Consider the following 72,089-nt stretch of genomic DNA (forward strand, 5'->3'; position numbering starts at 1 on the left):
GATACCCATCACTGGCTGCCAGTGAACTGTAGAGTTCATTTTAAGAGTCTTTTATTTGTTTTTAAATCTTTAAACAATTGTGCACCGCTGTCCCTCTCTGAGCTTCTGTGTCCTTACACCCCAACCCAAGGCCTCAGGTCTGCTGATCAGCTTCTCCTGAGAAAAGTGTTTTCAGGCTGTGCACCTAAGCTGTTGAACGTTTCACCACTGAGCGTTTGACAGGCATCTTCACTTTCCATTTAAAGAAAAAACTTCTTAAAACCCCTTTTTATCACCAGGCCTTTGACACAGCATGACTCTGCTCTGCTGGTGTGTTTACTGCTTTACAGTTTTGCTTAGCTTTTATGGTGTTGTTACATCCTTATCTTACTTAAAAAAATACATATTTAATTATTTTAACCTCTTACTTAGTTGTTATTTTTGTTCTTTTGAGCTTTTGATGTACAGTAATTTGTTTGATTGCGGTCATTTACGGTGCCGTATGAATCAATTTAGCTTAAAATTATTTTTATAATAAATTTTTAGAATTTTCTTTAGTAAAAATCATTAAAGCTTTTAAATTATTTTTTTGAACCGTTTTCTATTTTTGACATTGATGTGATATATTCACTATTTTCTATTAAGTGTCAGGTGTTACATTTTTTTATTTTTTTGTAGATAGGGATTTTTTGGAAACTGACGGGGTTTTTTTCTTAAGCACTGAATTTTCTTTTAAGCCTTTAAACAAAAAACATAAATAAATTGTGTTTTTCTGTTGAACTCTACGTTGGTGAAAGAAGCCTCAAAACAAGCGGATCCCCAAGTTTGTTTGATGCTGCCCCCGAGTGGACAAAACATGCCACAACAGGAAGACGTTTAATTACGTACACCAGAGCCGCGGCTACGCAAATGACGTAAACTTGAGGCGTAGCGGAGGCCCAGGGAAAAGGAAGTGGTCCCCCGTGGACGAGTAGCCGCATATCTGGACAGTTCGCCTAGATGCCAGTGAGTGTTTCCAGCAGACGAGTTCTTTTCTGTTCAGACGAATCGTTCGGTGGAAAAATAACCGCGTGGGTGAGTTCACGAGCGGAGCGCGCGGTTCTTCGTACAGGAATGTTACTGTGGATGGATGTAATGGCCCTGGTGCTGCTAGCCGTTAGCTAGCTCGACATGATGATACGGCATGGCGGCTGCAGTGAGAGTAGAGACGCTTTTTGCTACATGCTGGATGCATTTCTTATCAGTTTGTGCGCCGCTCTTCCCTAATAAGACGCATTTTTTAATAAGATAATGGGAATTTTAACCGGGTTTAGTCCCGCGCGCCGCTAAACATTTAGCTGCGTTAGCTTTCGCCGCGGCGTCGGTCTCTGTGTCGCCGGACAGACTATGGATTGGATGATGTCCAAAGACACGCGGAGGCTCTTACTTTTAGGTCTTGTTTGCGCGTCCTCGAGCCTGCTTTTGTCTTCCCTTTGCAGAAAAAAACTTTCCGTATTTATACAATATAAAAAGGCGTAAATTGAGATTTAATACAGCGTGTGTCGTTCAAATGTTTGTCACAAGCTCAAGCTGCTGTCACGTCACTCAGGCGTTTTAACATCTGGCTGTGGTGATCCTGGACAGGAGTGATCCGTTATTAAAAAGACTTCCCAGATCAAGTTTGATATTCTGATCGGTTTTGATTAGAGATCCAGATAAACTGACACAGGTTTTAGTAATCATTAGATCTGCTGTCCAGGTCCAGCCGACTGGCCAAATTCATTGTGGTTTCTGTTTACCAACTGTAGAGGTGATAGCAAGTTCACAGTTTTGGGTTTATTTTCTGATTTGTTGAATCTTTGTAGATATTTTAAACAACTACATAGATTTTTGTCTTTTTAACAAATCTGATATTCTACCACACATGCACCTCCTGGACCCGTATTGTTATTTAGTTAAAGCATTGAATGCTGGGAATTGATATAAATAAAGCTGATTTATGAATTATTAAAAGTTAATAGACACCTGCTAAATTTCTGTTTCTTGAAATGATCTTTATTCATTTCAGCGACTCAAAATTGATCTTTGAAACACATTAATTTATTGTCTAAACTTTTGCTTTTAGTTTGAATGAAAAACAGTTTGATTGTATTGTATGGAGTTAATTCAGTCTCAATAATCAGAAATGCACACAATCTGTTTTACAAATGCACACGCTCCGATTCACAAATGTCATTTTATGCAAACGTGAAAAATAAATTCGGATATACACACCCTGTGTTTCACAAACACACAGATTGTGTTTCACAAATGCACACTAAATGTTTTACAAATGCACAATAAGTGTTTCTCACAAATGTGCACACTGTTTTTCACAAAAACATTTTAGAAATTCAAAATAAATGTATCAGAAATGCACAGTAAGTGCTTCACAAACATGATTTTTAGGTACACATGTGATGTGAACTCACAGATCATTCGAACTGCAGAATGTGCATTCAAAATCCCGTTCTCGTTTGTGAATCTCCCCGTGTGTGTGAGAGATTTTTCTACGGTGAATATTGAGACTCATCTGACGGAGCGGGTCGACTAATCTCACCATTGGCTAGTGAATCTGTCAATCAAACTCATTGGCAAAGCAGGCGGGTTCGCTTTTAGCCAATCTAATGGCCCCTTACACTCCTCACTTTCAAAGTGACGAGGGAGGGAGCTGTTCTGCACAGCAGTTGGGAGGACGCGGGCGGCAAACATGGCGGAGAGGTCTTCTGAACGGGATCAGTCTCAGCCCGTAAGTAATGCATTTATTTGATCATTCCCTCGTTGTACGTCCTGTAATGTTATTGAATACTAAGTTGAAGCGTTTTCCTTTGCCAAGTGACATGTGTGAATGCTTTATGAACACTGCAGCCGAGTCGTTTGCAGAGTACCCCCACCGCAAATTAGCTTAGCTTTGTTTTGCTTAGCCTGTGCAAGTTGTGTCTGCCTGTGAGTGTGAGTGAAGTTCAAGCCGGTGTCGGTTCAAGCTAGCGTCTATAGCCAATGATCTGTAGGTTCTTAACATGATTCAGATAGAACTAAGGGGAAAACATGCCGGATTTACAGCAGCAAAGAAAGTTTAATAAAAAGTATTGATTTGGAGACGGCGATTTGTTTAAACACTGATGCTATGCTATGTTAACTAGCTAGTTGTTCCGTGTGCTGCCTTTATGTAAACGCGATCCGGGTTAAAGTTAGACACAGCATTTTCACAACCCAGACTTTAAGACGGGGTGGACTGTGCAACAAAGTTAATTCATATGACATTCATGAAAACGGCATTTTTTAAATATAACAGACATGAATCCACTGTTGAATGAAAGAAGCCTCATTAAGTTTCTAACGTTAGAACCCGTATTCATTGTGATGACCAGCCCTGTGAGATTGTGTCAGAGTGACAGCCACTAAATTCCCTGTATCTTTACTTCCAATGACGTAATGACAAGAATCCCAAACATTATGTTTTTAGGCTGTTTTGTAGTCGATAAGTAGTCACAGAATGGGGGGATGGGAGAAATCAGCTGTCAACAGTGATTAGAGTAGAAGTTACTGTAAGTATTACACACAGGCTTCCTGTGATCAGTGTCTTGTCTCTGATTTTTTTTAAAGGTGTTCTTTACTACAAGCTCAAGTTATCATAGCAAGAGTGTTTTAAAAAAATTCCCCTTTCATATATTTGAAAATTATGTAATTTAAGATCAGACAGCTAAATGATCTAATCCATGTTTGTTGTGTTTTTATTTATTCTCTAGGAATTACTGAATGTGACAGCGTGACAATCTTTTGTTCCTCGTGCCATCAGGCAATACAACTCTCTGGCAGGGCATCTTACAAGTAATTTCTTTTAATTTTACCCACTGATTTTCCAATTATTTACCTTTTTTATCAATCTTTTTATTTTGTGATATTTCTATTTGTAATGCATGTGTGTTTATGTGTTTTTTTAAGATGGCCATTTTAAAAAAATTTCCTCAGGGATTATTAAATACCCTTCTATTCTATTCTATTTCATATTTTATCATCCTATTGTATTACTGTTTTACCTGTCAATTGGGAATTTTGCATTTTTGCCCCTGTAAATATCTGTCAGTTGAAAGTATTTGTACTTGTATTCCATGTATCCTGTACCTGAAGATAGCAGACAACAACTGTGCAGACACCCACTTGGCCTTCTTCAGTGACGCTGTGAACGTGTAAGGCTTTCCTCTGAGGTATTCATGTCATTCATAAAGAAATCTTTTATTCACATATCAGGCAGTATAAGTACTTGGTTATTTGTACAAAAATAAAATAACTTTTTTTAGACTCCTCTGAAAACAAAGGCAACTCTAAAACTCTTTCCCCTCATGAATAACATTTTACCCCCCCCTCAGTCTCTCGCCTAAATTTTTCCCCCAGTGATACATGTAACCCACTCCTGCAATTTTTTTAACCTAGAAATTCTACTTATTGGCAACATGCATAAGAACATTACATTTTAAACTGATGTGTACCGTATTGACGATGCATTTGTAATTATGTGTTTGAGACATGATTTTCATGTTATTGTCAGGGTGAGAGGAGATCACGGAGGAGAACATGCGGGCATAGCCGAGTTAATGCTCACAGTACGTACAACTGACACAAACGGCTTCATTGTGGGAAAAGTGTACACACAATCAACGGTGAGTTGAACCTAGTTTTAGAAGCTTTAATATATACACAGGGCTCCAGACTGCGTCCATTTGGTCGCATTTTGTGACCAAAATTTGAGAGTGTGCGACTGAATTTTACACCCAGTCGCACATGTGCTACCAGTAAATTTGCCTCCTCCACCCTCCGTATTTTTTATACATTAAACATGAAAGGAGCATGTCAATGATCGATGAAATGAGAGATGAAATCATCAATGAGACACAAGCGCACACGCACGCAGGCAGACACACACACACTCGCGCGCGAATACTCATGAGACTGGAGCACACGCGAGCACACACTCGCGTGTCATTGAGTGATGCCTGAGGCGGCCAATGCGTCTGAGAAGAATAGGGAAAGTCACTGCAAGTGGCTAAAATATGTGGAGGGGCGGGGCCTAGAGATAATCGAGCGCGCGTAAACATCCGTGGGAAGGAAACGGAGACAAATATCATCACAACCTGATATGTGCGTCTGAGCTATGAGCAAGCGAACTATTGATTCGTTCTTCCGACCTGCAGCTAGTGTACCAGTGACAGAGTGTACAGCAGGGGTCTCAAACTCGCATGAAATCGAAGCTGCAGCGAGACTGAAAGAGACCAGGAATTAGGAGTTGTCCTTAACATTCAATTTCGTTTTAATATGCCTCTCCCCCTAAGTATGAGCTGTGATATTACATCTTTTATAATTATTTTAATGTTTTGTAATGGATGTAGCCTTTTTTTAATCAGTTGGTATTTTAAATTATTTTAATTGATCAGTGAACTACAAAAAACCCATCAGGACGCATGTCCAATAATGCATTGTTTTGTAGTCTGTAGGGCAGCTTTTAGTCAGTTCAATACTAAATTTCCAGCTGCGTTCGCTCTGATTGGTGTCTTGCTCTCACCCCTTTCTCGTGATATTTTTGTTTTGATTGACAGGTGATGTTGGAGCAAAAACAAAAATATACGTCACACACCAGGTGATCTGTGCAGTGTTGCGACCATCTGGGTGATCTCAAACACGCTTATTGTGCATCTTGGCTGAACCTATTTGGTGTCACCAACATGAATTTCCATCCTCTAATATTTACATACATTTAAGTATTGTTTGAAACTGTGAAATTAAGAAAGGTTACTACGGTAATCACTTGTTACTAAAAACTTTTTACTATTTTTATTTAGTTGTACTGTCGTGACAGCGATGGTGCTGTCAGTTTACCTTCATGTTGCATCTTCAAAAGTGCAGAATAAAATATGACACTGAATTAGAAACAGCACATTGTAATTTCTGCATCTATTATTAAAGTATTTATTTGTAATACAGTGGAAATTAGTAGATTTGGTTAGAATGTTGATTTACGGTATGCGCCCCTAAATTTTCTGGTTGTGCCCCTAAAATTTTCAGTTAGGGGCCACTGTGCTCCTAGTGAAAAAAGTCAGTCTGGAGCCCTGATACATAAAAGTGAATGATGTATTAAAAATAAATCTGACAATATAATATTTCTTTTTGCTTTTTTTCCAAATACAGGATTGAGCTCCTCTGGTGTGATGTCTTCATGAGTGTTACTGGTTTATATTACAACATCCTGCACTCTCCTGAGGACCAAGACTTGCTCAATATCAGTCACATCACGTATTCTGCAGCCATTACATTTTTCTACCACGCATTCAGGCCAGTTTGGATGTCTTTAGTGACGCGTGGGACAGCCATCCAATCAGGACGGAGCAAAGCATGACACCAAATCAGCTGTGGCAGTTGGGCTTGACCCAGAACCCTGTTTCTGATCCCCGGGTAAGTGCTTTATTTAATCTCACTGTACTGGACAACTGATTTGTGTGCAGTTTGACTAAAGTGGAAAGTATCAAGAAGAGTATCATGAAATCATAATGACTACAGTGAATTTTCATCGAAAATGAATGAAAAGGATTATTGTTGTGTGGTGCAAACAATTTCCCTAAATTGTTTGTTTGTAGGAAGAATAGCACATCTGCAAGTTCAAAATGCATCACAATGCATGGCATTATGAGCCATCAGATGTACTGTCACTACTTTGTTAAGGTTCACTTATTTGCAAATTATAAACAGTTATGGAGATATGAGGTCTGCCTGCAAGCAACAATATAAGTTATTATTAGTCGGTCACTGTTCCTACATAATCTAAAACACAAAAAAAACAGTGCTGTTCATAAACAGTATCTTTTTTTTTTTTGTCAGGGTATGCTGGTTCCAGAGATTGAATGGGAGGAGAGTGGATCCATGGCTGAACCTCATCCTGGGATCAATGTCCTGGTATGGGACAGTCCTCTTTTGGGTCCACAAATGTTGGAACTGCAAGACGACATCAATCCATTGTGGAATTCAGACCGTTTGGGAGTGGACCTACATCTTTACTGTCCAGTGTGTTTAGAACTTAATTTAGGCGACATAATTACATACAGAAGAAGAGAGACTGAGCGGGGCAAGACAGAGTTCTGTATTGTTCAAGGGACTTCATTGTATGTAAGGAAGTTATGAAAATTAGTTCCAGTTTAAATAAAATTCAAATCAGTAGAGTTCCCACATTTGCTTAAATTTTGATGTTTTAATCTGTCCATGTTTTCACTAAATTTTACTCTGCAATAAAGGGTGAATGTTTGCACTTTGTTGTTCTATGACCATCTTTTGTTGTGTAGTATTTAACCAGCTATAAAACCCAGAGAGATGAGGATCTTTTTTGCAAGGGTGACCTGGCCAAGAGGTGTATATGTATATGGTTACAATATAAAATCAATGACATTTGAGTTATTAAAAAAATAAAATTAAGGTCAAGCAAAGTGACTTCGGGCTGAGCAGGGGAGGTGTATATTGGGCGTCTGTGATTGACAGTGAGATGAACTTGAGGTAATGTAGTCCCACTGCGTGGTACGGAGCAAAGTGATGCCAGTTTCTCCACAAAACCTGTGGAAGTTGAAGATTTTTCTCTTCCACCTTCATATGATCAAAACCGTGTCTGAGTGTTGAAATGACGCTAGCATGAAAGCTAAGAGAATAACGTACAAACAATCCCGAGTGAAACATTCATTGTAAATCTCATGACCAGTACAGAGTTCGATGGATTCTGTCAACTGCATTCAACCGCTGTTGCCTTGCTTCCAGGTCCACTGAAAAGTTGCACAAGCCAGTAATTTTTGACAACCGAAGGCAATAAACCGACAAGCCATGCTAAGGCTAACACGCTAACGACCGACTGGTACAGAATCAAATATGGGCGGGGCTTTTGCCACCCGCAGAAAGCGTAGAGAAAGTGTAAGGGGCCATTAGATTGGCTAAAAGCAAACCCGCCTGCTTTCCCGATGAGTTTGATTGACAGATTCACTAGCCAATGGTGACATTAGTTGACCTGCTCCGTCAGATGAGTCTCAATATTCACCATAGAAAAATCTCTCACACACACGGGGAGATTCACAAATGAGAACGGGATTTTGAATGCACATTCTGCAGTTCGAATGATCTGTGAGTTCACATCACATGTGTACCTAAAAATCATGTTTGTGAAGCACCTACTGTGTATTTCTGATACATTTATTGTGAATTTCTAAAATGTTTTTTGTGAAACACAGTGTGCACATTTGTGAGAAACACTTATTGTGCATTTGTAAAACATTTAGTGTGCATTTGTGAAACACAATCTGTGTGTTTGTGAAACACAGGGTGTGTATTTCCGAATTTATTTTTCACGTTTGCATAAAATGACATTTGTGAATCGGAGCGTGTGCATTTGTAAAACAGGTTGTGTGCATTTCTGATTATTGAGACTGAATTAACTCCATAGTATTAAGCCTATAACACTTTCGCTTTAAAAAGTTACCCCATTACTTTTGCTGGCACCCGATATAAAATACCCACCAAAAGTACTTGACATAAAAATAGATCAAAACATGACAACACATGATAAATTAAAGTGGTTAGCCTTTATCTTCAATTGTGGTATGTTTAACCAATGGAAAAAACAAACATAAGAAGTTCCTAAAAACATGCTAAAAAATTACAGTAAAATCAAGAATTTGAGAAGAAAAAATCCTAAAAAAATAAATAAAAATGAAATGATACTTGAAAACTGTTCCTCGGTCTGCCCGTTCCTTGGACATGTGTGACTTCCCTGGTGAAGACACAGACTCCTTGACACGCGACATATTTACAAATTCATGTAAACAGCTTTGCTCGAGTGAAAATACCCCGGCGATAGTGCTGTAGGGTTAAAAAAAAATTTAACTTGTGTTCAGTTTACATCAATAGACAACAGATTTTCATTACTTAACCCAATTGTTTTGAGATGGACATTTGAAAATGAGCAGATATTTAATTTTTTTCAGGTTAAAATAAATACCATTGAAAATTATTATTTTGGCAATGATACCCCATCTTATAGGAGCAGTTTAAACTCATTTTAAAGGAATAATGGTGTTTAGATTGAACTGCCAAAGGCGTTTCTGGCTGCTTATTTCGGCTGGAAATCAGGGCATTGTCTGAACTGGGACTGTCTAACTCTGGTCCTCAAGCTACACGATTTGTCTGTTTTCCAGATGTCTCCGTGCTGCTTTTCTGATTGACTGAACACACCTGATCTAGGTGATCTGCGCAGGGAACGTTGGAGAATGGGCTGAGTGTCCGGGGTTGGACAGTCCTGGTCTTAATGTTTGTCTTAAAATCTTGGTAAATTCTCCTGCTATCCTGAATGATGATAAATAACATCCGTGAAGGTTTACTCCTGGAGTTTAAACACTGTTTATATATCACTGTCTTCTAAACGCTTCCAGAAAGTCCCCACCCGTGACTCCGATCTGTGGCTGTATCTCTGTTTAATACTTGGTTTCAGGTCTGTTGTGGACAAACTGCAGCCGTAGATGTTCCATCATGAGGCTCAGATTAAATAAACTCCTCTCGTCTACAAGCTCACAGTTTTTGTCTCTGTGTTTTCTGAGTTATGCGCAGGTTTTTCTATCAGCTTTTAACTTTTCGTTGTAGTAAGTCTGAATTGTTTTAGGGTAAATTTAAACTTAAAGAGAGAATTGAAGATAAAGTGCTGCATTGGTGTCTGCGAATTGTAGATTTCTGTTAACGGGGGGGGGGGGGGGGGGGGGGGGGGATTAAAAACACGTTTAACCTTATTGGTTTGAATAAATCAAATCTCTGTTTTAGATTTTGAAGTCTTGACCAGATCAAATGTTTGCGCCACAAATTTCAGTTTTGTCTGAGACACGTGATAAGACGGACTCTGCACTTTTATTTTGACACGCGAACCATTGTACATCGCACAGGTGTCATCATCCCCTTCCCTTCCCACACTCATGGTGCTAAAAAGAAGTAAACACAACAGGAAGAAATAACTAAGGGTAAAACAACATAACATAACCCGTAGGCAAAAAGAAACACCCGTGCTAACACTGTCTTGACCATAGCAGGCAAAGGGGATTGATTCCCATAATTCTCTGTTACCAGCTCTGACAGTAACCCCTGCAGCCTGTGGAACTCCGACAGCAGACCAAACGGGCACGTGACAGACAATCCACAATACAACAAAGTAATATGATATGACCTGCATGAAAACTGTGGTATTTTGTAAACATAACAATAAACACAAATTATGACATGAGCAATGTCCTTTCTGCCCGCAAAACTCTCTAGTTGCTATGATAACGTTTAAACATGCCTTCAAAATAAGTGCATGAAAAATCCGATTCACCACAATGCTGAATGGTTCGAGGGAATCTCCCGTTGGGTTAAATCCGTATTTTAAGTAGGACTCCTGATACTGTCTATTAAATGTAGCTTTCTTTTTTTTGGAAGTGGAAGGCTCCTCTTCTGTGTCCTGGCTGGGCCTTTGCCACTTGGCAAAGAACCTTTCCAAAGACGTTTGTTTTTTACTCATTTTGCTAGTTCCTGGGTTTTATTTTAGCTGTATCCTATCACGTGACCGAGAAGAGCGGCTTGGCCTGCGTAAGAGTGATGGATGGAACAGAAAATCTGGCAATTTGTCAAAATAAAACATCTTTCGATTCCGAAATAAATAAAACGGAAGTAATGTAAGTTATTTATTCTTTCTATGTGGCCCGGTACCAAATGACCCACGGACTGGTACCGGTAAATGTGTGCATTTTCTGCAATTTCAACACTTTAAAAGTACAAGAAATATGTGGATTCTTTTTAATAACATTGTTATGCTGTTGCTAGTAAATGATGAGTATTTCTTAGCATTAATGTGACTTCTGGTGCTGCATGGTGGTTTTGCTGATGGTCTAGTCTGGTTGATACATCGTGAGTTTCAGTTTCCTGCAGGCGTTGAGACTTCCATCCGTTTAACGTCATGGTAGGATGGTCTTAATGTTCTTCAGATGTGAGAAAGACTACTCACGGGAGCCCGCAGCTGCAGGAACGGCAATTCGCAGGTTCCCGGCTGGTAAAAACTCTGTGAAATAATAGTAAACTGATCTTGGCACAGATTTTTTTTCTTTCTCCAAGCACTGGTACTACTGCGCACCCCTCTGGCATCGCATCGCACCCGAGAAGGACTGGTATAGTGAAAAAAGTTTTTTATAATTACAGATTTGTCTGCGAGCCAGATGTGGCCGTCAAAAGCGCCATATATGGCTCGCAAGCGATAGGTTCCCGACCCCTGGTTTAGATGTTTTTATTAAGTCAAATCCAATAGGGTTTCAAAGTATTGGTACAAAAGTTGATATGTTGGTTGCTTTTTTTTAAGCAAAAGAATTGCCTTTATTTATTTTTTTGATAAAATAAATTTTGTTGAATGACAAGTGGAGGATTTTTAATTTCTTAAAACATTTTTTCAAGATTGGAGCCATAAAAGTATCAGAGAATCCAGAGTTACATTTTAAATGTGAGGAAAAACCAAGACCCCGAGCTGGCTTACATCAGCAGCAACTTCATCACTGGCCACAGCATCAGATTGTTTAATCTTTTCTGTTGTTATAAAGTCGAGTTATGGGATCCAGACTTAAACGTTTTTTTTAAATGTCACTAAACTAAGTAACTGAGTATCTTCAACAACTTTGCTGTTAGACTCGTGCAAAAACAGCTGAACTTGAGGGCGCGTTCAGACCGGACACATTTGATTCGCTTTGAGTGAACTAGAGTTTGTTTCCCCTGATGATCCAGATCAACATTTCAGTCTAAATACACCCTGGTCCGACTCCAGGACCGCTCTCCGACCCATCTTTGGGGGTGGTCTCGGTTTGTTTCCAATTGGACTGGGCTTCGGTTCGCTCTGAGATTCCTCAGTCCAAATTCAATCTGTCCTCGGAGCGGAACAACTAAAACGGCCACCATGACCAGTGGTCATGTGATGTAAACACAGTAGGAATGTACCAACCGATGAGGCGTAGACAAATGTAAAATAATGAAAGGCCCCAACTCCTTACTAGTTAGAACGTTTATTTTAACACAGCTGAAAACGCCTCTTACATTCTTTCCCATCTCTCATTACGTGGCATGCGCTTGGCGCTGCTGTGATGTCACCCTAAAAGCTACCTTGAAGTTTCCTTAATAGAACCACAACCATGAAACACAACTCATTAAAATGTGTGATCGGATGAATGCAGGCTCATCAAAACATCCTTTGACGTGACACACATTGCTTCTCACTGTTTTCCAGACAATCTATATGTCATGTAGTTGTAGAGTTAGATAAGTTAATTCTTCTCTGAGTTCTGGTACAACGCCTGTCCGTCCTGGGGGAGGACCCCTCCTTCATGCGGACACCCCTGAGGTTTCTTTGGGTTTTTTTTCGGAATCTGTTTTTTTAAGGAGTTTTTCCTTACAGAGAAGGAGGGTCTAAGGCAGGGATGCCAGTTTAGTGTAGTCTGTTTAGTTAAAGTTTAGTATTCTCCCATTGAATTCTATGCATTTATAATCCTTTTTGATTGCATGTTTACCTTACAATTACTGGTACACAGCCCATTGAGACGACTGTTGTTGTGAATTTGGGCTATACAAATAAAATTGAATTGAATTACCTGTCGTCTGCTCATCACTACAGTTGCTAGCATCCTCTGAGCTAAAGCTCACACGGCACACGGTTACTGTTTACCAGTAACCGCCTTACAGCATGCCTCCCTGTACCAAAGTAAGAAGTAAAAAGTGGTCAAAACTGATGTTCAAAACTAAAATATAAAGTTTAACTGTCCCGAAAAGGATTGTAAAGCGCAGCACGCCCGTCTTTCATTTGTTTTGACTCGCCCTCGTAGTTCCTGGCCAATCACTGAATAGATCTTAAGTCATGTGGTTTTGTGTGTAAGCTTTGGTCCGTAACAGAATGGGTCGCTTGATGCCGGTCTGAATACAGACCAAACGCAAGGATCGGGACTTGATCCGTAAGGATTTTCCAGTCTGAATACACCTTAAAAAAATCTCAATCTTTAATGATAAGCAATCCTTAAGCTTGAAATTGTTTGCAGTGACAAATATTGTTCATCTTTAATAACTTATATTTTGGAATGCACCTACTAAACAACCTTTTAGTAAAATCAGCACTTAAACAGATGCAACAGGAAAACCAACAAACAAACGGAAGTTGTTTTTTTACACCAAAAAATTGAGTTTGTCGTTTCTGCTGACAGTGAACCGGATAAAGGAAGGAGGATGAAATGAGATAAGAGGACGACTGGAGGAGCACAGCCCCTTCACCTCCCCTCTAAAGCATGGCGGGTCTGCAGCTCATCACCCCTGCCACATCACCCATGGGGCCCTTTTTCGGTCTCCCGTGGCAGCAGGAGGCCATCCATGACAACATCTACACACCCAGGAAATATCAGGCAAGGCGGGCGGCGCCGCCGCATGGACCAGCTCTGTGGTGCGAATGCTCGTCATGTGACACCGTTTGCTCTGTGCTTCTTAGGTAGAACTTCTTGAAGCAGCTCTTGAGCACAACACCATCGTCTGCTTGAACACTGGCTCAGGGAAGACTTTTATTGCAGTGCTGCTCACAAAAGAGCTCTCCCATCAAATCCGGGGAAGCTACCAAGAAAATGCCAGAAGGACGGTTTTCCTGGCAAACGCAAGTAGGTGCAGAACATCAGAGGTCTGGAATGTTTGCATGAAAACGTTGACGTGGGTCTGTGTGCTGCAGCCTCGTCTGCGGTCCAGCAAGCAGCTGCAGTCAGGACGCACTCTGACCTCCATGTGGGGGAGTATAGTGACCCGCAGGAGGCCACGACGTGGAGCCGCCAGCGCTGGAGTCGGGAGATCGCAGACAATCAGGTTTTTCTTTTCTGTTCTGTTGGTGAAAACCAGTTGCGAGGGTTCATGTGTCTCCTGATTAGGCCTGCACAATATACCGCAAATTTATCGTTATCGCAATATCCAGCTCTGCAATATGCATATCGCAAAAGACGGCGAATATCGCAATAAATCGCAAACCCAAAATGTGTTAAAACAATCTTCTAGCAGCTTGAAGCATTTAACGGATCAAATAAATCCCTTTATGCTTTGACCAATCAGATGGACGCCTTCCCAGTGTTGACCAATCAGATGGAGGCCTATAATGTTAACCCTGGTCCTGAAGAGCCTTAACCCTGCCTGTTTTCCAGCTCTCCTTAACCAGCTTGCTGTTGATTGGCTGACTCAAGTGATTTCACATCCTGATTGACGGAACACACCGGATTTTGGTTATCATTATCGAGCAGTCTAGGGAGAATTGGAAAACAGACAGGGTTGAGGCTCTTGAGGACCAGGGTTAGCCACCCTGACGTTTGTCCCCCATGTCGATGAGGGTCATTTGGAGTATAATTTTTAAACTGTTGCAATGAAATGGGAATGATGTTTTTGTTTATTTTTCTATTTGTTTATTTACCGCAAATTTATCGTTATCGCAATATTGATCACTAATATCGCATATCGCAAGTTTTCCTCATATCGTGCAGCCCAACTCCTGATCATCACTCTGCTCTTTCTACAGGTGCTGGTCATGACCTGCCATGTCTTCCTGCACGTTCTGACCAATCACATCTTGCCATTGTCTAAAATCAACCTAGTTGTGTTTGATGATTGTCACCTGGCCATCACGGAGCACCCGTACTGCGAGGTCATGAAGGTGAAGCTGCGCTTTCTGAGCCCACATCATCCGACGGCCCCAACTCTTGGGTGACATCTGTGTGTTTGCAGCTGTTTGAGGAGCACACGTGTGGCTCTCGCATCCTCGGCCTCACGGCCTCCATCCTCAACGGGAAGTGCGACCCGTCTGAACTGGAGCAGAAGATCCAGAACCTGGAGAGAATCCTGAAGAGCAGTGCTGAAACGGCCACTGATCTGGTGGTTCTAGACAGGTACAGTTAACTGTCACAGTTCAGCGATTTCATCAAAAACTCAGTTTTAAGGTGATTTTCACTTCGTGTTCCAGGTATGCCTGTCAGCCCAGAGAGGTGGTGCTAGACTGTGGGCCATACATGGATAAAAGCGGCCTGTCGTCCCGTCTGCAGGCGGAGCTGGAAGAAGCTCTCCTCTTCCTCAACGACTGTAACATTTCTGCTTCCAGAGAAGATCGAGACCCCACATTCATATCCAAGCAGGTGAGCGCTTCAATCCAGACTCCCTTGATACAGAAGAGGCTTTTATTCTGATGTCGCAGTTTTGAATATAAGCGGTTTCATGTTTTATTGTGACGTTCTGCTGTAGTTTTCGTTAGCTTCTCAAGCTTTTCTTTTGTTTTCTTTTTTTTTGGGGGGGGTCAAGTAAGCTGAAAAAATAATGTTAGTAAATCCAAATCTGCTGCTGATGAAGTTTAACTTGATTTAGGGTTTAACTTGATTTAGGTTTGTTTTGGTTCAACGTGAAGCCAATACTGTTCTCCACAGATCCTGAGCGACTGCCTGGCGGTGCTGCAGGTTCTGGGCCCCTGGTGTGCAGATAAAGCTGCAGGCATCATGGTCAGAGAGCTGCAGAAATACATCAAGCACGAGCAGGAGGAGCTCAGCCGCAAATTCCTGCTCTTCACAGACACTATCCTACGCAAAGTGCATGCTCTGTGTGAGGAGCATTTCTCCCCCGCCTCCCTGGATCTGAAGTTTGTCACCCCCAAGGTCCTTCGGCTGCTCGAGATCCTCCACGAGTACAAGCCGTTTGAGAGGCAGCAGTTTGAGAGCGTGGAGTGGTACAACAACCGTAACCAGGACAACTACGTGTCCTGGAGCGACTCGGAAGATGAAGATGAAGACGAGGAGGTGGAGGCCAAGGAGAGGCCTGAAACTAACTTTCCCTCACCCTTCACCAACATCCTGTGTGGGATCATCTTTGTGGAGAGACGCTACACCGCTGTGGTCCTCAACCGGTACAGTTTATCACACATTTTACTCCATTAAAACAGGAATTCTGATTTCTTTTAATTTTATTTTTCTTTTAATTTGGGCAGCACCCATACCTCAACACTTGAGGCAGTCGCTTCTCTCGTCAATACGAAGATTCTTTTTACTGTTTCATCTGGGCACATTCCAAATATCTTATCCTAAATATGATTCATCCCAAGTTGATCAAATATGGGTCTATATGATTTTATACAATGGTTTATCGCAGAAGTCGCGTTCTAAAAGTCACAAACTCCTTGGGTAGTCAGTATCTTTTTTTTTCAGTAATCATAGATGCTTTAAGGCTGTAAAACTCCTCACTACACACTTTATGCACCTTTCCTATACAGACATGAATATTTACGAAATTTTCTGTCTGGGTTAAACTAGGCCTGGGCGATTATGGCCTAAAAATAAAATCTCGGATTTTATTTTTTTAAATTCGATTTCCGATTTTTTTTCCCCCTCCTTACTTAAGGAAATCATTAAGTCCAAACGGCAGACAACTTAAAGCAATATTTTGCTTTTATTTAATCAAACGCAAAACAAATGTAACCCCCATTTCTGGGATGAATAATAAATAAATGAACACACTCTTTGACTCAAAGTCCCAGCTGTGTTTTAAGTCACATTTTGTAGTCTAAACTAAAAGGAGACAAACATTCACCTTGAGAGTAGCACCATTTTCTAAAGGATTAACAATACAGCTCATATCTGGGTTCTAAGGTTGTAATTAAATTAATAAACCCCGTTTTCTCCACGTTATAGATGGGTACCATCTCTTTGGCTAAATGCAAAGCGACCGCTTCGGTGATTCTTCTCCACCGTGCCCCTTTCCTACGGGTACCGGGGCTCGGTATTGAACGAGCCCCGGGGCAACATTCTTCAAGGCCGCATTATCCGCTCAACAAAACCTTCATCCATTACCATTTTCACACTTCAGTCACGTCAAAGATCTTTGACCTTCCAACTTAAGTTTTCTAACACTCTTTGATGATAGATAAACAATAATGAAACAATACCACCTCACAAAGTGATTTTAGTGTACTGGGTGACACTTTATCATTGCATCTAAGGTCCTGATGTTGACTATCATGGGTACCCAAACTCAGTGCCTGGTTGGTACCGGTACCAACATATTCGTACTGCCAGTATTGTATAAAAACGTGGAGTTCGTTGTAGAAATGTTTTTTTTTTTCTCCTTTGCTTTACAACTCTAGTCAATCATCTTTTATTTCCAGCTATTGTGGCCGGGTGGGCATGTGAGGGTGGGCGGAGCTGAAGTCAAAATGTCGAAGGCGTTACTTCACAGCAAAAAACTAATTCTACAACCTGATGGAGGTGTACAATGCTTCCTAAAAAGACATGTTGCAATGAGCGGGGAAATCCACGTTTATGCGAAAACGGAGATGCAGCGCTGCAGTTGGAAAGAATTATAGAATTTAATCTTGGGCACATTAAAGCAATTTCCTTCACCCTGTGACGCTGCTTTGTCACACTTTAATGTTTTAGGAAAAAATTGGCATTTTTTATTTTTTTTCATTTTTGAAGCACCTGAACCATTTTAAAAGTACCGGTTTGGCACCTGATTAAAATCACTTCCCTACACATAACTGTTTATTCCCATAAAGGTGCTTTTGGCGTCAGACATTCCTTACTGATTTACATCTTCATTTACAGCCTCATCAAAGAAGCGGGGAAGCAAGACCCCGAGCTGGCTTACATCAGCAGCAACTTCATCACGGGCCACAGCATCGGCAAAAACCAGGCGCGCAACAAGCAGATGGAGGTGGAGTTCAGGAAGCAGGAAGAGGTAAATTTTCCTCTAAAGTATTGATTTAAAAAGCATCATCATTAAATTATAATGAACACTTGACTGTGACATTGTGCAAAAAGAATTTTATGACCTTTTCAGAGCACTATTAGAAGGCATCTTACTTCTATCTAAGGTTCTTAGAAAGTTCCGGGCTCATGAAACCAACCTGCTGATCGCCACCAGCATTGTGGAGGAAGGTGTTGATATTCCAAAGTGCAACCTGGTGGTGCGGTTTGACCTGCCTACAGAATACAGGTCTTACGTACAGTCTAAGGGGCGTGCTCGAGCTCCTGTCTCCAACTACATCATGCTGGCCGACTCCGAGAGGACCCAAGCCTTCCAGGAGGATCTCACCACATACAAGGCCATAGAGAAGGTAGGCGTTTGTCTGAATGGAGCTTGTATCTGAGCAGGAGCAGCAGCCCTGATCTCGTGCTGCTTTGAGCAGATCCTTAGGAACAAATGCTCCAAGTCTGTGGAGGTGGGGGAGTTTGACGGCGAGCAGGTGGTTGACGATGACAACATCCTCCCTCCTTATGTCCTGCGTTCTGAAGATGGAGGCCCTCGGGTCACCGTCAACACAGCCATCGGTCACATCAACAGGTACCTGCCCTGCTTTGATGTGGAGCCCAGAATTAACTTCAACTCAACAAAGCTGAAAGCTTCAAGATGTTTGTCTTTGATACTCAGGTATTGCGCCCGGTTGCCCAGTGACCCGTTCACGCACCTCGCACCCAAATGTAAGACTGTTGAGACGGGGAATGGGCGCTTCCAGTCCACACTTTACCTGCCTATAAACTCACCTCTGCGAGTTCCCATTAAGGTTGGAGTGACTCATTTTGTTATCATGACTAGTTTAGATGTTGTGTTAGTCACCGGATTATCATACATGCCATGTTTTTTCAGGGTCCTACGATGCACTGCGCCAGACTGGCAGAGAAAGCCGTCGCTCTCCTTTGCTGTGAGAAACTCCACAAAATAGGTAAAAGCGGCGTTCCTGGTGTGAACGTGCAAAAACTACCTTTCAACACTTGAGCTCATGCTGTTCTACCCTGTAGGTGAGCTGGATGACCACCTGATGCCTGTTGGGAAGGAGACGGTGAAATACGAGGAAGAGCTGGACCTCCACGATGAAGAGGAGACCAGTGTTCCAGGACGGCCCGGCTCCACTAAAAGGAGACAGTGCTACCCTAAAGCTGTATGTTTAGACGACGAAAGTGGTCTAAACCCTTTTTTTGGTTTGTTTTTACAACCCATCTCACTGCCTTGGACCTCCGTCCTCCTCAGATACCAGAGTGTCTGCGAGACAGCTACGCCGTGCCCGAGCAGACCTACTACCTGTATGTAATTGGGATGGTCCTCACCACACCCCTTCCCGATGAGCTAAACTTCCGTAGAAGGAAGCTCTACCCTCCGGAGGACACCACCCGGACCTTCGGCATCCTCACCGCCAAACCTATACCCCGAGTGAGTCTCATCTGCGAAGCTGTCACTGTTTCACGAGTTTCCTCATTCAGGTAAAGACTGAAAATGTTGAAATTCTTTTCCAGATTCCCCACTTTCCGGTGTACACTCGCTCCGGCGAGGTGACCATCTCCATTGAGCTGCAGAAGTCGGGCTTCACGCTCAGTGCCGCTCAGCTGGACCTCATCACCCGCCTGCACCAGTACATCTTCTCCCACATCCTCCGCCTGGAGAAACCTGCACTGGAGTTTAAGCCCACTGTGGCTGACTCGGCTTACTGCGTTCTACCTCTGAATGTTGGTAAGTTCAACACTCTATCTTCTAGAGGTGGTCATCCATCTCCTGTCTTCATTCTATCCTATTTTTGACTTGAATAGTTGGGGACTCCAACACACTAGATATGGACTTTAAGTTCATGGAGGACATTGAGAAGTCTGAGGCTCGCACTGGCATTCCTACCACTAAGTACACCAAGCAGAACCCGTTCACATTCAAGCTGGAGGACTACCAGGACGCTGTCATCATTCCGAGGTCTGAGTATCACTGCTCCTTCAGTGAAACTCTTGAATGTCTCTGGACTGAGATGCTAACTCACTGTCGTGGCTTTTTTTTTTTCTCCATAGATATCGTAACTTTGACCAGCCTCATCGTTTCTACGTCGCTGACGTGTACACATACCTGACGCCACTCAGCAAGTTTCCTTCACCAGAATACGAGACCTTCGCTGAGTATTACAAAACCAAGTACAACCTGGACCTGTCAAATCTGAACCAGCCTCTCCTGGATGTAGACCACACCTCCTCCAGGTCAGCTGCATTCTGGGCCACATGGTGCCTTCAGGAACTTGCACGAGATGTGGTCTTTGACGAAAATAAAGGTCATCAGAACAGAAGCGCCTGGTGAAAGATTGGTGATCATGCAGCAGGGATCAGTTTAGTCCAGTTGTTCCAATTTATCTCTGAGTTTCGTCAGTTTGGAGGATCTTATTGTGCACTAAAAAGTTTTATTTACAACGGTGGTTCCCAACCCCACAGACCGGGGACCGATTATTTTTCTGTTTTATTTATTGATGTTTCTGAAGGAAGTTTTATTTTGAAAAATCAGTGCATTCACCGCACCACATCAGAATCATTCTTGACGCATGCTAAGTCTTGTGTTCAAAATACATCCACTACGTCTTTAAAGCAGCTGTGCTGACTGCTAAGTCAAAACCCCCAAGGTAACCAATTTCATAAAAAACCAAAGGTATTCAGAAAGTTTTATTTTGGCAGAAAAGAGCCAGAGAGGAAACCAGAGCCTTTGACTTCAAAGCAAAAAGAATTCAGCATTTTCAATCTTGCAGTCTATACTCAAAATGTGGATTTATTGTGACAGTTATTCCCACAGACCATAAAAATAATGCATAATATTCAACAACCAGGTGTCTATTGGTGCTGTTAAAGCTGCTTAAATGCTGGATCTATTTTTATAGTTTGAAAATTCCAGTTTTCCAAGATGAAGCTGAAATTGGCATCCTTTTTTTTGTCTTTAACTTCCACTATCAGAATCAGAATCCTTTATTTTCATTGTACATGGGGATGCAAATGAGTGGTGAAGAGAGAATAAAATAAAATAAAAATACTGTAACTCACATCTCTAATCAGAAAATGTACAATATGTACAGAAACAATTAAATATTAAATACGTATGAACAAAATAGAATGGAATGAGTTGAGTTGCCATGAGTGCAGCATAATAAATATTGTGTGTTATTGCACACATGCGTAGCAGTCAGTAATTTAGTGTTTGTCAAAAGTCGGAGTGGGGTGTAGTTGGTAGAAGTATGTGTGTTCCGTATAGTGATTGCCTGTGGAAAAAAGCTGTTCCTTAGTCTGTTTGTCCTGGTTCTGATGGACCTGCACCTCCTTCCAGAGGACAGCAGTTCAAACAGGGGGAAAGCAGGATGGGTGGAGTCGGTGGTGATGCTCGTCACTCTGCTGAGGCAGCGTGACTGGTAGAAATCCTTCAGTGAGGGGAGAGGGCAGCCGATGATCCTCTGGATGATCCTCTATTTCACATTTGTTACTACCCAAAATCTGATGGATAAATGAAGTTGAAACCAACTGCAGATACATTACAGTGGATGAGGATAAATGTATCCGTCATACATGCCCTCGTATAGACCAGTTCGTGAAAATATTGTCTGGCAGTAAACTAGTCTGTGGCCTGGAAAAGGTTGGGGACCACGGAAGTACAACACCAAAGTGAAGCTAATGAGCCCTCAGATCACGTATTGTCACCATATTTTACCCCTAAAATCAGAGAGATCGGTACATATCTCATACATGAGAGAGCCATGAAAATACTCCACTTTGATACAACATCCTAACCTTCTGAGGACGACATCTTGGTTCAGAATAAAAGCGTTTTGCACACTTTTCTGGGGAATTGGCTCTATGTTTTGCGCTCTTGTGAGGTGCAACAACTGTTCAGGATTTTAAAATATTCACATTACTAAGATAGCTTGTTGCTCTCGCCAAAATGGGGGTGTCATCATTTGAAAACACCGCAAATACTACATCTGCAAGTTTAAAACTCTTCAGAATAAAATGTTGTTAAAGCTGAAGGCAATAGTGTGTTGTGTCATGTGACTAGTTAGGAGTGTGGAGAGAAAGTGTAAAAGCTGGTTGTTTTATAATGTTTTTTTTCAAACGTAAATGACAGTTTATAGTAAATGGTTTTGTCATAAAAAGCTTTACTTTAAAGCAGCGTCTCATCCTCTCAGACTGAACTTGTTGACTCCCCGGCACCTGAACCAGAAGGGCAAAGCTTTGCCTCTGAGCAGCGCAGAGAAGAGGAAAGCCAAGTGGGAGAGTCTGCAGAACAAGCAGGTAACGTTCCTGCTGGATTTTTACATTTTTTTGGGGGGTAAAAATAGATTCTGAGGAGCCTGCTGGTTACTCTTTGTTCCTCAGATCCTTGTTCCGGAGCTGTGTGCCATCCACCCCATCCCCGCCTCCCTGTGGAGGAAAGCGGTGTGTCTGCCCAGCATCCTGTACCGCCTCCACTGTCTGCTGACTGCTGAGGAGCTGAGAGCCCAGACTGCCTGTGAGGCAGGAGTGGGGATACAGACCCTCCCCCCTGACTTCAGGTAGCTGCTGCATGCGTTCCATGTTTGACTTTACAGGTCGCAGTGAGATTTCTGCACTCAGGCCTTTTGCGGTTTTTGTGTCAGATATCCAAACTTGGACTTCGGGTGGAAAAGATCCATTGACAACAAAGCTTACAGTTCTTGCTCCGAGTCCTGCAGCGAGGACGGCGTCTGTGTGCATCAGGAGGCTGGAAGCTCAGAACCTGCCCTCTCAGCGCATCCCAGCCGCTCCCTTTCCCCCCAGCCGGAGCCACATTTGGCCCCTGCTCCCAAAAATGGCTCCTGTGTTCTTAATCTAACTAATGGCACCGCTGAGAGTGGCCCCCAAGACGAGCACCTTCACCAACCTGACAGCTGCCAATGCCAGCTAAGCTCCAGCAGCTCTGGGCTGCAGAGCGCTGAATCCGAACAAGTGTCTACCTCAGCTCCTGCGCGGGCTCCTTCCAGCTCCATTTCTCCACAGCCCAGCAGTGAATGTATGCCTGCAAGGACCTCGCACCATACACCTGAAACTACCTCAGGCTGCGAGCTTTCGGCCACAGCTCCCAGAAGCCCTACAGCACCTTCATCGGACTCAACCAACGAGCACCAGCAGGGCTCCACCGTGGGAGACTCCCCCAAGAACCTGGGGCCCAACCCAGGTCTCATACTGCAGGCCCTGACTCTGTCCAATGCCAGTGACGGCTTCAACCTGGAGCGGCTGGAGATGCTGGGAGATTCGTTTCTGAAGCATGCCATCACCACATACCTGTTCTGCACCTATCCTGACGCCCATGAAGGACGGCTCAGCTACATGAGGAGCAAGAAGGTGAGCGGCACAATTCCTGCTCAGAGCTTTCCCAATGAGCTTTCTGTGTTTTCCTACAATCACAAAGTCCAAGCTATGTCAGGATGTTTTACTTTTGCCAACAAAAACCTCACTGAAGCTGCCCTGATTCCCAACCTGACCTCCAGGTGAGCAACTGTAACCTGTACCGTCTGGGCAAGAAGAAAGGGCTGCCAAGCAGGATGGTGGTGTCCATTTTTGACCCCCCTGTTAACTGGCTGCCCCCTGGATATGTGGTCAACCAGGACAAGAGCAGCACTGACAAAGTGGACTCAGAGGTTGGTGCTGTTGATTTTCTACTTCCTGCAGGTTTGGGAAGCGTTTCGTATTTCTCCTTCTTCGTGCAGTTGTGATGCTGTAGGTCCAGTAGAGGGCAGGCTTCCCCCTTTTTTGATGTCTTTGCTCCTAAAGCAAATAGGCTGTGATCATAATCTCTGGAAAATTCTGTTCTAGAAGAGAAGCTTCCTGTTTATTTCAAAATAAAAATAAAAACTTGGGAGGATAAATCTATAATTATAGAGGAAACGGTTAATCTGAAATAATAAAATTTTAAAAATGAGTTTTTTTTTGTCTGTATCAGAAAAAGATCAGGTTGAACCTTTGAGAATCAGTTTTATTAATGTTGTTTATTTACCTCCCAAAATACAAATAAACAAGTTAGTGATTCATCACACCATCAGTTCAGTGTTTAATTTGTCAGAAAAAGCAAGAAAAATGTTTGGCTATTGCACCATCAAGAAAAAGAACTTTATAACCAGCAAATTCATACGGAATAAACAGGAAACAGTGACCACGTTTAACTACACTAATGGAGGTCCATTAGATTCACTGTCGTCTTTTTCCTTCCTATATTTAAGTCCAAAGAGGAGCTTCTGACCAATGGGAGGACTGGGAATGACTTTGATGACGATGACGATGAGGATGACACCGCCGAGGAGCTGGACGAGTTGATGCTGAAAGAAGAGCCAAAAGATGAAGTGAACATGGAGGATGACCTGGAGTACTACAAGGAGCACATCCGCTTTATTGATAACATGCTGCTGGGATCGGGCGCCTTCGGTAAGAAGATCTCTCTGAGCAGCTTCCCCCATTCGCTCAGCCCGGCCTCGGGCTCCTGCTTGGAATCCTCGTATGACTGGAAGGTTCCCAAAAAGCCCTCCCATCCAGCCCAGTTCCCTAGCGATCCTGCGCCCACCGGGATGTCGGCAGAGGAGTTTGACTACAGCTCCTGGGACGCCATGTGCTACCTGGACCCCAGCAAGGCTGGGGAGGAGGACGATTTTGTGGTGGGTTTCTGGAACCCGTCTGAAGAAAACTGTGGCACCGAGCTTGGCAAGCAGTCCATCTCCTATGACCTGCATACGGAGCAGTGCATCGCTGATAAAAGCATCGCAGACTGTGTAGAAGCTCTGCTGGGATGCTACCTGACCAGCTGTGGAGAGAGGGCCGCTCAGATGTTCCTCTGCTCCCTTGGCCTCAAGGTCAGTCAGCATCCCAACACTGCGTGAAATCGTTTGTCCTACATTTTCTCTAAAATCTCTGTCAGTTGAAGATCTAGCGTGTTTGGACTTCCCGTAAAACGTGTTTTGTGTTTCTGTCGACTGCAGGTGTTGCCGTCTGAGCCTGGGACAAGCAGGGCATCCAAAGCCCCAAGCAGCAGGACGTCGGCTGCAGACCTGAGCTACGGCTGGCTGAAGATCCCACCCCGCTGCATGCTGGCCCACCCAGACGCAGAGCGGACGCTTCAGCATCTCATCTCCGGCTTTGAAAACTTCGAAAAGAAGATCAACTACTCCTTCCAGAATAAGGCCTACCTGCTGCAAGCCTTCACCCATGCTTCCTACCATTACAACACCATCACAGGTCAGTTCACACGTCAGACGTCCAGGAGTGGACGGAGACCTCCAACTACATCCAGAGCATCTAATGACCCCCCACCCCCACCCCCAAGGCTTTTTGAAAGACTTTGGTAAACTCACTCCAGATATGAGAAAGCTTGAAGGTTACATTAAAGAGCTTGGGTTTAAAATGCTGATTTCTCAAATTCAATCAGTCTGAACTTTAAACAATTTGAAATCTACACATGAATTTTATGGATTGGTATATCAGTTTTTATTTTTTTAAATCAGAAAATAAATCTTTTCTGTTTATTGTAAGAATTAAAAATTAAAATTTGTAACAGTGGAATAATTGGGTTTTACTAACAAAAGTTCCTTATTTGTTTAGTTTAAATTTTGACATAATTAAAAATAAATTTCAACTAAAAAAACTTTGTTAAAGAAAAGAAATGGGGAAGAAAATCTGTCCACATCTTAAGTCATAAATCAACTTGGAAACGTATCCCTATAAAACCTAAACTTATAAAACTATAAAACAAATAAAATTGATTCCATGTTTTTGACAGTGATTTTCAACCATCCTAAGAGACACACCCGAGTATCGTCTGCATAGAAGATGTCGGAAAACACAAAAGGATAAAAAGGAAAAGACAGAATACTGCTGCTGCATTCATTAAGTCAAGGAGAGACAAAAAAAGTCCAGAAATATGAACAGCTGTTTGATCTTTAGAAGGAAGACAAAAACAAAAGATTGAAGGGTTTACGCCCTTCATGTTGAAAACAATTATTTTATCGTTGAAATGAAAAACATGACAATGTTTATTAGACATTACTTTGAGTCAGTTTTTTAAACCATTAATTTTTTCTATATTATGAAGTAAAATGTTATTTTCTTTGTTAAACCAACAAAAAAATAGTAAAATTAAAAATTTTAGTTTAATGTTTGCCTATTAATAAAAATAGGTATATTGTCAACTTGTATATATTTTAATCATAACGGCCCCAAAATCCTACAGGGCAGCTTAATAACCCATAAAATCTACATAAAACTACATATTTCTGTTTCCTTTCTCAGTAAGAAAATTCATTAAATAAATGTTTGTCATTTTAATCAAACACGTTTTTCAAAGTTAAAGCTCTTGAATTGTTCAAATTTGATACCATTTTACTTGAAACCTTTTCACACCCTTGTATATCAATTCTTCTTGTGATTCTAATCTAGACCTCTGATTGGTTCTTCTGTAACAACGCCTTGGTTTGACGGACTGGACTCATAATCATTTGCTTGTCTTCTCCATCAGATTGTTACCAGCGGTTGGAGTTTCTAGGTGATGCAATTCTAGACTACCTCATAACAAAGCACCTTTACGAAGACCCGCGCCAGCACTCGCCCGGCGTGCTGACGGACCTGCGCTCGGCGCTAGTCAACAACACCATCTTCGCCTCTCTGGCCGTTAAATACGATTACCACAAATATTTCAAGGCGATCTCGCCAGAGCTGTTCCACGTCATCGACGACTTTGTGCAGTTCCAGCTGGAGAAGAACGAGATGCAGGGCATGGACTCCGAGGTGAGTCCTGTTTTTTTGGGGGGGACGGGGGGGGGGCAAATCCTGCAGGCAGAAACCCAATCTTGCTGCGCTGCAATGTTTTCCTGTTTCATAATAGAATTTCAAAAAAGATTGGCCAGAGGAAGAAGGCCGTCGGCCTCCATCAACCTGTTTCATATTCGGGGGATTTTAGGACTGAGCAGAAACACATTTGGACCTAATTTGCCTGGAAATGACTATCTTGGCACCAGATCTGCACTCGATCTGCTGGAGAAGTATATGAATGCCTCAGAGACCCCGGACACAAACATTCAGCAAACAAGCAGCTGAAAAAAATCAGGAAGTGAAGCGTTGTTCTGTGGTCACCACAGAGGTGAACGGCGAGCCACAGCTGTGAATGAAACACTGCAACACCGACTGCGACGAGTCGGTTGGTGTTTGTTCCACCTGCTGCCACTTTTACCAACAGAACATCAATGTTTTGGATAAAAAATATATTACCACGCTGCAGGAAAATGTCCATAAAATGTGATCGTTCTTGCATAAATGGAGACCGTGACCTCGACAAAGATATGTGAGGTTAAACGGTAAATATTAGTTTCAGTTTTCTTGGGACTGGAAAAAAAACGTAGCTTGTCTGAATCTATTTTACGGAACAATCTTTGGAGATGACGAGTGAGATACAAGCTGGGAAACGTTCAGTCCAAGTTTGATAACGAAACCATGAAAATTGAATGTTGTAGAGTTCCTCCTGAGCATGCCTCCTGCAGGATCTCCAGCAAAGGTCACTCTGGAGTCTCCCAGAAGACCCTCAGGTTGCTGGGGGCTCATTGCTTGGAACAGAAACGCAGCGAGTCCCGAACCCCTAAACTGGCTCATAAATCTGGGTTGAACAGAAGAGCCAGCCTGAGAGGTTTGAGGCTGTTTTTGTTGAGCTGTTGTTGCTGCCAAATGAGAAAACAAGTGAAACGGGAGAAGCTTGTGAAAGGGTTCCCAAACATCCCACAAGACGCTGGATTCCCAGCAAACCAAATAATCCTTTTTATAGGTCCCAGTTTACAAGATTTCATTGAGTCTTTGATGCGTCTGCCTCCAAGATCTTTCTTCACAAACTGAACTTGTAGCAGAAAAATCATAAAATTATCGAAGCTCAACAGTCAGATTCTTGTTTTTTTATGGTTCAGAGCTGGATGTACTGAACCTTTGTGGTTTATTTAGACAAAATTGGTGTGGTTGGTGTCAATGTATTCAATTTTTACCTGTTGAGGAATAAGAAGTCACAAAATCTCAGTTGAGTGAAATCAATGAATACCTGTCGCCCCAAAAACCAATCAAACACATCCCAAAGTGCTCCCACTGACTGTAAATGAGGACCATAGAAGTGTTGATCAGCTGTTTGTACATTATGACCCGACTCCTTCAGGCTTCTCCTGTTCAGGCCTTCAATAAAGAAACGATCACGCCGCTCAGCGATGCCTCTGTTTGTTCTCCCAGCTACGGCGCTCTGAAGAAGACGAGGAGAAGGAAGAGGACATTGAGGTCCCAAAAGCCATGGGAGACATCTTCGAGTCTCTGGCTGGAGCTATCTACATGGACAGCGGGATGTCTCTGGAGACCGTGTGGCAAGTTTACTACCCAATGATGAGGCCCCTGATCGGTGAGGAAGACCAGAGCTGCCTTTCTTCATCACTGTTGTTGGAGATTTCATTCATCTTTACATGTCAAATTTCTCCTTCAGAGAAGTTCTCTGCTAACGTGCCGCGATCTCCGGTCAGAGAACTGCTGGAGATGGAGCCGGAAACCGCCAAGTTCAGGTGTGACAGCATCCTATTTATCAGCTGATTTAGGACTTTAGTGCTGCTTTCTGCCACTGTGGGCATCTGCAGATAACTATTAACTAGCCTTTTTGTGTCAATTCATCTTCAACTAAAACGTCTTTAATTATGTTCAAAAGAAGCCGTGGTGTTTCTGTGGAGTCTCTCAAACCTTTAAAGAATAACTCCGATGAAAATTGTATTTTGTATTATTTGTTTGGTGTTTTTAAACATCCTCTGGTGGCATTTTCTGATGGAGGACATCTGAGAGGTAAATTTCTATTGAATTCCTGCCACTCTACAGACACTATGTCCTACAAAGTGACACCGATTTTTAGATTTTGGCTAAAGCGGGCATCATCATAGTTTTAAGACTACAGGAAATGCTTCAAAATAGATCTAAAGAGGAGCAGTCTTTAATAGGGGTGTGCCGAAATATCGATATGGCGATATATCGCGATATTTAGTCCCGCGATTGATTATCGATACGTCTTCATCAAGCGGTAGAAGAGCGGCTACTTGATGCTAAAAAGCCTGTGGTTCTCCAGAAAAACATGAACATTTAAACATTCATCGCATGCAGCTTTTCCCCAAACGTGTTTTTCACAAAGATGTTTACTTTTGGATGCACTTTAAGTTCATGTAATTTATCCCTGGTCATTTATTTTGAAAGCAGTTTATGTCTTAAATAACTTAAAGGAAAGTTCCTAGCTACTTGATTAAATTAAATGAGAATTACATTTCTGTTTACACCACATTTGCACTAAATGGTGTCATTTATTTTTAACAAAGACACCATAATTTGTTAACAGAATTGATATCTGATTCACAGCTATTTTTTTAAATTAAGCAACGGATATGGGTTTGTTTTTCAAAAATTTATACCAATGTGCCTGGCAGCTACTTGATTTATTCATTTTTTATCCCTTTTACAGCAATTTTGTACTAAATAATGGCTGCTGTTCATGTTCCCTATCGTTTAAACCAAATTTTACAGATATTTCCAAATGAAAATTGTCATTGTTTGTCAAAGACAGAGTATTACTGATTTCAGCAATGTTAACAGAAAAGTCTGTTATTTATTACACCAAATAGGACACAAGTTGATCATTATCATGGTGTTAAAAAAATAAATGGGTTAATATTTTCCAAAAAACTGTTTTTCAAATTTTTCTTTCTTAAAGTTTGATATATCGTGAGTTGTTAGAGACGAGATATATAGATTATCACAATATCGCCTTATCGTGATAGTATCGTTATGAGGTACCCAGTGATTCCCAGCCCCGTAGTTTTGGTTCTTATGTTTTTCAATTGCGAAAACAGAATCTTAAAATAAAAAGATCCATGTTTAGAGAAAAAGTGTCTTATTTTCTATCTTGCAAGCTAAACAAGTTTTTTTAATAGGAAGATAATATTAGTACAAAAAAATTGGATTTTCCTTTTCTTTAAATAAGAATTGTTGCTCATTTGAAGAAACTTGTTCAGATTTTAAGATTTTTTTTAACCTATTTTTCATTGTGCCTGTTTTGCAGTGTATGTTTAGGGGCAAAAGATGTCTGATATATATTTTAAATAAAGTTTTCACATGTAAAAAATAAAGTTGACTAGCTTGATGTGAACGCCTGTGTTTTCCTGTTTGCAGCCCCGCAGAGCGGACGTACGACGGGAAGGTGCGGGTGACTGTGGAGGTGGTCGGGAAGGGCAAGTTCAAGGGAGTCGGCCGCAGCTACCGGATCGCCAAGTCTGCGGCGGCACGGCGAGCGCTGCGCAGTCTCAAGGCCAATCAACCTCAGGTCCAAAACAATTGAGCTCTGGGTTGAGCTCCCAACATTAGCACCTAAGCTATTGACACTAACGGAGGAAGAGTGGCGACCCAACTCAGCACGGCACACGGCGAGTCTGTGTTCCGCAGGGGGGGCGATGAGGCGTTCAGGGATCCCTGTGGAAACGGGCGGACTGATCTCGCATCACTTCACCTTCTTCTTCTTTTATGTTTGCGCAGACACAATCTTTCCTTTCTGCTTTGAGTGCGCTTAGCGAGCAGCTCAGCTGCTCCGCTTGAGGCGCCGCTCCTGCTTGTAGCGTAGTGTTAGGCTGTACATAGATGAACCGCGCCGCGCCATTGTGCCAGTCGGTGTGACGAAACCACGCCAGCAGGCGGCTGCTGGGGCCTCGCCAGCAGACGGCGCCCTCCCTCATTTTGCACTCATTCCAAGACAGTCCGTTCTCTCGAGACACATGATCACGTCAATGCCAAAACCATAAACGTAGCAGAGTAAATAAATATATATGAAAGTATGAAGTGCGCAGATGGATAAAATGGACCTTGGGCACCGAGGCCCTCAATCATGACCTGCGATAGGAATCTCGACATTCCCAGTTACTGTAATTTGAAGTGGAAGCGCAGGTGGTTGCATGTTGCTGTAGCTTGTGCTCAAACAAGGACGTCTTCTGGAGTCTGCGAGCGTTTGTGGCATTATTTTTCTGGTCCGGCGTGTCGGGTAGACACGTTTCCAATCGTTTCCGCGCCGCGGCGTTCCAACCAAAGTCATCATCACTTTGCTCAGAGGCTGAAGTCACTTCCCGAGGATACCAGCTTCTTCTCTGTGTTCTCATGAGTGTTGCCTCTCGCTGAATGTCGTCGGTGCGCCCTCTGTTCACTTGAATACCTCAGTTAATTGCATGCATTTCTCTCATCTTTGTTTTTTTTTGGTGCTATGTTTTGTTTTTTGTATTAAGCTTGAACTTCTCATCCTTTTGCACTGTAACTATGATACCTCTTTATTTGTCATTTGTTTGGTTTTTCCTGTCGCTGTAGAGGAGAACCGCCATGCAACTCCTAACCCCCGCCCAACCTGACGAGGACACTTGATGCTTATGGGGAGGGGGGCAGGATTAGGATTTGATAGGAGCGAAAGGATCGTCTAAAGCTCCTCCCCCTTTTTGTTGGTCCGCGTGGCGTCTACCTCAAACATGTTCAGTATTCAGCGTAGGCGTCTGGATCTGGGTGCCTTCGTGGGAGAAGTTTGGGATTCCTCGCTGCGGTTTGTTCAGGCGACTTGTTTCTGACGTTTCCACCTTGACTGGATTTTCGTCGCTGCTGCAGTTCGGGCAGAACAGCGCCTCTTAGAGCTCAACGGTGGTAATGCGACTGCCTCTTTTCTCTTTCACTTTGTAGAAACAGTTGATCGCCTTTAAATGGAAGAGCTAATGCAAAGCAGCTCCACCCACACACAAACAGGCTCCGCCTACCTTTAAGTAGTAAAGACTGCAATCTATTTTGGTAGACTTAATGTGTTTTTCTCGTTAAATAAATGTTAAATATTGAATTTGGGAAAGACTCAAGTTTAAATTTGTCTTCAAAAACGTTTGCATTTCTTATTCTACAAATTAGTTGTAATGCAAGTTTTTTAAACTTATAAGACTCCTAATAAAATGTAATTTCTGATGAACACATTTAAATTTTACTAATTAGATAAAATTATGCAGACAGATTCACAGTGGAGATATACTGACATGTTCCAGTGGAAACCTAAAGGATGAATAGCAGCTGTCGCTGATGACATTAGTGTTCATGACGGGTCTTTTGCGTTAAAATATATATTCATCGTGGCTAAACTGTAATTAGATATTTAATCTTGAGTTTTTTTTTTTTTTTAAAGCATTTTAAAAATTGTTATACCGATTCTATTTAGAAAAAAAATGTAGAAGCATTTAAAAAGGTACACTGTTGGTATTTTAGAAATAAAAATATTTATCTCCTTTTAAAATATTGAAAATGAAAGATAAGCTTAAAGAAGCAAAGTTTTTATTAGGGAAACGTCAAAATAAGATCTGAAAATACTTTAAAAGACTTCTTTTGCGAAAATTAATTTGATCTTCATCATTAAAATTTTACTAACTAAGATGTTGGAGCGTACAAGTCTTATGAAAGCTTTAATGGAAATCTCGTCTGAAGCATAGACTTTAAAAACAATGGACAGCTCAACCGCTCCCCTCTCCTGTTCCCAAATAGGAAGTACCCGGTTTTAAGAAGCCAAAATCCCATAGACCTCTATTTTATTTCTATTTTATTTGTCAGAATGACCATTTTTCGCTCTGATACCTTCTACTTAACATCTTTCTAATCCAAATTTTTTGAGATATTTTGTCTTTATTACAAGTTATTTAAGTTAACTCACCAATCAGATGGAGCGACGGCAGGCTGGCGACCTGTCCTTGCTCAGTATTCGGGACGCGCTCTGGCAGCTCCGCCCCCAGCGGGTTGAGAAAATGGATGCAAACGCTCTACCTGTGCACAGTTGTTGGTCACCTGACTCATTTAATTTGCAAAAAGTGTTTCCATTGCAGTTACTCCTTAAAAACCGCCTCCTCCAAGCGAAAAAACCAACTTTTTTCAGTAAATGCGATTTGTTTTTTTCGAAGAGGCGAATTTATTTTCACAAATCCAAGTTTTGATATTTCATAGTTAATGGAAACGCAGCGTTCAAGAGGTAGAGGCGTGGAAAGAGGTGGGGTCTCACTACAAGCTCACTCCTGTTTGGCGACGGTCGTTGCCATAGATACGATGACTCAGAGCGACTTAGACCAATCACTGTCCACATGGCGGCGCCCGTATCAGGAAGCAATAGTGAGGGGAATTGGAGTGATTTTTGCGAGGCATTTTCTAAGGGTGATGTCAAACCTCAATTCGTCTATTGTTCTTACAGTCTATGGGTCTGAAGATGTTAAAAAAAAACACATACTAAGAACATATTAAAGCGTTGTAGGATAGACACTGGTTCGCTAAATTACAAAATTGAAAAATACCTTTAGACGTCCAGACTGGAACATCAGGTCGCCTGTGATCTATAAAGTTGAACTCGTAGCTGTAGGCATCTTTTCATAAAATCAGAACGCGGCCGACCGTGAAATGTTTCCAGGATTTGTTACGGCTACAGCTCTGCCAGGCTGCACAGGTAAAGAAGGTGAAGCCACAGGAAAGGCCACGCCCACTGCGCCTCACCCCGGGCAGGTTTCCTTCCATATAGGCTGGGCCGACTTCCTCGTGTAGTCTGCTTTGTCTTTTTGTACATGTAGCACAAGAAAGCGTTGCAGTCGGGCGCCGTTCTCAGACTCGTGACACGGGCGCTCGCTGACTGTTACAGAAGGGGGAGGGGCTTATCTGAAGAAACACACTGTAATAACAGAATCTGTCACATGACCGGCGCCAGTGGGTTAAATCGAAGTCTGAAGCCTCATCAGAACCCCATCCCAAATGGACAGATCCATGTTATCCAGGAATCTTGAAGGAAAAATCCACTCCAATGCAGTTCTGTTCATCATGATGATTCAAACATGCAGTCAGAGAAAGGACCTAAGAGCACACTCTGAAATGCTGCGACTAGCACATACTAATGTACCTTCCATGGCTCAATGGATTTGAATCTGCATCTTTGCGTCAAGCGTCTGAAACCACACTTCCAGTCAGCAGAAACATCCGACTGTGTTTTTCTGCACTTTACTGCTGGAGTTTCCCTCAGGCGGAGGCGTCCGACTTTAACATTTCTGATACCATTACTGTGACCTGGTGGTTCATGCATCCAAAAAGACATTCGTCTGAGTTCAACTCCTTGGCTTTCAGCATCAAAACCACCACACAGTACCCGCTTTATATCAACAGGTGGCGCCATTTCACCCTTAACTTTCCTCATCAGCTCCAGCAGCTGCTACAATAATTTCTTCTTTTACTCTAAAGTAAACGCATCGACTCCTTCGTTATCTCATCTCGCAATCAAAATGCTTTCATAAAATATAATGTAGACATAAAATTCTGCAATTCAGGAAGACATTTGTAAATGTTCGCAGATGACTATCAGTTCATCAAACTGCAGCTTTTCTTCTCCGCCGGAGGAGAAGACGGGTCTTTAGGATCATTTTTTATTTGGATCCAAACTTGATGGTTCTGTTTCCTCCAATATGAAGCCTTCGACTGATTTAGAAATAAGCCGTCAAAACAAAAGGTCCCAGCTTGTTTAAACGTTATAAAAATGTCAGCATGAATTTGATAGTTCATCTGCCGGAGTTGTATTTGGGTGGATTTTTCCGTGCTGGGCTGATCAGAGTGGGAGCAGTGGGAACCGATGGAACGCTGCAGAGTGATGCTCCGTGGATCAAGTGCTGAACTCTGGTCAGCGCGGGGAACTTTGGGTCGCCACAACCTGTAAGAACGATGGAGCAGCAGCTGAACTCCTCCACCTCACTGTAAATTGCTGCAGTGGTTTGCAGTCTGCACCTTATGGATCACCAATACCTTTATTATTATTATTTTTTTGTGTGTGTGTGTTTGTTTTCTTGAAACTTTGTGTTTCTAATTGTAGCTCAGTATCTGAATAAAGTGATAGTCTGGTCCATTTCATGTGCTTTTGTGGGATTGATCCAGGATGTTGAGCGAGTTTCATCCTGTCGGCAGCATCAGAATAGTTCAAAGTGGCAGTTTTGTTTTGTAATCAACACGTTCATTAAAAACCTGCTTTTCAGTTTGCAGAAACCATTTGCAAGTTTTTGTTTCTCTTCATCAAAGCGAAGGTTTCGAACCAACGTGCGTTTGTGCCATGCCCACCTTTTTACCAAAACTCATGACGTACTGATTTGTTCTGCCTAAAAAAGTCATTTTTTTTGTCCATCGGGTTGAACACATGTGAGTTAATTAACTGATTTTTATCTGGCAGGCTGATGCGCCATAAAAAAAAAAAAACGTTTTGTTAAGTTTGAATATATTTAAAGGATCTAACAGGACGTCTGCTGTGACACCTTCCTAAAGTTCCAGAACAGTAAATACTTAATAGTCAAACTAAAACAAAAAAATCATTTAGACTTTTTTGATTTTTATTTATTTTTTATATTAGAAGTTACAATTTTGAAGTTTTGAGTTTTTTTTTTTTTTTGGTAGTTTTCCCACTTGAGACTTTTCACTGGTCTGAATCCTTTGTCAGCGATTATAGAGCCACTTCATCTCCTTTTGAGATTTTTAAAAGTTTTTGTATTTTTCATCTGTCATAGCTTTGGTGTGCATTCTTTTAGGGGTGTGGCCTATAATCCTTAAACATCCCCCATAATAAAATGATTGACAGGTTATTTGGGACTTTTTTTGTTTAATACTGGAAAGTGTTTCTCCATCTGTGTCTGAACAGAATAAATGCATGAATGAACATCCTGCAGTCGTTGACCTCGTGAACATGCTCTTCATCAAAGTGCACCACGGCTTCCCGTCATCTCTGAGGCTCGTCAGCAGCACCCCGTGTTATTGGCTGGGAGCGAGCGGCGTGCACACTGTACGCCACGGCAGCTTTATGACCCCCCCCGAGGAGCAGCCTGCAGGCCTGCCTGGAGCAGGTCCTCCTGGATCGGTTTTCACTGGAGCCACTTTGCTCCCAGCCAAAGTGGGACTGAACCTGCTGGTGGGGAAGCTGGTCACAGCAAAAACTGATGCCTGGCGTCGCGTTTACCTGCAGGAAGTGCAAATCCCAGGTCAGCGCTTTTCATCCAGATGAGCTCGGCAGGCGTGGAGTTGGTACAGCTTCGCTGCTGGACAGTTTTAATGCAACAAACCTGTGTATTAGTTTGGAAAAGATATCAAATGAAAACGTCCTGACAAATATTTCACCTCGGTAGTTTTTCAAATGAACGGAAATTTATTTTTTCCAACAACGTCCTCAGGTTTCTGTTGGAAAACGGACCCAACTTTTTTGACGATGGATGGTTTCAAACAACTTTCCCAGTTTTAAATAAAAAGTTCACCAAAATATAAAGAATAACTATGCAAAAAGCCTTTGGATTTCCTGTTTGGAAAGTTTTTTTCTTAATAAATACAGTTCTTTAATATGACATTTAAATGATCCCATTTCTAAAATGTATTTTCTGAAGTTTATTTTAATATTCCTCATTTTAAACCATGCCAAAGAAAAATAAGATTTTAACACAAATGTTAAAAATGGAGTGAAAAGGATTTTAATCCTACAGCAGATTTCTACTTTACAATATCAACGCTTCTTGTAATCAATCCACAGTAAATCTGTGACTTAATTTGTTTAAAATAAAATGCTGGTGATTTTGGTATTTTATAATTTAAGAGAAAATATTTGCTCTTTTTAAGGGAATTTTTAGGCTGTTTTTTTTTTTTTTTTGCTAAAACAAAAGGATGAAACAAGCATCAAATCTCACAAAAAGAATAAAATGTTTGATTTATTTAGTGTGAATATATTTTGTAATGCACAATTTTTTAAGCCGTGGTCAATATTGAGTCCAGCTGCTTCTCTTCAAGCAAATATTTGATATTTATATGAAGATTGTCAAATTTTGTTTTGGCTTTTTTACATTACATGTCTGTTTATTCATTTAGTGTTTATTGCATTTATCTTTTTTAAGTGCTTTTTAAAGATGCTTAAATACTACATTAGTTCTAAAATGTATAATGAAGCCGCTTTTGCATCAATCTGAATTTTTAAACTGCTGTTTAGTCTCTCAAAATAAAGGTGAGGGTAATATATATTTGAAAATACTAGAGGCTTTTAAAACTATTTAGCTTTAAGTACCTTCTTTTTTTATTGCCTTACATATTCTTTTGGACATTTAGAATGTCCTCTTTTTTTTACATTCTAACATTTTCTCTCACTTGAACATTTCCTGATAGGATATTTTGGTTGTCTGAATTCTTAGCTGCATTTTTGTTTTTTAACATTAATTTGACTTTTTTTATTCTTCATGTTTTTTGTTCATTTACTTACTCATCAGCCCTCTCCATTTAACTCTGAACACTGTTTTCAGTTTTTTTTAAATTCTCCATAACTTTCTGCACAACATTAAGGAAACTCTAAGAAAACCAACAGAGAAAATCCTGCAGTTTTGCTTAAATTTGGCCTCATTAGAAATGTGTGTGGAGCTTTCCAGGAATCAATGTGAGCAACCAAAATCTAATATCCTGGTTAACCTTCAGATGGCTTCCCTGCAACCACAGAATAACATTCTTGTAATGGAATTAGCTGGAACTTTCTGGGATTTTCAGCTGGATGACGGAACGTTGCTGAGCGTCTCGGAGAGGAAAGGCAGAGATTAAACGCATAGAAGCAGAGCAGGGTGAGCATGTGATGAATGGATGTGGACTGTAAACTGAGAGCAAACCCTGTGGAGCTGCTGCTGGCGGGTCAGTGTGTGTGTGTGTATGTGTGTGTGTGTGTGTGTGTGGGGGGGGGGGGGGGGGGGTACTGCGTGGGTCTTAATAGTGACTTATTACCTGTGCTGATGAAGTGCAGACTGTGTCAGTTGAGCCATTCATTCTGTGTTCTGACAATAAAAAAGGCCACAAATGAATACATGGATAGATGGAGGTTGGTTTGTTTTTTTGTTTTTTTTCTGTGGGTGGGGGCAGATTGTTCCTACTCCAACATTAGGAGCATGTCGGGTCTGCTTTGCTTCTGGGTTTCCTTCTTCTGGAGATGATCTAGAAAAGAAGGCGTCTCAGACGTGACTTATTGATTATTCGGATTTCTCCGATTATATTATTTTTGTTTCTGCAGAGAAAAGCAGCAGCATATTAGACCCAAGCCGTCCCCCCTCCCGAATCCCGGGACCGCGTTCTCTCAACCAGGAGAAGGCCGGATAATTAGCTTGGTGTGGACTCTCCATGAGGCCGCAGTGTTGATTTGTGCTCCCCACATCCGAGTCCCTCCTCCGTCCTTCCAGCCCCGTCCATCTTCCTCTCTGTGTGATGAGACGCAAATATTGAAATGAGGTTTGGGGGCATGGAGGCTCGGGAGGCGGCGTGCTGACAGTGGGAGAGATGCTTTGTAATTAGAAATATCATTTCAGCTCCTGCTCGGCCTATTTGTGTTGAGAGTTACCTCGTCTGCGCAGGTAAATTGCTCCCTGTACTCCTGCGATGATGGTAATGAGCGGTGGTTAGGCTCGACACCACATCTCTTTGATTTAACCTAAATGAGAAATATGCCATCAGAGGTGGTGGGGGCCATTTTAAATATGATATGAGCTTGGCTGACCTGGAGGGGGTGAATCACAGTGTGGAGGGATGGTATTAGGTTGGCTGATGGGAACACATTCACCACCGTGACGTGTGTTTGTGCGTGTTATGGCTCGTCAAGTTAACTAGGAAAATGAATAACCTTATTTTGGAGATAATAACAGCATATGAACCTGGGTGTTATCGCCGGCTGTCGCCGCGCTTCACTTACTGCATTACTAATAATTTTCCACTTCTTTCAAACACAAATGTGATCGCCTTCCAAAGGAAGACTTAAAAAAAAGAAGGCCTGATTGCCTCAATATTTTCAAAATAATCTTTTTTTTTCCCCCTACAGCTTTCCCCCCACCTTCTTAGGTGTAAACTCTTGACTTAAAAACAAATTCAGATTAATTTATGCCAAATTGATTGTCACAATATTATAGCTCAAGTCTGCACTTCTCAATATTTCTGAGACAATTCTGACGCCTCTTTCCTACATCATCTCAGGTTTGCAACCCGTATAACTCGCCAGATAGCCTATGAGCAAAATTATGGTAAAAGGTTCAATCTAGTGATTGGTTTATTATTAGAATGAGCTTAAAACACATCTGCTGCACAACAGTGTTTAGTTGCTGTTTCAGAGGTAAAGTTGTAATTGCATTTACATGAATACTAAAGGATGAATATTGATGTATATTAAAAACAACGATTTAACACCAAAGTCTGATTTATAATTGATAGTAAGAAAAAGATAACAGTGCATCATATTTATAGAAAGTCTTATGTAACTCTAGCGAGCAGTTTTGCTGCAGCAGGGGGATCTTATTTGACATTGGGTGTATTTTATTTTGAAAGGAACTGCTTATGTATAGAAAAACACAACACTGTTATAATTCAATTATTGCTATGTTTAAAAGCTACATGTTAGAAAGAAATGGAAAAACATGAATTAAGTGAATTTTTGGGGGCACTTTGCAAACTCTTGATGGGTTTGGACCCAATGGATCCTCTGGCGTTCAAGATTGCAGACCCCCGATCTAATGGATAAGGAACTTGTGAGTGTTGGAAAACTCTTTCAGTCTGTTTCTCAGTACAGCATGTGTTCAAGAACCCTAAAATGTGTGTTCAGGAAACGTTTCTTGTTCATCTCTAAAAACATTTCATGAATGTCTGGAAAGGTAAACCCAAAACCTCTAGAATAAAAGTATTTTACCATCCCATTCAAAAAAGAATCTATTGAAAGACTTGATTCATCTCTCTAAATTGATCATTTCATTCTCTTATGTCTTAAAGTCCCACTTTGATCATCTTATGATCTATTTTCAAAGCGTTAATGACGACGATGATGCAGTTTTTAGCCTAAATAAAAAAAAAAACCTGTCTCTTTTTCCTAGGACATAGTTTCTGCAGAGCGGCAGGAGTTTATCAGAAATTCTCCTCAGAGTTGTGGGCGGGACTGTTGGCGCCGAAGTTAGGCTCCCGCTTTTTCCCATGATCCCTTTGTTTACTCTCTTTCCTGCTGGCTTACGACCCCTCACACCCCCCACCTAACATTAGTGGTGCAGCAACAATGGCGAGCAATATCGGAGCGATCCAACCGTACAGTTTAGAGCCAGACGCCATCTCAGTACATGGACCTAGTCGTCGACAAGCAGATGTTTACCGTAGTAACTTGCACGTCACACATACAAGCTTTTTTTCATCTGCTCTTGATTCACAACGTTTTTAATGAAGAAACTCTCAGAAATGCAGTTTCTCAACTTTCTTCCTATCATGAGAAAAATGCTACAAGAACATGCTAAAAACATGATCTTCATCAGAGTGAGCCTTTAAAGTACGTCCAAATTAAAATGTCATTTTTTCAGTAGAACCCCTTCAGAATCTCAACATTTTCAGGATTTGCTGAGACATAATTATAAATCGAACACAGACTTTAAATTTGGTTCAGGTACCTCTGGAACATCTCCTGACATTTCTGGAACATCTCGATCACATCATAGCTTCATTTCTTTTTCGTTTCAACTACAGTACTTGAATGCCTGCTGGACATTGGCTCCACAACTGAAGAAGGTCCTGGTGGATTTCCTGAACACCTCTGGAACTTCTCAGGTCGACCGTAAACATTTTAGCTGTTTTTGAGTCAGTTTGGGGGTTCTGTTGAGATGTGTGGGTCAATGCCGCAGACTGCAGTTGTTGTGCAGAACTTACATATTGAAGATGAAGACGTTTGATTCCTGTTGAGGATCTGTGAGCTGCTGCTTTACCTCCACAAGCAGCTTTCTCTCCCGTACAGCTCTGGCTTTGGTGCGAGACGTCTGTGAAGGAACCTTTCCACTCCGTTATCCTGTGATTATCAATCATTAGTAACTGGAAACCAAAACACAAACTTGATTGTGCTCGGCGCTCTGAAGGAAGAGCACGCTCACAGCAGACGTGCGCTATTATGTGGAATGATTGTTGTGCGGTCGACAACGGACCGCGGAGGCCGCTCTGGACCCGTCACTGATCAGGTCGAGCTCGTCTGGGTATCCGTTTACTCTGAAATCATGAGGCAGCTGCGTGTGCATCCACTCCCAGCACAGCTGCCTTTCAAGTGTGCTCAGAACATGTTATCAGCATTTGAAGACGTCACATTAATTTTCCAGAAGCGGTCGCAGAGCCGAGGCTGTGGGTGGTGGACGGCTCTGATTACACGCCGAAGCTGTCATCACGCAAATCAAGATTTGACCCAAAAGGTAATTCATTGTCAGACTGTTGATACATTTCATGTACAAGCCTGCTGTGAAGAGACAGAATGCCCTCATTAGAAAATAATTCATACCTCACACCCATTTTTTTGTTCTCCAGAAAGACAAGATCACTGAAACCGTTTATCTTCTGGTTTCAGATCAGCTGAAGGAAGCCAAATGTAAGCCTGATAAAAGCCGCCAAACCAAATGAGTTACGGTCATTGTCCTCTGTGTCAGTCAAAGGTCATGGAAACTATTTGCCACTTTAGAAATTCTGTAAGTATGTCATGTTTTGTCAGTTCTTTTAATCAAATTTTAACCATCAACTGCCAAATCAGAGATGCCAACAGTTCTGTTGAGGTGATTCAAATGTCACGTTTTCAGTCTGGGTCATGTTGACCAAACCTGAATCCACAGGAAACAAAGAGGAAAGTATCAGAATAAAACTACTGGCTTGAAAAAAAAAACAACTAACATTTGCTCTTCTGAGCTCATCTACATCTATTACTCCCCTTTCTTAGTATGACTAACTGAAGGTCTCCTCAGTCTATGGTAAATTCTACTTCATGAGAATATATGATGCCACATATCAACAGTTTTGCAGTTTTTTATGTGTTTCATACTTCTTTGTTTTGTAAAATTGGGATCTAAAGTTGAGTGAAAAAATCAGTTCTCGTAAAACCATCGCAACAATTTTATGAACCAAGCTTGACCACATCCAGGTGGCGAATTTTCAAAGTGAAACACATATTTGCAGGAAAGCTTTGGTTTTTCAGAATACGGCACGTTTGTCTTTCAATTTTCGTTTTTCGCACTGATAAAATAAAAGACAAATATCATAAACAGAAGCCTAAAGACTGACGAAAAATATTCAAACCTTGAAAAGGGCTTTGGATGAAGATGAACTACTTATTGAGTCCAAGCCCCCCTTTTTCGAATTCAATCCAAACCTAAATTTATATATTTATTTTTTACATAATTAAAAGAACTAAACACTGAAAGGTAATTGTTTTTTTTCTTTCAATTTTTAACATGATTTGAATATCCAAATTGTAATAATATTCATTTATTTGACACTGAGTTAGTCCGCTCTGTAGATAGAGAGGATGATTTGGGGACTTTTTCTAAATTTTTAAACAACAACAACAACAACAAACATATTTTGCTGTTGTTTTACATGTGTTTCCTTCCCCCACACTTCAACACAATAGATCATTTATGGAAGGATGAAGGAACAATATTAAGTGTAAAATGATGACTGATAAAAAAAAATTGATTTAGGTATTTTAGAATGTCTGCAATTTATATTTCTTCTAACTCGATTTTTATCACACCAAAAAAATATATTTTTAAAGACTTTTTTCATCATCAATCATAATTGTCTAACTATTGTCAGTTGTTCTATTTCCAAATACTATATGCTTATTATTTGTAATTTTATGTTAATTAATCAGATCAAACCAACTCCTACATCTAGTAAGTTCACTTTCAAGTGCATCCAAAAAACTCTTCCAAAGCACTTCCACACTAGTAAAGAATGGTGTCATCTGCAAACAAAATGGTTTTCATCAGACTAGCCCCTTAGCAAATATTATTGATGTAAAATTGTGATGTACGCACATTTGTGTTTCAATTATTGTACCAAGTCAAAAACGTTTTCATCCACTTCAGCTGTGCCGTCACACAAAGAAACATGTAATCATTTAAAGATTTATTCACCAATCAATCTACTATTTTCTTTGTTTGAAAGAATTTTCACCAAATATGTCAAGCCAAAAATCACAAATGTTACGTTTAACTGCTCAGCTGAAAGCATAAAAAACAAGGAGAATTTCTCCAAAAAGCTCAACTCAAAAATGTCAGTCTCCATCTATGACATGTTTAAATTTGATGTGCGGTTTCTTCAACTTCTCCAAACTGTTCTCATCACTATATTTCGTTAAAACTACTTAGTGCAAAACAACTTTTTAAACTTCTCAAAAGCAGTTTTGAAGCGTGCATGTGTGTAATCCCATTGCTTGGAAAAATTCTATAAAATATAAATTTTGCTTAAATATTTATATTTAAACAATATGTATATCATTTTTGACTAAACGCTATTTTTTTCAAACTTTTATCGAAAGTTTTTGTGCTTGTTTGAGGCTCAAAATGTTGAATGTTTTGAATCTTTTATTTTTTTATGTTTTGAATTTTACATATTTGTGTTTGTACAACAGATTTCTTTGATTCGTTTTTTTTTTGGACATTAATTGACTAGAAACCTTTCAAAATAGTTAATGGTATGGCTCTTTTTTTTAAGTTATTTTTTTACACCATGCATGCTCCACATTGACACCCCTCTAAAGTGAAGAAGACTGGTGAGCTGTGACACGGAGAAGCCTGGCGGTGTTGGCTGTGAGCCGCCCGGCCGGCTCACATGAACTTATCTGTCCAGACGTTCCAGCGTCATGGATACGAGCAGAGAATCTGCTGCGGTTGTGTTGTGATTGCTAACACTCTGCAGCTGTGACCATGAAATCAGGACTTAGTGCAATTACCCACTCAGAAGCAGAGCTTTAATGCCCAAATCTTTGACCAAATACCAGAGGATCAATTGCTACTTGATGGTAATCTGATGTGCAAAACTGTCTTGTATTTTTCTCCTCAGTATTTTTGGATGGAAGCGATATTCCATGTAGATCTTCTGTTTGTGAACCAAAGAGAAAAGCTGCTGCGGTGAAATTCCCTCCATTCCTGCCTAGAATGACACACGCACGTCTGAAAACAAAACCAAGACGGTGAGTATGACATTACACTATTATTAGGAAATTTGTCTCCTTTGTGTGCACGTTAAGCGTCTCCTCATCATTTCAACTCCTAAAAAAAACGTTACATTTAGTTCACATTTGAAGTTGTAAAATTCAATTTTTGTTCCACTTTTTTACATTATTCAGGGCATTTATTTTCTTTGGCAAACTGAGTTGTTTGGTAAAGCAAACTTTTTTTGAATGCAGAAGCTGTCAATTAAAAAAAAAAAAATCAAACAAAAAAATCTGAAAGACACGAATTGACCAAAATCAGATTGTTAAAGAAACAATAAATGCATAAAAAAAACACGCACTAAACACTGTAGTATTTTACTTTTATTTTGTAGTATTTTTCTGTTTGTTTATAGAAATTTGAATGTAACTCTGGGGCAGGGTGTACTCTGCATTTACCCAACATGCTCCAGCAACCCTGTGACCCTGAAGGGTATTAAGGATTTGGAAGATCGATGGATGGATGAGTTAGAACCACACAAGACTAACTAGACTAAGTTTACCAATACGATTTGAGTTTATAACCAAACCTATCTCTGAATGTTTTTAATAAATCTATCATCCAAACTGGTTGAATCCCTTTTAGGGTCACAGGGATGCTTGATCCAACCCAGCTCCTATTGGGCGATGGCGGGGTACACCCTGAACAGGTCGCCAGTCTGTTGCAGGGGCTTTTAGTATAAATCGACTATTCCACTCTCAGTGCTATGTATCCTAGTTCACTTAATTTGAATACATTGTTTCCTTGCTAAGTTGTGGATCGCCTTTTGTGATCTTGCTATTGACTGAGTCCAGTCTCATAAACAGCCAATGGTGTCAGGTTAATGTTCAAAGGTGTCAATCTTTCTAAATGACATTTTTTTTTTTTTGTCTGAACAACCCAAATCTAAAACGGATTTCTCTGAAAGGCTTTTCCAATCTGTACCCTTCCAAATATAATTTATTTTTAAGTGGAGGTGTGGTCACTGTGTAAACATTAGTTACTAAAGAAATGTGGAAATTAAACTTTGAGGTAATAAAACACCAAGCAGCACAACTATTTATGAAGCAAAGATATTTCATGGTTGTTGGGACCTCTCACCTTCTGGACACTTTTTGGAATAAAAAAAATGACCACACCAAAATGATCTACACGAGCATTGCTATGGATAAACTGGATAAATCTAGGTTTGCATTGTTTGTGAGCTCAGCTTATTGTTTCGCTGTGAACATGTTTTTAAAAAATAGTTTTTTTCAACAAAAGTTAAGAGTAAAAAGTGGGCCCACAGAGACCTGCTTGCGTCCTGCTGCTCCGTCAGCATCTCCTTCCTAAACTCTGTTATTTTGGGTTTAAATAGAGTTCAAAGCACATCCCCGTTTTTAAGCTCCAATGCCATCATAATCCCTCTGGGGCATCTTGCATGAGAAGAATGGGCTGGCCCCCACCACCGGTGTTTGGTCTGCCCACACTTTGGATTTCTTTTTATTTGGAGGCTGTCAGCCCAAATTGTTTCAGACAAAGTAATCCCTCATAACTCCCAGCTGCTTTTTGGTGAAATGTCCTCGAGCTGCATCAAAGATGATTTGGCCAGCGGGGATCTCCTGCAGCAGTGTAAGCTGAGACCCAGCCCGCTCATGATGGGGCATAAACGCACCAAATCAAGACTCCAATTTAGCCTGAATTGGCTCGTGCGACTTGGATTTCGGCGTCAGGTGTTAGAGGGCGAAGCTGCTCCTCCCACACAGACTGTGTCCCTATCAAACTAACTTCAAGTCCACAGGAGCATAAGAGGAGGCCCGTGGTTCGTCATCCTTTGGTGCCGAACCCTCTCATATCTGTGATATATTTACGATCTCATCCTCCTGACAGTCAGAGCCCATAAGGCCTCAGCTCTGCTTTTTACCCACTAACCTCATTTGCACTTGCTGCATGGACTGCACACCCATGAGTGCGCATGACGAGGTCAGGGGAAGGCCGCAGCGGGGAGGGGGTCCCGGCATGCGTCACCTCCAGGGGTTCGGGGGGCAAAGGCAACAGCAGAGCTACTGTACCTGAGCGTGTAACGAGGTGTTGCTGGAGCGGCTTTTTAGAGTCCGATTACATCAGAGCTCATGAGAGCCGTCGTAAACACGAATAAACCTCGCCGCCCTGCGAGCCGACATGTGAGAGAAAACAATAATCCGCCTGTACCAAATGACGTCAAGCCATTAAATCTGTTTCAGAAAACATTCTGAAATTTCTGTTGGCAGAGACGGAGGTGATTTAACGTTTTATTCTCCCCTATAAACAAAACGTAATGGATGTAAACGTGTTCCAATCAGGCAGCGCTCCCACCGCAGATAGGAGGCGGAGGAGAGTTCAGCTCAGAGACACGCGGACAGGCCGATAAAACCGTCTGATGTAAACCCGACCAATCAACGGCTGTCATCTTTATGAGCACGCGTCCAGAGAAGAATCGTAGTCCGATAAACATGTTGCTAGGAGGCAGAAACCATCAATCTCTGGACTGATTAAAGTGCCGAAAGGTCAAAGTCAGTTCAAATTAGGAAAAGCCTCAAAAGACGTTAGAATACCTAACAGCATAAAACAGTAACTTAATGCTGCATCTTCAACATCACATCCTGTTGATTCACTGATAAAATACATTTAAAAAAAAAACCTGGTTTATAAGAAAATCAAGTTCTGGCACTTTGTTTTTATTTATTTTTTCAATAATCCAGCATGTTGCCAGTGTTTGGAATTAGGCTAAATGTGGTTCAACTCTGTAATCACATTGCTGTTTTTTTTCTTCTTTTTTTAAATAGCTCTACTTCTTCCTTCCTGCTAACAGGCTCATTTTTCTCTTAATCAGACATTAAATGTTGTTTGATCTATTCTGTTTTCTTAAACTAATTTTGTCTTTTGTATTTATGTAATCTAGCCTTAAGCACTTTACAGCGGGGTTTTTTTCTATTTAATGGGGGTTTTTGACATTTTTGTGACATTATGCTACTACTGCATAAAGTGATTTATTTCTTTTTTTTTCTTTTTTAAGCTTTATAAATGTAGATTTATTTCTTTTTATTACTAGATAAGGTAAATCAATTTCCCTGCTGTGGGGTCAAAAAAAGTTGTCTTTTTATTGTGAAAGTTTTTTTTTTTTTGCTTTATGGTTTTTTCAAATATTTTCAAACATATTCATTATTTAGTGTCTCGGTTCCTACACTTTCTGTTGGTTATTTACAATCTAAAGTTTAATGTTATCTCCTCTTTTGCTATTTTACACTTTTAAAATCAAGGTAACATACAAAAATATTTTTGTTCTTTCACAAAACATTTGCACAATCTTATTACATTTATAACTTATTTCAACAACAATCATTTAGCTATCCTTGAAATTTTCTTAGCTATTAGCAATTTTTTTGCTATATTATTTATATACATTTTTTTGTTTTTACTCTTATGAATATAACATTCTTTTGATTTGTACATATTTCTAATCAGTCGGCACATTTTAAATCTTTAGTGCAAAAATCAAGAATAAATTATTTGGTTGAATAATCCATTAAAACATCTCACTTTTCTGTTTGGCAAAAGTTGTTTCAATCAAAATGTATCAGAACTCTTAAAATTAAACTACTTCAATGATTGTGCACAGAGCATAAAACTGCACAAAAGCTCCACAATTTCTTAGATATTTATAAAATATATGTAAAAAATAGGCTGCCTTAAATAATTCACAGTGAAAATGTTTTCAACTCAATCAAGACATTTGTTATAAATTTTTCAGATTTGAACATCAGCAGCTCATTTCAGTGACTAAGTATATTTAGTGAGACATTTCACCACAGCTTTGTGCTTTTTTTATTTCAATATATTTCGTATTTCAGTCATTTAGTCGTCAGAAGTGGTGATTCTGAGAATAGAATCAAACAGGGAGAGGATATTTTGTGCAAAGATGCTCCCTGACATGTGATCAGCTGTTCAGCAGACGTGTATTCAGCAATTTTTCCCATTGGGATCAGCCGCAGCAGCTCTGAGTTTAATGGACAGAGAGTGTTTATGAGCGTTTCTCAGTCTCCAAGTCTGCAGCTCAAGCTTTTACCCAGACAACCACGGTCTTCCCTGTATGTTCAACAAACTGTTCAAATTGGGGGAATTTGGACATTTTTATTTTAGATGGTTCGGATTCTGTTTTCTGACTCAAACATTTAGTAGATTTAAAGTTATTATTTCTATTTATTTTGGAGGTTGTTCAGAGCAACATCACAGAGGAGAAAGGTGAAACTTTCACACCTGAGCTGTCAGGGCGGTGTGTCGGTGCCTCCGGCTTCCACGCCGTGTCAGCCCCGACGGTCCCGACCCCTGAGAAAGCCCAGAGCCTCTCTCTGCGGACTGTCGATGCCACTTCAGACGTGCTGTTTATTTTCACCATTTCACACAGGAATTTTCATTTATTTCATCGCACGTTCATTTTTCTGGTGATGCTGAGCTGTTGTTTAAGGATACCTTGGCTCCCCGGGCAATTACTGTGTCAGGAAGAGTGAGTTTAAACATCTGCAGAGCCTCAGGGAGATTTAGCATCTTGAGAGGTTCTCCATCACAACAACGTGGCGTATAAAATATGCAAACCTCTCATCTCTGTCCATACAAAAGTTATCCTGCTGAACGTTGGTGACAGCAGGAACAAAAACCGAGCTCTCGTTTTGACTGCAGAGGCACACGGACAGAGCGTGGATTAGCATTCGGAGCTGAGAAATAACCACTTATTACTCGTTTTATGCTTGTGACAATTTCTGGGAACATTTCTGGGAGAATTTCTTTGTTGAAGCTGCGGGCCAGCCAAGCACACATGGGCAGTGTCAGCCATAATTAGCTTTGACAGGGGCATTTAGTGGTTGTAATTCAAATCTAATTCAGAACATCTTAACCCTGAAGTCTGTCAAGACGCTTGAAATGCACCGGAGAGCTCATGGTCCCAATCAGGTTTCTGTGGCAGCACTGATGTGTCAAAAAGGCAAGTTAGACAAGCAGGCACAGAAAGCCATTTACAGGACTGATCCTGATGAACCCATTACCTGCAGCAGCGCTCTCAGCAAGTCTGGTTGGAGAGGCAGACATGTGGGCCCTCGGATCAGGGGCCCCCTGGGCTCCCCGCAGCACGGGCTCTGCTGGAGGGTTAAACTAATCGAGGGTCCCCACTTCAGTCTGATTTTCTACGGCAGAATGCAAGAAATCCTGAACTGAAACTGAAGATGCTCAGGTTTTATTCCAGGAACGATGGAGTCAAAGAGGATGAATAGATTTTAAACCAAACACAAAAAATACATAGAAAAGCATCAAGACAAAGAAGAAACGTTTATTTTTTTTAGTTGGTAAATGGTAAAATGGCGTATACTTATATAGCGCCTTTCTTCCTACAAGGACAAAGCGCTTTACAGTCACAGACCCATTCACCCAGTCACACACACATTCACACACTGGTGGCGGGTCCGCTGCCAAACACAGGTGCCCGCCTACCACCAGAGGCAAGGTGTTGGATATTTAAATGAGAAAATCTGGAGTGTTGATTTCATTTTCCAGCAGAGGGGACTGTAAACCACGGCTTCTTGGAGTTTTGCAATTCTTGAGAGTACTAGCATGAAGTAACTTTACTAGCTTAGAGTAAAATGCATCATAAGTAGTTAATTTAAACTATTTGCTACCTTTTTCAAAGATCAACTTCACCTTTATTTCATCACTTAGATCCCATGAAAAGCATTTTAGCCGAAGCAGATTCTGTGTGATCACAGATAATCCTGACAGAAATATTTGCTATTATGAGAATTTTATTTTGGTGTTTTGAGCCTTTAGCCTTAAACTGGTCTGACCCGTTTGACGTCAAACTGTGAAAACGCTCTGCAAGAGTCGCTAAGCTAAGCTTAGAGTCACTAAGAGTCAATGCTGGTTTTTCAACCTTCTCTACACTAATGTATATATGCTAATTCATGAATTGAAGCTCAAAATTACTTTATTAATAACCAAGCAAAAATTAGCATTTGTTTTTTAACTATTTAAATAAAAAACATTCTTCATATTTCTCATTTTCTTTAGCTTTTAGACCTGTTTCAACATTTTTCAAAGCTAATATTATTTAAAATTCCAGGTTGGAGCTTCGTGGAAGTGTTGGGCACCAGAGTGCCCTCACACTTTAAAGTTTGCTGGTTTGAATCCCGTTCGGATCCTGTCTGTGGAGGCCCCAGGTACAGTGTCTCCAAGGACTCTGGCTCTAAATTTCTGTCAGTGACTCATCTTTGTGTGTGTGTGTCTGTCTCTGTAGGTGTGTGTGTCTGCATTGGACTAATGACCTGTTCAGAACGAACACTGCCTTGCCCCAAAACAGCTGGATCAGACTCCAGCCGCCCTTTTGACCCTCTTTAGGAGGAAGCAAGTCGAGATGTCGGATGGAAATTTGAAGTGAAACAAAGAGAAAGCAGTGTGAGGATGCAGAGCTGCAGAGGGGGGGTAACTGTGACTGTGTGGTGGGCTGTGTGTGTGCGGGGGGGTGTCGAAGAAGATGACCTGTCACGCCGCAGACGTTTCCTCTCAGAACTGATCCTCAGCAGACTGACTGACTGACACTCTCCCCTCTATGACGCTTTATTTGTCCACTTCACCCGAGTTCCACTTGAATGTCAATTCAGCAATTAGCGTGGAGGAGTTATCCGCTGGGCGGGCCCCCCAACCACTGTAACTGCGATGGAAGAGATTAATTCAGATTATCAGGTGTCGGGGCCCCTCGGCTCTCGCTCCTCGTGTTTTCCCTGCATTTGGGGCCTAATAAGGAAAGCAAACAAAGATATTGCAGCTCCTCATTTGATTGTTGCTGATGAGGAGGAGGAGGGATGGGAAGAAAAGTGGACCAGTTGTGGGGGTGTGGGGGTTGGGGGGGGGGTTCTCGGCTGCCTGGCAGGAGGCGGCGGGGCAGAGCTTGAATAACAAATGAGTTTCTCAGAGGATTTGGCTAATCATCCCAGGCCGTCGCTGCCCCGGGACAACCGGACCCATGGGCTGGAGGGAGGGCGAGGGAAACCCGGCACTTGAACCGCAGACCCCGGGCCTAATTAACGGCGGCCGCAAATGAAAAGCATCTGGAAATAATTACATAATTAAAGTGCCTTTGGGGGAAGAAAAGCATAATTTCTGCAGCCATCGCCATAAATCTTGAGCTGTCGGCGTGCATGAACCTTTCTGCGAGCAGGTTCATGCATTACTCATAAAACACACAGGATCCCTTTGTGTTTGGCTTGGACCTGCTCAGTAACAAAGGCTGCAGGAGAGGTGGCGAAGACGAAGCTCGTTCAGGTGGCTGACCGAGGGAGGGGGTGAGCTGCTAAAACTTCTCCTCTTTGATGTGTTCCTCTGTTTGCACTGAGTGTGAAGGTAAAAAGCAGCCAACATTTGGTTTTACTTTGGATAATTCCAGTGAAACTTAAGTCAGACTCTCACCCTGAATCGCAGCAGCCACCAACAGACCAACGGCAATTAAGCAATTAAAGCCATTTCACGAAGAAAAGCCATAAACACCTCTGAGCGCACTGCGAGCAGCACGTTCCGCCTCCATCTTTGTCAGCGGGATGATTAATAGTTTAATTTCTGAAAATTATTTAGACTCACAAATAATTTGATCCAAAGAGGGGCTATTAGCACATCTTGTAATAGACACGTTACAATGATGAAAGCTTTAATTTGTTTTTAGAGCACTTACAGGGGTTAGAAAAGCCACCTTGCTCCCCATCATCAATCATGTGTCACTTAGCAGAAGTGTTGGATTTTGGCATGAATGCAAATACTCGGCGTGAAGCGTGCACCGCCTGACAGCCGGCTCTTTGGATCTGTGCTCGCTCGTTTTGATTGGACGGAGAATTACAAGCAGTAGCTGAGAGGAGGATTTGTCCTCCACGAGTGAAGATCTGGCATCGTGGCAGGAAGACACCTGGAAAAACTGACAAACGTGATCTGGTTTCTTAATTTATCATAATATTAAAACGATTCAATCTTTAAAGGAAATGACTTTTTTTTTTATAGTCTGCCATATAACATTAAAATAAACTCTCCCAACAAAGTACTCAATAATTTGTAGCAGAAAATATCCATTTAATATCAGTTTATATTTGCCAAATGAAATCAAACCATGATTAAAATGACATTTTGTTCTTATTAGACATCTAGAACTACGCTTTAATTCATGCTAAATGCAACAGTCCTGTTATCAGCCGGACCTTTGGTTTGTTGGTGACTCTTATTAGGCTCTAAGAGGCAGATTTAGCTTTGATTTGATGATAATTTAATTTTGACCAGTTCAAGGATCAAAATACGAAATCGTAACTCTCAAATACTTATTTTAATTTAATTTTGCAAAAGAAAAATCCCAAATTTGAATGAAAAAGAAGAGCGCTGACAGAATTTAGTGATTGGTTTGCACGTTCATCAAATTAAACCAAAAGGTGGACCAGGCTCCAGATTGACTAAAAGCGAATAATAATATTGATCAAACGAAAAAACACCATTTTCCTTTTTTACAACTTCCAGTTAAGGTTGATCTGGGCGACTTTTCCTTTGGCTGTTCCTTCATCTGACCCACTGAAGAACTGAACTGCCAGCTTGCTGTTGGTGTTTTTGTTGCAGTCCTTCACTTTTTTTCCTGTAGCAGATGATCCAGTGTTTTTGTATTTGTTGGTTTCTTTACTCTGGTTGTTAACTTGAACTGCTCATGCTTAAAGACCCTCCCCAATTCTCTTTTGTTCTATTTTCAAAGCGTTCCCTGTGGTCTTTTAATTCTGATTATGCCGATTTTTAGCCAAAATGAAAAACCTGTGTGGTTTTCTAGGACATAGTTAACATAGAAATACTCAGAAATGCAATTTTAAACTTATTTTCTTGATATTTGTCCGCCATCATCAGAACATGTTTGTTTACATCTCCTTTGTGGGTTACGCTTTGTAAACACCTATAGGAGCATCTCAGGGCTGCACTTCCATCTTCAGATCATTCTGGCACTCAAACGAAGACTTTGATCCACACACAGAGGCTTCCCAGCATGCTTTGTGCTGCCGTGTGTGTTTGTGTGGTGATTGTGAGTGCACCAGTCGACAGCCCTGACAGGCGGCTGATGTTTTGCTCGGCGAAATGACGGCCCTCCACAGCCATCAGTGTCACACCGGCCCGCTGGCTGTCAATCAGCAGCCTTACAGGAGTGAAAATAAAACCCAAAAAGGGGGGAAAAAACATTGTGAGGAGGATGTTTTTCATGTTTGGAGTGACCGGCCGATTGGCCTGTCACTGGTTACAAGTGACACACATGTGATTACCTATGCATTAGAGGGGATGATGAGGGCCTTACAGCTCAGGAGGCTTGAAAGGAGCTGAGACACATGAAGGCACAAAATGCATTACAGAGGAGGACTGTTTATCTGAAGCTTAAGTATTCCAGCTTTCATAATGCTGCAATGGTGTGAGCCCGAAAAAAAAAAAAAGGCAGCACTCTGGGTTTTTGAGTGTCTGCTGAAATAATAAAACAAATCTGTTGTGTTTTGTTGCTGCATCTTCAAATTTCGACCCAGCCTGTGAATGATCCAATTTATTTTCAATTCCAACTTGAGCAAATCGACGTTTTTATTCAAAAAGCAAAACAACTCAAAGGGGGAAACGAATTGCAAACCTCTCTTTTATGCTTTTTGTGTGTCTTCACAGCCATGACTTTTGACACTTTTGTGTTGTAAACATCTAGAAGAGCTCAAATATATAAGCGATACATTTCTGATTAAAATAGTTCAAACATTTATTTTAATTTTCTTTTTTTTAATTCACCCTTAATCTACCATATTCTGGATTTTCAGGTGGACATAAGCATACAAGTTCACCGTGTGACAGCATTACCTTTACAATCATGACAAGTTTCTGCACAGAAAGGTTAAAGAAAACACTATACCAATTGGTAAAAAAAAAAGGAAATGAAAAGCTGCCAAGATAAAAAATGGGAAGTAGTAAAATGCATTTAAGTGACATGAACAAAATGAATTTCATATGAATTTATTGTATTTCTGAAGGGAATCAAAGCTCATAGTGTGAGAAACAGATCCTTTGTTAGGAAATTCTAACAAGAACTGTTATATTTTTGGTAAATTGAATTAATGGTCCCTGACCTACATTTTAACAACTTTATATTTCCAATTTCTGAAGCTGTGGTTCTCCACCAGAGAAATGTAGCTTGTCCTCTCTGGGTGGGTGGAGTGCTCCTGCCCCAGGTGGAGAAGTTTAAGTATTTTGGGGTCTTGTTCACGAGTGAGGGAAGATCAACGCGTGAGATCAACAGGCAGATTGGAGCGGCATCCGTTGTTATGCGGTCGGTCGCTGTAATGGTGTGGTGACGAGAGCTGACCCACCTAAGGTCATGAACTCTGAGTCATAACCAAAAGAACGAAATGAGCTTCTACCCTAAGATGGCTGGGTGCCCCCTTAAAAAAGGGGTGAGAAGCTATGTCACCTGGAGAGAACTCCGTGTAGAGCCACTACTCCTCCACATCGATGGGTGCCAGTTGAGGTGACTCGGGCCTCTGGTCCAAATGCCTCCTGGACGCCTCCTTGGGGAGGTGTTCCAGACATGTCCCACCAGATGCAGACAGCAGAGAAGACCCGTGCCAGAGACTATGCCTCTCGACTGGCCTTATAACACGTTGGGGAGGAAGTGGCCTGGGAGAAGGAAGTTTGGCATCTTTGCTTAGACCGCTGTCCCTTGACCCAGGGCCGGAAGAAGATGGATGGCTTTTCAATTTCTACCGTAACCAAAAAAAACTGTAAAATCCTGGAAAATCAGGGAGTGGAGGACGGTTGAGACAATCAGACTCCCAGAAACCTCTTTGACTTGAGGGCAGGAGAAGCCAGAAAAATACCAAGGGCAAAGGATCAGTCAAAAATCTATCCAATAGAGACATCTGGATCCCACTTCTGACTCCAGTGGATCTCACTTCTGACACCAGTGAAATATTTCCAAGCTGCCCAAAACCTATAAGCCAGTCTGTGGCAGAATCTTAACTCCAAAGTTGACGGAAATCCCACAAACAAATGTTGTAATTAACAGGAATTATATTTAGTCTTTGTTCACAGTCACTGTAGAGTTCTGCTTTATTCAGAAGATGTCAAGAAGTACGCTAACGCACACAAAAAAAGTACAAGACAGAGAAGAAATAGGAGTCAGTTAATGTACATCTATGTGTGTGCGTTTCTGTGTGTGCATTCGTGTAGTCAAAACAAATGGGTTATTATCCACAGTTGGGTCATTGCAGCACAAATGGACAGGATGGGGGTTTTAACATTTTTAAAATAAAATTGCAAACTGCAAATATTGAAGACATTTTATGGAACCAAACTGAGATTTTAGCTTCGGGGCAAACATTTTGACAATGTACTTTTATGTTGTTCATATGCTCACTTGAGGGGGGTTATTTTAAAAACGTCATGGTTCTGTTTGTAGAAACATTCTCATGCTAAAGTTTTATTGCAAAGTTACAGTTTTCGAAGGGTTAAAGTGGTTTTAGAAGTCCCTGTATTGTGATTTTATGTGGTCTCCCAGCTCTTTTGGAAACAGGCCTTAAGAAAATACATTTTATAGATTTCCTTCTGCGCTTTAATTTCTTTGGTCACAAATCATGACCATTCTGATGTATTTCCTGAGATAAAACTGCACGCATTAGCTCCATGATGGAATAAGGGATTAAGTGTTGCATGAACAAACTGAAGTCTGGTTTCCAGCAGAAACCCGATAGCTCTTTCTGGGAGTTTTTTTATCCACTTAAAGCAAAGCTTTTCAACAAGCAAAGTTATCAGCAATAGTCCACATATCATGCTCATGCACAGCTGGCAGGAGGGGTCATTCAAAGGGAGCATTCATCAAATGACGGTTGACTTGCTCCCGATGGCCATTTCCAAAATACCTCATTAAGATTCCTCAGTCTTTAGGACATTTTCACTGGCTAACATGTGTTTTATGGATTAGCCTCGGTGTAATTTGTAAGGCTTGGTTTCCTGTTAGGCAGCAGTTTTCATGAGAAGTGTCCTTCAGAAGCCACCAGCGAGCGTCAAAACACTCAGATGAGGATGACACAAGTCGAGTCTTGGAGGTCTTCTGACGCTGGATGATCCCCGTCCATCCTTCGAGCCATCTTTTGATCAGAAAACTCAGACAGCCGTCCCTCCCAATGTGCTGAGAGGCAAGCCGTGCTCTGTTTCTACTCACATAAAAACTCCCATTGTTGGCAATTAATGTTTAAAAAAAAATAGGCTCCGGGAGGGGGGGGATCTTGATTTTTACAAAACCCAGGCCCCTGAAGCAAAAAGGTTAGGAGAAATACCCTTGACTGGTTGTGCCCTGAGAGGTCTGAAGTCTTGTAATAACATGAAGTTTACCTGGGTCATCCGCATCGAAACGGCGGCCGTGACCTCAGCCAATTACAGCAGGCATCAGCTGAGCCCGCCTCAGAGTGTTCTGTCAGGCCACCGCAAGTGTCTCTGGTGACTCGCTAATGTTTGGCCCTCTTAGAAACTGCACAGCGGTATAAATCTAGGAGGGAGAAACACCTCCGCTGGAGCGGATCCGGGAGACTGAGGGTTTGAGCTGGAAGTCTGACAGACGCGCTGGCTTGTTTTCACTTGCAGGCATGTTTCTCGTTTACGTTGCAATTTGTTAATTCGGCTCACAGCCTCGTAAAGCGCGGCTCTTTCGCTCAGGAGGTGTTTGCCAAGTTGACGGTGGGTATTTGGATTGGAACGCCCGGCTCAACTGGGTTTCTTCTTCTCCCAATTACATCTCCTTATTTTAAGATAGGAGCACTTTAAGCCTGCAATAAAAGTTGAGGGTTTTTTCTTTTACCTCTGTGCTGCTGTGACAGAAAACACAGCTGACTCACTCTGGCAGTAAACATGTGATCTGTATTTTCAGTCCTAATCCTCTCAAATTTATCGGTGTTCATCCTGTTTTTGCTCCCTGTTCTCCTCTCAGACAGGTTTTACTGGGTTCAGCTGTTTTATTAGCTCCAGCTGCCTCACTCTATTTGCTTTTACTGGATAGTAAGGATCTTCTTCCTCTGTCTGAAGCTCAACCTTCTGCAGCCTGACTGAATCCAGTGAGGGTCAAACATGGTCAAACATTTGAAATATATATGGAATAAGTTTGTCGGGTGAAATCTTATTTTTGTTTTGAAACTTTAAATGATTTATTACTTCCCTTATCTTTTTTGTGACGCTACACCAACATGACACTCTCCATCTAACGCCTCAGTCACACTTGCCCTTTTGGGTAGATACGGGTGAAAAATGGGCAAACTTGTATAGGATACCCATGTGGCCTGCACAAAATTTAAGGATCCCCGCGGTAAGCCCCGTAGAGAGAAAATGCTCATGTACATTGTATTTCTATGGACATGTTGCAGGCGACAGGTTGTAGTGAACACATATACAACACATATGGCGGATGTGGGTGTTACAGACAGGCAAGATCCGAACTTTTACTCACGTTAGTGCTGTTCGTGTGATGTGTGCCCGCCTTCGTGTTTCTTGTGCACAGCCTGACTGTTAGGATTTAGGAAATTAGACAAGAGTGAGCGTCCAACAAGCACTTTTGTATCACGCGCACACCCTGTGCGTGCAGCATTTATGCTGGCCAGCAAGTATACCTTACTAACGATTGGAGGGTGTCGAAAGGGCACCCAACGACAGCATCACCCACACATCATAAGTGTGAGTAGATTACATTATCCTTACAAATACTTCACGATACATTTACCACATGCACAACAATGGTACGCACCATTTTCATGACAACCCTTGAGGTGGACACACCAACTTTAACCCTTGTGCTATCCTAGGTCCTTTAAGATTGTTTAGTGGGGTAATCTAGACCCACTAGACAGTGCTCTGAACCTTTTTTCTTCAATGATTTGTGATCTTCACTGGTTTCCATGGATTACATGAAATCCTCTTCACCTTTATCCACCTGTGTCATGGTAGGAATAACACGTCAACAGTCATCTTGACCCCATTGGATAGCACAAGGGCTCCAGCGCTCTCCTTAAGTTGCAGCCGCTCTTGTCTACTATCCTCCACGCGCCTGGACAATCCAAAAACACACAGTACCTGTACAGGTCAACCCCCCACATGGGTGCAGGTGACCAATGCCTTAACTAGCTGCCAGTTAGTGTAAACCCGGTATGGAAACTGTCCGAGTCAGGGTCTGAACTGCTTGATCCAAAACAGTGAAACAAAAACAAATTTTCTAGGGAAGTTGATTCTGTTAATGAGACTTCAGACAAAAGCTTTAAGGATTAAATGCAGAATATTTGAGTAAAAAAAGGAGAAATGTTAGAATTGGAAGAAAAAGGAAAGCAGAAGGTTTCACCTTTTTTCATATTTGTATTAAAGCATCTGCTAACTGAGTGTTTGGATTGAAATGTGAGAAAACTCAGAACTATTTGAACGTCAATAGTCGTTGCCATTTTTTAAACTTAAATTAATGTATCGTAAGAAATGTGGGAGGAAAGAGGGGGAAAATAATCAAGTAAATAATCAAGTAAGAATTAAATCAGATTTTAGGTTAATGTTTGTAAAAATGTAAGTTCATTTGAATTGCTTGTGGTTTGAAGAAAAGTTTCTTTTCTTTTTTTTAACAACCAGTCTGCTGGGCTCTCTAGGATGTGTTTGGGTTACATAGCGAGGGTAGATCCCACATTTCTTCTTCTATTTACGTTTGAATACATCTGAAATTTTCATGGCTGGCGGTGTCTGCTTTGCCCCTTTGCTTTTAGGAAATTAGAAATGTAGGTTTTCTAAACACTTGTTGCAGTTTCGTAGGAGTTTTCCGTCTGCAGTTTCAGTCAGAGAAGTGAGTTTACAGGATGTCCTTGTATTTTTTTCTTGTTTATTGTAAAATGGTGGTAACTACAGTGAAATGTATCCATCCGAGGATAAAGAGTTTAAACCCTCCTGACCTTCTTGATCAGTTTTTTCTGTCAAAGCGGTGGTTTTGCAGAAATGAGCACACTGGTTAGTGCCAGTCCTTGATCCGTGACGGTTGTATATTTACGTGTGTACTCGTATGTAAACGTGCGGTGGATTACATCACACCTCTGTGGTTTTGCAATGACCCGGGTGACGGAGCAGGCACCGGTAATGACCTGTAAGAGCCCGGTTCGGCTTTGGTTGTCTGTCAGAGCGGGTCTGTATTTACATGTAACTCAAACATGCTGGGGTCTGCTGCCTGGTGACGCCCAAATAGGGCAGATAGGGCAGTTTCTGTGCAGCCAGCCAGATGAGGACGATGCCGATTTGTTTCCTCTGGCCTCTTCGTCTCCTCAACCCCCGCACCCTGGAAAATAATTCAGATGAAGTGGTTCCATTTTGGGTCCCCATTCTACTGATTTGTAGGTAAATCATGGCTGTCAGTGTGGTAGCAACCCTGATTAAAGTTCAGGGGTTTAATAGATCATTTTAAATAACCCCCAAATTACTCCCCTCTCCACAGCCGATCCACCTGAACCTCTGCCCCGGTGCATGGCAGTTTTCAGCCGTCGCAGGGCGAGCCAAGTTCAGCCTCACGGTTCCTGCTTATTCCCCGAGGATGGCGGGCTGAAGGCCTGCGCTGACATTCTCAGCTGTATTTAATCTGCTCTGAGACAAGCTGGCTATGAGAAAATGCAAAGGCACTCAGGAAAACACACACAACGCACACGTGCACGGAAAATCCTGGACAGTTAGCATGCGTTGTTCACTTGCTGGAACTCGTCCAGAAACACCTCTCCACCCAAACCGGAGTCCCCTTCAATTAATCCTGTTTAACCGCTCTAATCACACTTCAGCACATTAATCCTATTTTCGATCACGGCTGAGATGACCGGCATGTGGCCTGCGGATTTTTCTGAAATGTTTTTTTTGTTTTTTTATTGCCACCGCAGACCAGATGAAACCCAGAAAGTCGGCCTGCACTCTCCCTGAACCTGGCTTTTCCATCTCTTCTCCTCCCTCTGCAGCTCATAGTTAGAATTTATAGCATGATGTTGATGCCTTCACTCAAAATGCGTCCCTGCAGAGTTTTACAATTACTCTGGGTGAGGTAATTAAGGAAGAGCAGCTTATTTTTCTCCCTTTGCTTTTCTTGATTTTGGCCTGTTCATGGTGCACCACATCATGTGGACGCTGTCATAGTATCTTATCTGGTGGATCTTGGTGATAACCTAATCGGTCCAATGCCTCTGCAGATGGGGGGACCCTGGAGGCGGGTCCCAACGTCCACACTCATGTACACACCTGGACGAATGAGTAGCATCACTCAACTGTTATCAGGAAAAGGGAGGCTGGCCTTCTGCGGAAAGTGCACAATTTCTGTTTTCTTGCAGACTTTCACTCTGGCAGCGGTCAAGGTGTTTAGCGCCCCCCAAGGTTCCTTCTGGAAAGTCTTTGAAAAATCCCAGATCTTACCTCTCCTGGAGCTCTTAAAACATTACAGCCGGGGGTCCAGTAAAAGGTGCTGCTGCACTGATAATTGAGCCCTGCAAAGCAAACAAAGTGTCAGAAACTGTGCCTTAATGGGCACTTTTGAGGGAGCTGCTGCAGCATTCGGCGCACATTAAGCTAATTGAGTTTTGGAGGCGGCGTGAAGCTGGCACGGACTGATGTTCAGAACCAGCAAAATAAACAAAAGAGCCACTCACAGGAAAACAAACGAGCTGGAGGCTGAGTAAACTGAGTGACATCACCGAGTCCCAGCTCAGCGTACGGGCAGTGAAGTAATGAGAGCTGGATCAACTTTTCTACCCCCCCCCCCCCACACACACACACACACACACACAACTCAATAGTGGTGCTGAAGCTGACGTAGCTTAATTAATCACCTGTTCATTAGTGCAGAGAGGCAGGAGTCTTGCTCTGGCTGTAAGAGACGGAAAAGCGGTTGTTGTTGTATGACAAGTTCTCCTGCTAATGTGCTACTGAACAAGATGGAGAGAAACGGAATGAATCCATGAGGAAGTAAGAAAAGTGTTGGGGTGAGGGTGGGGGTGGGGTGGGGGGCTTATGGGGTAAGTAGCTCCAGACTCCAGCTGCCTAGTTTAACCAAGCAGTTCCTGTAGTGAGTCTAAATTTGGTGTAAAAAAAGAGCTAAATTCTTTGAAAGTAGCAGAAAAGGATGCCCCCCCCCCTGTCTGCTGCGTTTCGGCTCCTCTTAGCTCCTCCTTCCTGAGAAGTATGGAAATCACAACAAGCATTTAAAATAGAGTACAATAAAATTCATTCAGTCATTTTCTATTACGTTTTGTCCCTTTCGGGGTCATGGGGCTGCTGGAGCCTATCCCGGCTGCTTGTGGGCGAAGGCAGGGGACACTCTGGACAGGTCGCCAGTCTGTCTCAGGGTAGAATGTCCACAATCCCACACCCATTCACTCTCACAGTCACACCTATGGACAATTTAGAGTTGCCAATTAACCTAATAAGCATGTTTTTGAATGGTGGGAGGAAGCTGGAGATCCTGGAGAGAACCCACACATGCACGGGGAGAACATGCTAACTCCACACAGAAAGGTCCCCATTGATGTTCTGTTCCAGGTCCCCCGGCCGGGACTTGAACTGGGGGCCTTCTTGCTGTGAGGCAAGAGCGCTAACCACTGCTCCACCGTGCAGCCCCACAATAAAATGTTTTTTTGTTTTTTTTGTTTTGGTCATCATACAAGGACCATGACAAAATTAAAGGCAGCCACCTTGGATACATGTGTACACACACACACACACGTATAGGAGCCTGAATGGTTCATGGATACCAACTGTTTTTTGTCTTTTGGTTCTAGCTTTGTGGGATCTTTATCTCCTCGATGATGGTAATAGTTTAACTACAGAAAATGGAAATAATTGTATTTTTGATTAATTATATTAAGTGATTTTTAGTGGATGTTTATCTTTTTGGCAGCAAAGATAGCCTCAACACTGTTTGTTTGCTAACAGTCAAGTCTTTCTCTTTAGAGCACATGTGTCAAACTCGAGGCCCGGGGCCAAATGTGGCCCGCGAGAGCATAAAAGTTTTTAATTCCTTAAAATAAAAAAAATTCTTCAGTTGATTACATATTATTTACGTGTAGTTGCTGTAATTATTCAAAATCTGCAGGTCATATGTCTTTATGCAGACAAAATGTTACACATGTAATGCATGTTCTTTCTAGCTCAGTTTTATGTTATTTTTCTTTATTCACTTGGACAATTTGATCCTTCATTAATGGAGTTATGTGGCTTTTAATAAGCAGAAAAAATGTAAAAGGATTTATGCTAGAGTAACAAGCAAACATGTCTTCTATGCAACTGTAATTGTTACTCTAAAAGTTGTAATAAATAAATCCGTTATTTAACATTAAGGAGTACCGCTAGTTACATTTATTCTTCAATACATTTAATTACATGTATTTTGATTTGAAATGGTTTATTTCAATTAATTAAGTACAAATAATACACAACAGCAATATAATCATCAGTTATACATTGCTTGAAAGGGAGTGGAAGGAAGCGAACTTATATAATCCCACCCCGTTATACTGTAACCATTTTATTACATGATTTATCAATATCCGGTTCCCAGTTTTTATCAGACAGAATTAAAAATCATAAGATATCGATAAAGCACATGACAAAGATGAATTACTTAAGTATTACGTCAAAAATAACTATTTTAGAAATCAACATGGCAAATGCAGATCAGTCATCTGAAATATATGCAGATTATGTTACTTATAAAAGCCATTCATATGAATAAAACATAATACTATATCAGTAAAGTAGACACAACACTGTTTCAGGAATTTTCATAGCAAAATTTCATCAAGTATCAAAAGTTAAACACATGTGCAAAGTTATGCTACATTAGGAAAGATTTTTGAAACAATTTATCAATTTTTGGAGAAAGTGAAGTAATATCATTAAAAGTCAATCAAATTAACAATTTTCAATAAGTGATTAATCATTTGTTTTACTTTTTTTTTTTTTATAATAAAGTAATGCTGTAGGGGAAAAGTAAAAAGGGTCCATAACTGTTGATTGTCCAAGGTTGGCATTTCTTCTTTTACTGATAACAGCCGTACTTCTGGGTTTAAACAGAGTTAATAGTTCTCTTCGATGTTATGTCTGCAGACATTAGATTCAGGTCCATATCCTTCTTCAGCTGATATCAGCGACGTTGAAAGTTGAGGTCAAGTTGTCTGCAGAACTTTGCTGTTATTCAGGTGACTTCAGACATACAGAGAAAGTGAGGAATCCAGGCGTCATACTTCTTGAAATTATTTGGCTCTTTGGTTTATTAATCCATGTTGTTTCAGACGACCGTGATTAAACACTTCTCAAAGTCCTTCATGCTGTTCACAACCAGAACCTTGGATCGGTCCTCTGGACCAAGCGGTTTGACGTAAATCCTGCAGCCTTTAACCCAAGTGTTCTCAATCTGCTTACGCTTCCTGAGAAGCCTGGCATATTTGGCGACTTCAGCATTCCTTCTGGTCAGATGGTCGTTCAGATAAGCAGCAGATCCCTTCAGATTCTTCCTTTGATTCATCAAAGCTAGCTTGTGTTTGTGATTCACAAACCTGATGAGGATCGCTGGTTTATCCGTCTCCTTTCTCCTGGGGAGCAGGTGGCAGGTCTCGATGGTATTGAGATCCAGGGTAATCCCTTTAGATGTGAGAAATGAATGTATTTGCTGCTCCAAAGACTCTGCCCCGATCACCGTATTAGCACTGCTAGCTACGCTAGCGCTAGCATTAGCAGTGCTTGCTCCTGCTGTCAGTTTCGCTTGAGGCTTGATTGGTACTCCAGTGAGAATGACATTATTCATCCTTACTTGCTGTTCCACATCGTCCAGTCTTTTCTCCAGAATCTCGACCCGATTTTCTCGCTGCTCATTTTGAGCCCGAAATCTTCGGAACTCTTCCATCATCTCCCAAAGTGGCGTTAGCTTAGCCGACACTTGTTCCATAAAACTTTTCAGCGTTTCTTGAATAATGTCAAGAGTCTTTTTGAGGTCTTCGTATTCCTGGGGTTTCTTCGGGGGCATGGTCAGCTCTCTTTTTTGGGGAAAATCAACCTTTTAAGTAATTTGAAGATAGTTGTATTCGCAGAGAGGCACGCCACTCGCCCTGCCCGTAACCCGGAACCGGATGTATAAGTTATATCTGGCCATTTGAGGACAGCCACTATGCTGATGTGGCCCTCGGTGAATATGAGTTTGACACCCCTGTTTTACAGCCTTAGTCACATGCATCCATACAGGGAGTTGACCTGTACGGTGGGATAAGTGTATTGGAATGTATTTGTAAGTGCAGACGATGCTGTCATGTGGATTCTGTACGCCTCAATTTAGTCAGTCAGTAATGGTCCTTGCTGACCGAACACAAATGCATATTCAGGGTGTGTAGGTGATTCGCCCATAAGTAAGATGTCCACACAAACTACAGCCTGATTGTAATTTTCTTATTTCGAATAAGAAAATTCGTACTTATCATGTGAACAGCACAAACGGCACAAAATGAAAAATCCTTATGACACACCTACTTCACTCGTACTTACTGTGGCTCACTATGACCTGTCCCTCACGGGCATCACATGGAAACATCTGACCACCATGAAGCAGAACCAAGCATCTTCGGTTACCTGATCTTTTTTTTTAAGCTAACTTCACACTAGAAAACGACTTTTTGTTTCTTCCGTCCTCCACTTTACGCTGAACCGGCAGCCTGGAAATGCCACAAACACCCCGTGTGTTTACTGGATGGCTGCCCCCAATTTGGTTGTCATTTTGAGTGTGAGAAGGCCGCAAGTGTGAGCATTCACTAGAAATTATACACTTTTATGGGGATTTGATATATGAAGGATTTGAGTCATTCTCAAAAGTCTGGAAAAAGAAATTGTTGAAGTTCTTTGACGTGAGGCGCACCACAACTGTGGCTCCTCGCCGGCTTCGTGGTGTTGCATATTTTCCAACCATATAAAGCTGATCACGGCTCCTCGGTGTAATTTGATAAATGTTGGCGAGGAGGGGGCTCAGCCTGTGACAGCGCCGCCTGGTAGTTGGATGGAAACTTTGCTTTGTTTCACACAGTCTCTGGAAGCTGAGAGGAGGAGGACCCAGTCGTCTTCAATTCCACTCCTCTCGTTGTTTTAATGAAACTTGATGGAGGGAGCGTCTCCACACTTAGCAGGGTTCAATCTACCATCAACTCGCGGTGTGGTCCGAGGCGCTCAGCGTGCAGCCGAGCGTAGATAAATTCAGCATCTCCAAGCGACCACTGGACTGTTTTGATGGAACTGACTGTTTACTGAGTGATGGAACGACCCACACAGAGCTGAATGAGATCAGCCTGTGGAATCACGGCGCAGCAGGAGCAGCGATTGGATGCCTCTCCAAAACTGAAACTCCCCACATCTTCAAATCCAGCAGCCCACGAGAACTTCTGCTACATGTGGACAATCACCCCACATATAGTTTAGCAAGAAAATACACAACTTTTAATCTATAACCTCCTGATAATGAGTATTTGATTTATGTTTACATATTGATAAACTGTAAACTAAATGACAAGATGATAAATAGAAATGTTAAAAGGTGAGCTTAAATAAACAGTACGTGATGAGTAATAACTAAACCGTCCTAAAATAGGCAACTAAACTAAGATAAAAAGGGAAAAAACATAGCGGATAAATGCAGAAAGATTGTTTTAAAGACACTAAACCAAACTGAAAAAAACAGAATACATTTTTTAAAATGTGATGCAACAAATAGTTAAATAAATAAATAATAAATTTGCTCAATCATTTTAAAGTTGCGTAAAACAGCTTCAAAGAAGTAAATTGATCTTGAACAATTCGGAAAATTAAAAGCTTAAAATGAACAAACAAAAAACGTTTGAAGTGATTAAAAAGGCAGAAATAAAAATGCGTTGGGAAAACGTCCAGAAGGTTTATTAATTTTTAATTTTATAAATACATTTTAAAAAACTTTTGTAATTCTTAAACTGTTTGCAAACACAAACGGGTATATTTCTAACTTTTAAACCTTTTTTCTTGATTGTTTTGTAGATAAAAATGTATTTTTAGGTATATTTGTAAGCATATATTTTATGAATGATCTCTTTCATTATTTCTTATAAATAATTATAAGGTGATTTAAGCTGGCAGATTGACTCCAAAGCTTTTTTTTATGAGCTTTGATAAGGATTTACTTCTTTTGCATGAATCGGTGAACGTTTCCTGGCTTGAGTTGAAGACGTCAAACTAAAAATCATTTTTGTTCAAAGTTCCAACAGCTTGTTTTATCATTTCATCACCTGTCCCCCTTCCAAAGACAAGAGGCTTCAGATGAGTTTATTAAAACATAAATTTGATTTACAACCAACTGAAAACAACTGCAGCTGGATTAGAAAACAGCGCAATGCCCCGATTTTAGCACAGAAATAATAGATAAATCTAGTTTCTAGTGATTTCTTTAAAAGTCATGTCCTCTGTGATGAACTGTGGGGAGGAAACATCTTTATAGCTCATTATTTTTTGTATTTCAAACTAAAACTGATTGACAGGTGACTGTCGAATTCTTAACATCTCATAGGGTTTATTCTAACAGCTGTTTGGCCTGTTTCCCATTTCTGTTTAGCCATTTCTGAAAAGGGGTGGGCCTTTAGTTCCACTAAAGACAGTAAAAAACTGGTTTTCAAATCGTCCCAAAACAAACCATTGAGAGGTCAAACAGTCTGTCTCCTAAATCTAGGCTGTTTTTTGAATTCTTTCCAATATTGTCTGGAACTAAAGCACATAAACTTCACATTGAAATGCATCTTCCAGTTTTTGCTTAAACACCGTTAGCATCGCAAAACTGTAATACAATTCGAATTCAAACCATTTGTAAGGCACTGTCAGTCACCCCTATGGCTGTCTGGGGGCGCCAGGCAGGGGCGAAATACTTACACAACATGCAAGGTTGATTGGTGGGGGGAGACGCAGGAAGGTTTTGCAAATGTGGCATTTTTTTCCAACTCCCACAAATCCTGCAGACTGTGCAAGGAGCGTTAGTCCTGTTCACAATCATAGTGTAGTTGCGTGGTCATCCTATGTGTGTATCACATCCACATCCTGTGCATGCACTAGTTGTGCCGGTCAGTAAGGTACCAGTTCTCGCACCTTACTAATGAATAGAGTGCGGCATAAGGACACCGTACCAAAGCTTTACTCAAGGGTGTGTAATTTACACGATCCTTTCAAATACATTCTAATGCACTTATCACACATACGACAACGGTCCATTTTCATGGCATCCCTTAAAGTGGCTGTGCGAGCGTAGGAACACAGAAGGAAAAAAGTGATGCAGGTCCGATAGATGTCCAGAAAACCCAAATTCCAGCCTAATTTAAGCAGAAATGTCCTCGACTGTTTGTACGCAATTTCTACCATATCAATTTAGTTTGACTGCAAATGACGATTGTTGCTGGTTTTCTTAATTCCCTCTCAAATTATTCGTTTCAAACTATGGTGAGATATCACACCTGCGCTCATTTCCTATAATGTTCCTGCAAACTTTAGTGCTGCAAGTCCAAGATCCTTCAAAGATCAGTAGAAATATCTCATCTACTTCCCTGGAACATTTACTTTCTTTTAAAGATTGAAAGAGGAATTTCTTAGAAACGTGTAAATTCTCCGGGTCACATGTTGTTTTCATCTGTCCTAAATTATGTTTTCTGAGATGCTGATCAAGTTTAATAGGAACTAAACTGATCACAAGTTAATAAAAGTCGGCCACGTTGAAGAAGCTCAATAACTCTGACCGCATGTGATGAATGTGAGCCAAATGAAGGAGTTCAGCGGGGGAGACTGTCCCTGTAATTCTGTGTCTGCAATGCAATCTGATCCAGCCGAGGCCGAAGCTGCGAGCAATGCTGCGCCGGCGCTCAGGAGCACGTCTGTGTCCTCCAGACAAATGAATAGATTTTTGCACTCATCACCGACACGCTGTTATTAGATTCTGATGTAGGCGACGTGAAGCTGACCTGAAGTGGGGGCTAAAATGCATTTGCTGCATTATGGTGCTTGGAGCCGACGTGCACGTCACACTTTCAATTCCAGCTCAGAGAGCACGGATTTCCCCAACCTGAGGAGGCAATAGAAACTTTTTTTATTGCTTGTTTGGACACTTGGGTGTGTTAAAATCGCCTGCTGCTGACACAAATATCTACCTGATCAAAGGTTTTGGATTTTTTCGATCAGAGCATAGAAGGTTTTCTGCATGAAAGCATCTTGAATATTTCTTCCATATGTTTTTTTAATGTTTTATCCTGCAGTAAAAGTGCTTCTTTTTCTTCTTCTTTTTTTTTTTTTTTTTTACAATTTTCTGCTGCTTTTTTGCATTAAAATGTATACATAAATTGAGAGTTTTGTAAAGAAAACATGCAAAATTTGGACCTAACAGTTCATAGTAATTAAAAAAACTAATTTGAGCTCCAGATTTGGTTGATTTAACATAGGTTTGGTATAGACTTAAATCTTAAAGCACAAAATGTAATTTCATGTTACTTCATCGAAACAAAAACCATTAAGAAAACGTTGAAATTAAACATGTTTGAAAGGGAACCTATAGGAATTAAGATATTAAGTTTTTATCAAATCATAAAGGGGAATAGTTGTTAGTTTAAATCAACAGAATCACAGAATACACTGAAAAATAAAGAATAGATATGTTCAGCTGGCGACTCCGTTTATGGAGGGTTTACGGTATCTAGTGTCTCTTACATTTCCATCATTAATCAAACTGAGCTCTCCTGTAGAGCAAACATGCGTTTTGATCTGTGTTGTTCATCCGACTAACGCTTCAACTTGTGTCTTTAACAAATCGTGAAAAATTAGCGATGCAGCGCCTCTGCATGTTTTCCGTCTAAATATAACCATGTGGCTTTTCTTCACGTCTATGTTAATTGGCCCTTTGCTGGCTACCTTCGTGGTCAGAGCCCCGCTGGAGGCTGGGAGCCCTCCGACTGTAGCTGCAGGGGAACGCTGCATGACCTGAGGCTGCAGGAAGGCGGGTTGGGCAGTGGACCTGCGCTGCACGGAAGGCCGTGGCTTGATCAAAACCCAAAATGCCTTGAGGTGAGGGAATGAGGGGGGTCCTTCAAAGCCTCATCTGGAATAAAAAAAACATCTAGAAAGACTTTTAGAAAAAATTTAATGTTCTTGACACGCCAAGCATTTAACGCGTGTTCAAGAACGCAATAAATGCAAGTTCTTGAACGTGAATTTACCCCACGATGTTCACACTGGACAAGCAGGGAGGGCCTTCTTCTTCATTTTCTTTTTCCACTACTAGCACAACCTACAGCTGGAAGATACTCTCTGGGAATGTCGTAGCGGAGCAAATCTCGTCAATCTTTTTTTGGTTTTTTTTTCTTCACATTTTCATTTCAATATATGAAAGACTTGGTGTTTTAGAATTCCAACAGTTAATTTCTCCTCCTTTCAAACAGTCGGCACTTCCGTGAATTAAAAGGGAAGGCATGCATTCATCATTACCAAGTTCAAGTCCCTGATTGGTGAAAGTTTGATCTGGTTTGACTTACAAGGTGCATTGCTGAGGGCGGTGTGAACGCAGCTTAAGGCGTCCCTCAGCAACTCACACCATACACGAGGATGGAAAGATGCCAGGATGTCATTTATTCAGAATGGAGTCATTTTTGCATGCAGAAACTGGCAGCCTTCAACATTTTTATTGCAGTTTCAGGAAAGTGCATACATTTTTTATAACAGCGATTGTTTCACATTAAACCCAGAAACGCTCTGCTGCAGATGCCAAATAACCAAAACATTAACTTTATTTTCTTACAGTCCCTCTCTGCTTTAATATAAGTTCATACCTGTAAAAAACAAACAGATTTGATATTTTTTGTTTGTTTTTAGATTTGAGCATTAAAATGATTCAAGGCTTATCACCTCTCTACAATGGCGCTCAGACCACACGCAGGGATCAGATAAGCGCCTGTAGTGAGTCTGGTCCGGATCAGCGTGGCACTCAGAGTTACACAAATGTGGAAGAAACCTGCCCCCCCCCCCCCTCCCCCTGCCCTCCACTCACACGCTTACTGTTCTGCCGTAACAGATTTCAGCAGCTTTTCTTGCTTTTCCTCAGTTCTTGTTTATTATGGTTGCAGATGACAGAGAGCAGAGCGGAGGAGCAGCTGACGGCCGGCGCTGCTCGCCTCACATTTTCTGCACTCATGAGAACCAAATGTTACGACGGGAGGGGGGCCAATCAGTGTCGAAGCAAGAAGCAACAACTGTCAGGCTTAGTTTGAGCCCCACAGCTCTGCAGGTTTATGGTGTTTAAAAGTCACAACCACGCCGTCTGTCTGCTCGTCTAACCGCCCCACCATCTGATGGGCAATTTGCTGCAGGTGATGCCCCCCACCCCATTTAGAGTAAGAGTGTGTCAGCAGCCTCAGACTAGAGCTAACAGCAGTCAGGAATAGTTAGTTTAGCTTGTGGCTTTTAAAGACTATAAAATGTTCCCTTAGTATTCTTCTGAAGATGGAGGACAAAAAAAATGCATTTCTTTATTTGAATTTCTTTATTCAAATTGTTGTGAATTGGGAGCAGACTGAAAATTGTTGTTTGAAAAAGAGCATGTTATGTAGAAAATATTCTGGGCGGGCCATAAAGCTGCTCTGCTCTGAGCTCTCGGCATCGTGGAGGGGAAGAGGGGACGGGATTGCTCTGTGCCAACAGTCTCGCCCTTACCTGAGAGGTGAATTTCTTATTTCTGTCTCTTGCTGCTCTGCAGAAACTATGCCCAATAAAATGGCTAAAAACTGCATAATCAAAAGACCACTTAACCTGTTATAATTTTTTTTTTTTTTACTTGTCCTGTCCAACATCTGAGCAAACAGATCAGAGCGGAGGGCCTCTTGTGTTGGACAGATTTTACTGTTACGATGGGGTTTTATGGATCTCCAGACAAACAGTATATTTATATAAACCCCTTCTATATATGAGGCAATCCTTTATTCACAATAATCATATTTCTATGCATTTCGTGTTGGACCGGACGGTAAAGGAAAGGAGAGGGAGGGAGGGGGATGTTAGAAATGGGGGATAAGGTGTTAAGATGGCGGGTGGGGGTGGGGGGCAGTCGATAATACAGAGTAAGAGTGTCATCAGTAAATTGCATGACTCATGTAGGGTAAGTGTAGAGCCAAACACATTCTTTACATGTGTTTGTAAGTATGTGTGCGGGTTGTGCTGGTATTGTGTACGTGTTGATATGTTAGTAATATTTAAGTGTGTCTGTGGACAGGCCCCACTCCTTTGGACTAACATCTACACCGGACAGTAATGATGGCAAATCTCCAGCAGCTTGTTGCTCTATGATTCCTCCCTCTCCTACTTTTTTTTTTTTTTTACCCTCCAACTTCCTTAACCCCCACTTTTTCTCCCCTTTCCTTTGTACCCTCATCCCCCATCTCTAACAACCCATTCTATCTTTTTCTCTTCTTTTTGCCATCTGGTCCAACAAGAAATGCATATAAACATAGTTAAGATAAATAAAGTTTATCTTGAAATACAAAGGGGGTTTATACAAATATGCACCTCGTGTGTCTGAAGATTCATAATTGTAACAGTAAAATCTGCACAAAACAAGATGCCTTCAGCTCAGATCTGTTTGCTCAGCTGCTGGACAGGACAAAAAAAAGAAAAAAAAAAGTAAAGAGCTTCATAAATAAAGTCACATTCGAATTTAGTTGCAGTTCTTTAGTCTAAATAATATTTTTGCACCAGCAAAATACTAGTTGAAGTCAATCGATTGGTCTGATTTTTCTTTGAAAAAGTAAGGATACTGAAAGTTGCAGCTCTACGGAAGCCAGTTAGGCCCCTGGACTGTTTTAGCTCTAGAGATAAGAAAAAGACCAAAAAAAGTTTGGAGGATGTTAAACAGAGACAAAACTTCCTTTGTGTTCTTTTTCACAATCATATCTGATCACATGAACAGGGACTTGGAAGGAAGGTAACCTTCCTGAAAAGGATCAAACTGAAGCTCAGAGACGTTGTTTTACTGAATAGAAATGAAAATGACCTCAACTTTTTCACTTCCTCCACACCA

At 41.4% G+C, this 72,089-nt stretch overlaps 1 protein-coding gene and 1 long non-coding RNA gene across 3 annotated transcripts; both read left to right on the forward strand.

Annotated features, from left to right (window-relative positions):
• The first annotated feature begins 844 nt into the window (after nt 1-844).
• dicer1 (dicer 1, ribonuclease type III) lies at nt 845-34,952 on the forward strand. Of its 2 annotated transcripts, none has more exons than XM_011490150.4 (28): nt 845-984; nt 13,269-13,463; nt 13,547-13,709; nt 13,778-13,908; nt 14,606-14,740; nt 14,812-14,972; nt 15,047-15,215; nt 15,501-15,973; nt 17,667-17,799; nt 17,936-18,178; nt 18,251-18,405; nt 18,493-18,625; nt 18,709-18,784; nt 18,861-19,000; nt 19,090-19,269; nt 19,353-19,566; nt 19,644-19,797; nt 19,890-20,072; nt 22,031-22,136; nt 22,221-22,396; nt 22,481-23,204; nt 23,351-23,500; nt 24,080-24,703; nt 24,830-25,085; nt 26,362-26,630; nt 28,104-28,266; nt 28,348-28,423; nt 30,066-34,952. In XM_011490150.4, the coding sequence occupies exons 2-28, from the start codon at nt 13,350-13,352 to the stop codon at nt 30,229-30,231; spliced, it is 5,667 nt and encodes a 1,888-aa protein (XP_011488452.1). In that variant the 5' UTR covers nt 845-984; nt 13,269-13,349; the 3' UTR covers nt 30,232-34,952. The 2 variants fall into 2 exon arrangements, with proteins under 2 accessions (XP_011488452.1, XP_011488451.1); XM_011490149.4 differs by having other exon boundaries at nt 917-1,053.
• An 8,700-nt stretch (nt 34,953-43,652) lies between these two features.
• Nucleotides 43,653-50,363, forward strand: LOC144989105 (uncharacterized). Its single transcript, XR_013653253.1, has 4 exons — nt 43,653-43,755; nt 43,850-43,926; nt 50,052-50,148; nt 50,226-50,363. It is a non-coding gene; the product is annotated as an uncharacterized LOC144989105 (long non-coding RNA).
• Nucleotides 50,364-72,089: the final 21,726 nt, after the last annotated feature.

The sequence above is a fragment of the Oryzias latipes genome, chromosome 22 (assembly GCF_053564925.1).
Source record: "Oryzias latipes strain Hd-rR chromosome 22, Olatipes_Hd-rR_3.1".
In the NCBI taxonomy this organism is placed as follows: Eukaryota; Metazoa; Chordata; class Actinopteri; order Beloniformes; family Adrianichthyidae; genus Oryzias; species Oryzias latipes.

Coding starts and splice junctions, on each gene's coding strand:
- dicer1 (XM_011490150.4), top strand. CDS start 13,350: ATGGCGGGTCTGCAGCTCATCACCCCTGCCACATCACCCATGGGGCCC. Junction 17,800..17,935: donor AGTTCAGGAAGCAGGAAGAG/GTAAATTTTCCT, acceptor CTTCTATCTAAG/GTTCTTAGAAAGTTCCGGGC. Junction 28,267..28,347: donor AATGATGAGGCCCCTGATCG/GTGAGGAAGACC, acceptor TTTCTCCTTCAG/AGAAGTTCTCTGCTAACGTG.